The following is a 50,759-nucleotide window of genomic DNA, read 5'->3' on the forward strand; positions in this document are numbered from 1 at the left end:
TTGCGAAGATACCTAAATCACATACACCACAAGTTTAAAAGCTGGTAAAGAAGATTTAACATGGGGCAGACTCTCAGAGAAATGCCAGAGCAGATAAATATGTTGTAAGTTACAGGTAACTGTTTTTAGTGGAATTAAAGGAATTTTCCGCATAACTCAGTTATTGAAATATAATAATATAAAAATAATATTTGGCATGAATATATTTCTGCAAACACACTGCAACCTCAAAGGAGATTTCTTTAGTTGTGGTGATTCTAGTTTATCTAATTACACCCTGCATATATATATATAAAGGTTTTTTTAAGAAGTATTTAAAAGAACATAATCAAGTAGCATATTGCTAATCAATCATAAATAATGCTTTGGAGGTCTGGCCCCTATCCCTTTCAGTATAAATATCTCTGACCTTGGAAAGATTAGAATGGAGAATGTCACATCAGTGTGGTTTGATGTGAAATTCTCCATTAATTTTTGTCTCTATCTAAATTATTTAACAATGTCAAAATTTTGGCACAATTCCCATTTAATGCTTTTAGCTACTACTTCAATGTAATCTCCAGGAATTAGGAAAAGACTAATCCATAAAAATCACCTCAAAATGCACCTATTTTAATGTGTTTTGTAGGCATAGTGCAATCATGTGATGTGTAGGGAGCTGTGGTTTGTGTCAAGGTTGGGCCATCTGTGGAGCTGCTATGGCCACATCAACAGAGAGAAGATGGAGGTGGCACACAGAGGTCCTGAGGGCCAATTCTTCCCATTTACGTGAGCGAGAGATTCAATCCTCCATACCAAAGCAGTGCTTATTGGGGTCAAAAAAACAGCTCAGAGAAACTCTCAGAGTGGTGCACACAGGTACAAAGAGAGGCGATGCTCCGCAAAAGGAGGAAGAGAGAAAGGAGAAAGCAGCATTTAATAAAAGGAATCGGTGACGGAGAGAGCACTGCACTTTCGAGGCTAAAGGTTATCACACTTCCTCTGAACCCCACTACTGACAAAACACACACACACTCACACACAAAAACACACATACTTGCACACACACTGTAGTTACCATGGCAACATTACCTGAACAATGGCGAGAGATGTCAAAACTTGTAAGAGCTACCTGAACGTTCCTGCACACAAGACTAAATCCAGAACTCAGAAATAGAAAACGAGAAAGAAACACAAGAATGGAGAGGGGGTAGGAGAGAGAGAGAGAGAGAGAGAGAGAGAGAGAGAGAGAGAGAGAGAGAGATACAGAGAGAGAGACATACAGAGAGAGAGAGACTAAGATGCAAGTGTTTCAGGGTTACAGCCGAGCAGACCTTTGCGAGTTCATTAAGGATTCCAGAAGATAATTTGCTTTGGAGATGAGCTGTGAAGGGACAAGAGCAGCTCACAGGAGAACAGTGCATGTCAAAATCTCATAAAACAGTGGGTGAGTGCATATGTTTAAATGCTCTCATTAAAAGGATATACAGTATTTCCCTCTTTAACAATGATCGCATACTGAAACCCAATTATCAATCACATTTTTATCTTATGTTAAAATGTCTGATAATCTTCAGATTGTGTTTGGATGTGTAATGAATGTAACTAGTGAGTTTTGCCCTGGATTTAATTCCATTTTTGACTTCTAAATTTAATTGCAATTATACCCAGGATAAGATGTAATATATCCTATGCCAGTCCATTAGATTTTCACATAGGGCCCACCACACTTGCTCTACGAGCAACCACTAAATTATCATCGACTGTTGTACATTTAAGTATCCTACACCTAACCACTAAGGTTGCTGTGGCTATTTATGATCTGATCAGCAACCAGCTACACCTTTCATCTAAGGTTACTCATTGGGCCCAGCGCAGGAGCCCCTACATCACCCACTACATTGATACCAGTTAGGCACCTCCTCTGTGTTTCGCTGGGATTAAGCCTGTGACACCCCCGGAAGGCTCAACAGTGAATCTGCTGTTGCAGACACAACTGTATCTTTGTCAAGCTATTTTTCAAGTATTTAAGTATGTACATGAACCCAAGACCACCATGCCCTATGGCCATTGCCAGTGAGTGGGTAATAAAGCCCCTTAGCAATGGGCTTTGGATCAGACAGACTGCATAAGCAATAGAGCTCCAACTATTTAGTTCTGGATCACAAACGCCACTCCAACTCATTATTCAACCCTAGGGCAGGACCCCACTAATGTCTATTTGGCAGAATACATTCAAAAGAATGCTGACCACCTAATGCCCTCGATTTTGGGACGTGTGGTTGATTAAGTAGATTTCTATAAACTTTTGCATATCTAGTGTATTTTACTGCAGTTGGATCAACACCTTCAGACTAACGAATCATGATGCCCTGATGCATTTTAAAACAGCTGTGTGTGTGTGTGAGGAAGAGTGAGGGTAAATCATTAGGACAGAAGTTGAGTGTTTACACTGAAGTGAGTGGTTGTGCAGATGTTTTATTGTTAAAAATGCGTCACTGCCAAGCCAGGTACATCAGAGCAAATCAACATCATCCACAAACACCACTCTCTCTCTCTCTCTCTCTCTCTCTCTCTCTCTCACACACACACACACTCACACTCACAAGATACACTCCCTCCAAACGAGGGACATTTGTTCTCAAAGCTGAACATACTTCTTAATACATTTATACACAAATGTGTGCAGGAACACACATGCATTCTCTCACACACAGATTAAAAGTGGTTCTGTGGAATTCAAGCAGTGATTGATGCCGTCCCATCTCCTTTCACTCATCTTCACCATCTTCATCCTCACGATCCATGGTTGACCATTAAGTTCTGCACACAGAGAAGAGTCAAGGCATCTACTTGTTTACATTTCGACAGCTCAATTTCACAGCTCTACTCTTCCAACGTGATCCCCAAAGGTTACCTTATTCTTTTCAAGAGATAAACTATGGTGGGGGCTACAACAACACAGTACAGCTTTCACAATAATTTAAAATGAGCATAGTATGAATATTGTATATATTTAAGAAACATTGGGCAATATAATATATTGTCCCATATGAAGCAGCCTACAACGGTATCCAGCAATGTTTCAGTGCCCTGGTTCCATACATTCACACACACACACACACACATATATATATATATATATATATATATATATATATATATACCGACAGAGAGAAAGTGAGAGAGAGAGAGAGAGAGAGAAAGAGAGAGAGAGGGTCAGGGAGATGGCCTCTTTATTAAAGCAATAATAAAGGAAGGCAGCACTTTGTCATCTTTAGTGTGACCATGCTGTGACCTTATGATAGATAGATCAGTGAGTTCATCTGATTCTACAACCTGTGTGTGTGTGTGTGTGTGTGTGTGTGTGTGTGTGTTACTTATGGCCTGTCTGCAGGCTCTCTGTCGTATCTGCAGTAATGTTAAAAGTGCATTATCAGTAAGCAGAGATGTGATGTCATATATTCAGCAGGACAGCTAATGATGTTACAGTGACACTGATCAAACACTCCAATAAAACATGTGTTTGTGTGTGTGTGTGTGAGAGAGAGAGAGAGAGAGAGAGAGAGCATGTGTGAATAAAAAGACAATGACTAAAAGAGCCTATGTACACTATGTCCATAATTTGTGTATGTGTTTTTTTCCTGTGTGTGTGTGTGTGTGTGTGTGTGTGTGTGTGCACGCACATTCTCCCTCAATCACTGCTACTTTGCCAGCTGCCCAGGTCACCTCTGTATGAGATTATTTTAATGGCTCTCCCTTTTCCATCAGTCTCTTGCTCCTTCCCCCTCCCATCATTCATTCCTCTTCTGTTCTTGCACTCATCCACTGAGAGAGATTAGTCTCACCATGGCAGACAGAATGGGCCTTAAGAAAAGCTTCAGGAAGAACACGTATTGTCATATGAAGTGCCTAGAGCGGATTTCTCTGCCACATCTGAACTGTGTTAATGGATATTTACAGCTGTGCCAATAAGTAGGAGAGGTTTGTTAAGAATAACTAAAGTGCACAAGTGACAGGATGGGTTTGGCCACAAGGTCTTCTATCTTATTTATAGAAGAACAACAAATAAATTATTTTCATGTAAATTAAACAGAAATTGTGCCCGGTTATATTGGTTCATTTGACCTGAGGTTATCACATAATAAAAAACAAGCCGGAATTGTCTTGCTGTATAAAATCATTTATAAAAACGTGGGAATATGACACTTTGAGCTGACAGATTTGATTCAGTGGTTTATAATTTAATTGAGAAAGGTTTGATTTGATCTTCACTGAATTAATCGATTTGATTCAGCAATATAGCAACATTTAATAATGATTATTAAAATGTATTAAAAGCAGTGATCCAATACAATGAACCGAAAGATAAACTACCAGATATCGTCAATCAGTTATATGTCTTTAGAACTGTTTATTGTTACACAGGTGACTCTGATGGAAGCTGTAGCCACCTGGAATAACATTCAGTATTAGCTAAATGTATGGCCAATGGTTTGCAGGGGTTCTCAAATTAAGAGTACCATGGTAATTGGGAGCCGTCACAAGGTAACTGCAGAGGAAATATATTTTGGATTACACTAACTTTTGGATAACACTTTCATAGTAGTGTTCCTGTTTCTCACTGAGCCTCCTCTGCTGCTCTGTGTATAAAGAGAGTGCTCTGTTTAGGGCACTGCAGCCCTCAGGTCATTTGTTTTGCTGCAAGTTGTAAGTTCAACCCTCCACGCTGTGTATTTTTGCAAAAGAAAAAAGAAGTACCACTTGGATCTTTGTAGTGTGGCTTTCTTTACTGTTCATGTTTATGCTTCAAAATATCAACAGAAAAAACAGTATATAAAATTGGTTTAATCAGGACCTGCTGTAGAGTATCCACATAAGAAGCACTAGACCTGTCTGATACAAATTAGGGAGCTCGTTTTTGGTTTATGATCAGCAGTGCAGCATTAGCACATGTATTTGATTAATGTACTGATGCGTTTAATAAATATCATGCAAATGTTCTATTCATAAAATGTGATTCATTTGATTTGTAACATTTATAAATAATATAACATTTATAAAAATAGTGCAAATAGTGCACTATCACGATTAACTGTACATTTTACCATGATTATGATTAATGAACCATTATTTTGATTTTGGTATTTTTGACAATCTTCAGTGACTCCAGTATTAAAGCTGGGATATTATTTCTACTGTTGCTGGGAGCTTGTTCCCCTCTTGTTTTTTGAGCACGGTTCATATGCAGCATGTGATTTTGCTTTGGTCGCTTAAATATTTTTTTCACAGTATTTACATTTGACTTCTTTTTTTCCCAAGTCCAAACCACGGGCGCAGTGTTTTTCTTGGTACAAGATGTCCGAGATATTTGATTGACCTCAGAGTTTAGGTTTTCCTCCATGTTGCTTCCAGGTGGCAGATAGGAGCAGAATTATGTGACTACAGAGTGGTAGTGTGGTTTTAAAGGGACAGTACATGAACACACACTGGGAACATAACAGAATAAAAAAAGTAAAGCCTATAAAAAAATAATAATTATATAATCAATATAAAGAAGATCGTGTCAATTAGAAGTTTCAGTTTCAACTGATTTTTGATTAATTGCCCAGCCCTAGCTGTAAGTCCAATTAAATTCAAATATTTGTCCCTTAATATATTAACATAGTTTATTAAGGAGGAATTGTAAACATACATACATACATACATACATTTCCTTTTCCGCTTCTCCACTTCAGGGTCACGGTGGGAATTGTAAACAGTGCAAAGTAAATTAATTGCTAATCCTCTAGTTTTGATGTTCTGAAAATGCTAATGCCTATTTAAATAATTTCACCCAAGATAACACCTTTCTTTAAACCTAAAATGACATTTCCTCAAATTTGGAAATTGCATAAAATTAATATGCATGTTGTTCATTTATTCCTGATAAACAACAGCAAAAGTTCACCTCCACAGTTACTCTTAAATAAGTCAGTAATCATACACTGTCAGTCATTAAAATGTGAAAAAATCAGATTATCATGAGGTTAGGATAGTACATCACAATATCTGGCCAAAACAGCGGTGCAGTCATGTTCACTGACATGAATCAGTGATACCTGAAAAGCTGCCCATCTTGTTTTCCCTTTCTGTCCCCCTGTCTGTTTGTCTGTCTCCATGAAAAGACCAAGCTCCGGACATTAGAATCTGTCTGTGAGATGGTGTGTGCAGTCTTTATTCAGCCAAGACAGCCGTTAAAGCCACTTTGGTTGATGCTCCTAACTCGGACCTCAGATTGAGACTTTAAGAGGTGCTGACGTGAGATTCAATAGCGCTCAGCATACAAACAGGTTAGAAGCCCAGAGAAAATGAGGGGCTTTGAAATAGACAGAAACACCTTCATACAAGGAGAAGAAAGAGTGTAGTTTGGACACTAGAGAACAGGCAGAACAGGGCTGGAAGACTAGAAAGTACTACTAACAAAAACCTGCATGGAGATGTCATGAAGACGTAAACAATTGGTCAATTTGTTCCACACAAAGAACAAAATTGTTTTCCCCCCAACAATCCAGCTTCTTTTATAAAAGGCTTTGCCCACAATATAAATCAAAGACAGCATAAGGAAATAACTAAGTACTCAGAGACGATAAGGGCGGCGGCGGTGCGCAGTGAAGATCAAAAGAGAGAGACGGAATGACAAAAGACAAAAGAACGACAAAAAGGCGAATGAAAGGAACCCTTCATTTGCGTGACATTTCTCTTTGGTCCTGCTGCCCAAATTATCAAACAACAAACCAGCAGCATCCTGTGACAGGATTACAGCAGCTGCGTTCCGAGTGTAGAGAGGTACAATGAGATACCCTTAAGACAAGGCAGGCATGGGAACGGATGGCGCTGAGAGGAAGATAATGCGGTGAGATATTATCACAGGCAGTGTGGTTCCTGTGGACAGTCAGCGCTTAGGAAGAAGACGGCTGAAACAATACCTGTCAGACTCAGTAAATATATGAGTAAGATAGTCGGGTATCCAGAGATATGTTTGAAATATACGGCCGGTATGCCCATGGAAATGTCACTGATACATTACATTTTAATGTTTATGCCTCTGCTTGTCTTTTTTTAGCCCCTGCTTCCTTTTTTATTTCTCTTAACGACATCTCTTCTTCCTTTTCAGAAATATTACATAATCTGTCAGTGTACTGTTAATGCCCATGTGTGAGTGTAAGTGGTTTCTTTTTGGCGCACTAGTGCTTTAATCCCCTTGGAGTACAAGGAGGACTAGCACACATACGCTGTCCAAACATAATTATGCATCTCCGTTTTTTCCCCTGGTTTTCTATTATTCTAATCTTTATCGTTTGAAGGCATCAGCTGCTCCTCACACTGACAACTTAACAACTAATAGACAAATAGATTTAAGGACAAATAAATCTGTCAAAACGCAGCTGGTTTTTCATCTGTTATTCTCTATTTGGGCAGCAGAAAAATAAGAAATGAAGACTGAAACTCTTGAAGCCCTTCATTACTACACAATACTAACGTGTATCGTGCAACAGGAGGCTGCCTGGAACTCGTTCTAGATTGTGCCATTGGAATATTTACTGCTCTTTTTGTTTTTTTGCATTTGCCCTCTCTTTTGCACTGCATCCCCTCATGACTTGCCTCATTACTGACCTCCTCTCATAAATGAGTTATGTCCCTTTAATCTTTCTCGAGCTCTAAGCTGAACTCTTTAGCTCTAGACTTCGTAGTTATGATCTTTACAAGGCACTAAACTGATGGGTTAGTCTCTAACTGAATTGATATTCTGGTCTCTCTTCAGCATTACATTCTTACATTCATAAGCTTGTTGGTAATATACCTCAGAATAACTGGTGCCTGCCTGATATTATTATTAGACTCTAATATTATAATCTGTCTGTTACTCTGTCTCTCTTTACCCTCATAATCTTGTCCCTGTTTAGAACTAGACTGATTTCATGGTAAGTCTTCGTATTCAAATCTATAGTCTCTAAAATTAATTCATGTTTTGTATTCTTAGCACTACCCTGATATTCGAACTTCTCTCTAATATCTGGCCTCTTGTTTTTTTTAGCCCTACACTCTGATGTTCCAGTCTTTCTATAGCACAGCCTCTGCTGCAGTTCGGGGGCTTTATTGCTGGCAGCCTGCCCGCTCTAGTTGGCATTGTGCCACACCACACGCCAGCCCTAGAGCTTGAGGGCTCGACCGTTCCCCCGCGCAGTCTTTGAGACACGTGTGCAATAAGCTCATACACATAGACAGACACACACACACACTTACACACACACGCACACACACGCACACACACAGATTGTATTTAATGAAAGCCGTTGTTCTCTCTCCCTTTGCAAAATGCATGAGTGAGCCTGTATTAAAAGGAGCCTTGTGTTGTACACAGAGATAAAAGGCTTTACGCGTCAAACACACACACACAGACACACATACACCCCAAAGATAATACAGGCCACTGCATTTCAATATCCCCTGTGAAAATTATCAAAACACATTTCAAGAGGCACAAATATCCTCTTCTACATTAGCGCATAAAAAATATACAATTTAGGATTTTAGACTTAATACAGGAAAACACCAAGAGCTTACAGATCACCAATACCTCCCTGTTTCTACACTCACTGTCCATTCTCTCAGCTCCACTGTCCAGAGCAGCATGTTGTAGTTCTACAATTACAGACTGGAGCCCATCTGTTGCTCTGTATACACTGATTGGCATTTTTCACCCTGTTCTTCTTTTTTTTCGTTTTTACCCACGACACCCTCTTCTGAGAACTACTTTATTTTTATTTTTTTTATATTGTACAGTGAGATTAACTATACTCAACATTGCTGACAGCTGCTTATTTAAAAAAAAAAATTATATCTGATATCAATAGATGGCTTTAGGCGGTGGGTGCAAGTGTGTATGTGTCTCCTTACTGATTTCTGGACAGTGCTGCAGAAGTGAATTACACTCAAAAACTGTAGGAGGAGCAAAAATACCAAATCTTACCTAGAGTTCCTTTACACATGACAGCACCTCATTTAGCATTTACCGTGTTAAACACTGGTCAGGGCTCTCACAAAGCTAGGGTTATTTGGGTGGTGGATGATGCTAAGTACTGCAGTAGTAAAGACATAGTGGTAAAATGTTTGAGTTGTGTGTGTGTGTGTGTGTGTGTGTTTGCTAAACAGAGTGGATCACACTAACAACGGATGTTGTTGGACTTTAAATCATTCAGTATCAATTCCAGAAATGGTCACCTAATAGAGTACACATTTTATGTGCTTAAAAGCGCCAGTAAAACTGTATATGATCCATGTTTACCAGTAACATACGCTAACATACCTCGACCATGCCAAAACAATCTACCAATAAAATAAATACCATTTAAGTGGTGGGTTTTTTGAGAATCCTGAAAATAGTAAACATTTAGAAATAAGACCTGATAAAATAGGCAAATAGTGAACAAAGATGTACCTAATAACACACACACACACCTTCTTTGCAGAGTTGATGCAGTTCATGTACTCCTTTGCTAGTGCAGAGCAGTGCAGAGTCTGGTGTCTGTTCTCCTTATAGCAGTTCAACACCCGGGACTGCAGCTCAGGACAGATAGGAACTGTATCCCTGGGCCTGAGAGGAAAGACAGAAAATCAATGTTAAGCACCAAAACAATGAACTACAAACATGGCGAAAGATAAGGCAATAAAGTATCTGGTGCAGCAGCCCTTTGAACTGAAAGTTTCAGACACCGTTCATTTATTCGTCTGACACCACACCATACTGATAGTTTAACACGTCTCTTTCTAAATAATCTGTTATCATCTTTTCAAATTTATTACATAGATGCTGAGGTAATGCATCACTTAAAACACTGGGAGATTACCATTATTTTCTCTCTGCTATATGCATCAATGCTTATTGGCGTTTTTATTAATAGTCCTAATTCATCATACTATCAGTAAATATTGGCTAAACCATAATATAAAAGCAATGTTTGTTACCTGATCAATAAACACATCACACATAAGCTGTTTTTTAAACAGGTTGTTTTTCATAAGCACTGTAAAAGGCCGGACTGTTCTAAATTTTTATTACATACTTCTGTAATTTAATAATTCACTACTGTGTACACAGTAGTCTGTGTAGTTACTGAAGAACAAGCCGTAGGATGGTTTAAAAGGTTTAAAAATGAAAGTCAAACATCAAATACATCAACTGTTCCGGTTCTGCTAGAGTAAAAATAAAAAAGAAAGAGCACATAGCCTTGATAAATACTAGTTCCCATTATGAACACTGAGTCATCAAGAACATTTCTATCACATTCATTCAAGACTCAAAGATGTGGCATCAAAACATTCTTAATGGCATGTGAAGACTGTTTAGTGACGGAAAAAAGCAGAACCATGTTAGGAGTGTGTTTTGGTTCCCAGGTCAGATAAGTCAAGATAGGGGAAAATATAAGTTTAAACTTTAAAATTGAGCATAAAAAATTAAAAGCATAGTGTAGTTTTTAAAGAATATTTTGTATGAGGCAGTTCAGGTGTTTATAATGTTTAGATTTTTATGTTGCACTCAAATATATAACTAATTTACCATCGTATGTTTTGAAATATAATCAGGTATTTTATATCATGCACATTTCTTTGTTTTGTAAAAAGGCATTTTAACAAATAAAAGATAAAAAACAAACAAACAAATCACAAGTTTTATTATGACACTCCTAATATTGGATCTGATAAACATCACATTCATCAGCCACGACTGGAAATGCTGGATCAGAGACTGAGCGGATACTGCAGATTTACTGCAGCCAGCAGTGTCCTGGCACTAGATAAGCGGTGTTATACACTGATGAAGGGTTTCATCTACTCACTCAATATTCTCTCCTTCCACCTCAGTAAAGGGACAAGAGATGGAGATAACTGAGAGTGAGAGAGAGAGAAAAACAAAGTGTGAAAAAGTAAATGGAACACTGAAGAAGAATGTTGAAGCGAGGGGCAAGAGCCAGAGAGACAAAATAAAATGTGAGGAGCCTGAGAAACTATAAAGAGTGAAAAATACTTTCATAGCACTGTGTGAGTGTGCTGTATGTGTATGTGTATGTGTGTGTGTGAAAGAGAGAGAAAGAGAGAAAGAGAGTGAGCGAGCAAGCACTGGACACCCAGCCTACCGTAATGAATGTGTTTGTGTGAAGAGACAGCAGAGTATGTGCTGCCTAATTGGCTTCAGTTATCCATCTCTCTACTGACCAGAAAATAAAAAACAAAACACTGCACTATAGAACTACACACCCTAACACACACATTCACATACACAAACACACACAGGCACACATATAGGCAGCAGATCTGTTATTGATGCCATTCTATTCACAGTCAGCTTCATGACTCATTCTATAAAATTGTATAAAGATATACAGAATAAGGGATACAGAGAATTTGCAAGGAGTGTTGTAGCAACCAGCACTTGCTTGGAAAACTCAATTTGATCCAGGTTTCAGTTCCACTGATCAATGACTCAATATTTATCTTAGTCAGATGCACTTTAAAATAAAGGCGGTGTACGTTTGTGAGAATGAGTAAAATAAAGAGGGAGTCACAGGGAAAAATGTGTGAAGGAGTAAGAGAGACCCTCAGAGGGAACCCTCTCAGAACCTCCCTGAATGTCTCGCTAAACCAGCCATCTATGTCACTGTTAATTAAAATTCTCATCAGCAGCATTCTCTGTATTTCCCCTCCCAGTGGTGCCTCTGGATTATGGATTAGGAGCAGAAGGGTTGTTACTGCACTTACTTGATGCTGCCCCCAGCTTTAGTTTCTGCTTCGTTGTACATCTGTAATGTCTGCTGGTAGTAATCCATGTTCTAAACAGAGGAAAGAGAGAGAGAGAAAGAGAGGGGTGGAGGAAGGAGAAAAGTTTTAAACTTCTTATGATTACATCATTTTATACACAATTCCAATGTTGAGATGTAAACAGAACTACCTCTTTCTGAGTTGCTGCTAAAGCACTGCCGCTGGACAGAACAACACTCAGTCAACCCCGTAAATTAATTTTAATATTTTGCTTTATGCAATATCTTTCTCAGAACTTCTCTAAAACTGTCTTTTTAAACACTTTATGTAATTAATTGTACTCTGAATATATATTGAAAGAGTTAACATACATTCACATCATGGAGCAGAAAGATGCACAGCACCCTCCACAATAATTGGCACCCCTGGTTAAAGTGCATTAAAAGCCTTAAAATGAATTAAACTTATATTGCAGAAGTCAAATTTCACACCGAATATTCTTGAAAAATGTAACCTTTATAAAAATTAATGAATAAATCCCTGACTAAGAAATTATTATTTTTCACAAAATGACAAGTTCCACAATTATTGGCACCCCTAACAATGTCTAGAAAATAAATGTAATTGAAGCATTTCTGTCATCTCTACTGTAGTTTATGAAGTTGATCAGAGTATCTAGGAACCTTTAATTAGTAATTCATCACTTCCTGTTTCCTTGGGCTTGGCCTATTCCTCTTATCCCCGCTTCAGCATGGGAAAGACAACAGAACACACTATTCAAGTAGGGCAGATGTGTGTCGACCTTCATAAGTCAGGCAATGGCTACAAGAAAACAGCCACTCACCCACATCGGCCCATATCTACAGCCAGAGGGAACATCAAGAAGTTTAAAACAACTGGAACAGTGGCAAACAAGCCTGGACGAGGATGCACGTTTATCTTGCCACCACGCACAGTGCGGAGGATGGCAGGAGAAGTTAAAAGTTCTCCAAAGCTCACTGTTAGAGAACTGCTTCATGGCGTAGCATCTTGGAGTCACAAAGTATCCGTAACAACCATCAGGCACGATCTACATGCCAGCAAGCTGTTTGGGAGGAATGCATGGAAAAAGACTTCTCACTTAGAATCATAAATGTAAATGTCTGCACTGCGCCTACGCGGTACTGGGACTTCAAATGGGACCTTGTGTATTGGTCAGATGAGACCAAGATTGAGCATTTTGGCAACAAACACTCTAAGTGGGTCTGTTGTAACACAAAAGATGAGTATGTGGAAAAGCAGCTCATGCCCACTGTGAAGTATGGGGGAGGATCAGTGATACTGTGGGCCTGTTTCTCTTCCAAAAGCCCTGGGAACCTTGCTATGAACTCTTTGAAATACCAGGACATTTTAAATCAAAATCCGGTAGCCTCTGCCCAAAAGCTGAAAATGGGTCTTCACTTTCAGCTTTCACTTCAATTTCAGCAAGATAATGACCCTAAACATGTGGCCAAATCTACACAAAAATAGTTCACCAAACACAAAATAAAGCTCCTTCAATAATTGGCAGTGCCTATAATTGTGGAGGGCACTGTAATCCACAAGTTACAGTCACAAAACTTTTTGAAAATCTCAGATGAAAAGACATCACTGCTGCTCTGACGTTAAACAAAAGCAGAGGGGGCTGTGGGAGACCTCAGCTACAACCCTGTTAAATAAAGCTATTAAAGTGGGTCTGCACCTCCATCAGCTCATCACTGTGGTGTATCACAGTTTGTGATGCGCTGTAAAGTTTTATTCAGTGAGACAAGCAGAGGCATTCAAACAGCAATTACTGCACAGAGAGAGAGAGAGAGAGAGAGAGAGAGAGCAAGAAAGAGAGAATGAATGAGTATGCAGTGACAGAATAAAAGAAAATGAGAAAAAGAGATTGAGAGGAATAGAAGGATGGAGGTCGAGAGGCAATGAAAAAAAGACATGCAGTAGGTTTATTCAGCCTCCATTTCACTTTATCTGCTGTCCACATCAGCTCATAAAACACGCTCCTGTGCAACATCAGCAGCTATGTTCCATTTCACTGTATTAAAAAAAGGAAAGTATTCTTTTTCAGAGGCTTTTACAGTTTACCGCTTCTATAACATAAAAATGATGCTTCACAACCATATAACAAACAATAAATGCTTTTAAATTTATTAACAAATTATCATTTGCATGCTGCAGGGCCTTTTTATTGGCTTATACAGGGGCCTGAATTTTTTGTGCATCATCTTCATCATGACCCAGTCTCAAGGGGCTTATAAAACAATTAGAGTCTGGGTTCCACAAAACAGTTAGCACAGTGGTATTAAAATTACACTCTCAGCCCTAATGCCAAATGCAGGTAGAAATGGCTGAGGCTATTCCATTCTGCAGGATAATTACTCCCAATATTCCCAGCTGCAATACTGAGTGAGCAATGGAGAGAAAGAATAATTGAAGAAAGGGTGCAAGAAAAGTGCTGGGATCAGAAGCCATCATGCAAAATCTTGCCATTAAATTCCCCTGGATTCTCAGTTAATTTTAACATTTCACACTCGCTGAGCTCATATAATCCTCCACTCTCACCTATTAGTCTCTGAAGGGGGAAATATGAGGAGAGTTCATTCCAGTTCCTCAGAATGGGAGCCTTGCTCAATTTCATCTCCCTTCTCTATCCATAATTCCATCTTGAGTCTTTCCTCTATCGTTCCATCTCTTGACCGTGGCTCTCCTCGCTGAACTCTTGTAACACTTTATTATTTTTAAAACCTGCACCTGTGAACTCTGACACTTTTTTTCTGCAACTCTTAAGGCTAAAAGGGATTAGCTGTAATCTTGAATGAACAAGAAGGCAATGATATCCCACCTCCAGCAAGACTGAATAAGACACAGACAGAAGTGGCAGGGTTTGGATATTGCTATTGCGTACGCGTCTCTTTAATTAAATGGTGTGCCACTGCAGATGAAGTGGTTACGTTGGTTTACAGTAACCCTCCACAACCCCCCCCCCCCCTCAAAAGCCTTCCGGAATGTTTATGTCGGATAAAATAAAAACGTACAATGCGATTCATAAAAAGCGGAATATGGAATGAGAACGCGCCGCTATCTCTCCCTGAGGCTTAGGAATAAATGAATGTGAGATTGGAGTGGAGTGTCATGGATTGGTAGCTTAAGCTGGGAGTGTGAATGGAGGTGGAGTGTGAAAGGGGGAGCCCTTCACTCCTGATGCCCAGGTAAAGTGTCTCTCTTGCTGGGGGAGATATTCCTGTCACAGCCCCCACCGTGTCTCTGAAAAGCCCCATCCTCAAGAGATAAGCTGCTGTTTTTATTACCGTCACTTACAAATGTGCAAGCTCTTAAGAGAGTGGTTTGAAAATCAAAGTATGTGAACACACACATACAAATGTGTACTGTCAAGATGATCATATAGTGTTCCAATATGTATCGTTTATATATAGATACCGATGTGCAATGAAGTGTACCATATGCATTTTGTATTGTTTTTGTACGCAACATGTATCTAAATTTTTGTGTTTACCACATTATTTTCACACAGCAGCTGCCCTTCACGCTGTGTGAAAATTTCATGATGAATGGACCACTAGAAATGTTCAGAAATTACTTTGAATAAAATCCACTGGAGATGCATTTGTTCTCTTCCCACTTTCAATGGAAGTCTAAGTAAAAAGATATATCTCCAGGTAATTTTGGAGCCTTTATATTGGTCCATTCATCATGAAATTTTCACACAATGTAAAGGTCATCTGCTGTGTTGAAATGATGTAGTAACTAAAAACGAGTGTAGATGTTTTACTCTGTTGCCACGTGTTGTGGTAGCATTCAGAAATGATTGTTTGTTGGACAGCAGCAAAACCAGAAATAAATACTTGTAAACTTTGCAAATAAATTCTGCAAATCATAAAGTGATTTTATTCCATATTTGACATTTCATATCTATATCTGCTGGTTTTTGTACATTAATCTCTCACTCTCGCTCTCCCTCACGCCTTGCCTCCCCACCATAAACACATATAATTCTCTGCTCTCTCATATTACAGAACAAACACTTTGAAAGCAGCTTTGAACCCTATTAGGACCAGAGAGACACACACTAGTCTATATACTTCAGCACACACTGCTTTTTTGTGAGCTTATCACACACACACAAACATAAACACTCACTACCCACTCTCAATCCCTCATCCATGCCTCCACTCAATCATACTCACACATGAACACACACAATACAGGTACACACACTCTGAAGCGCTTCCATGCTTACACAAGCAAATGGAAACATGTGAGAAGACACTTATTTTTTAATCTCTCTTTCTTTCCTTCTCTTCCGCTTTCTTTCTCTTTTCTGTGCCTTGCTCTATTGAGGCGAGCCCTTTAATCTTCTCTCAGTTGACACATATGCATCGCACTGCTGCATGTGTATCTGAGTGTGTGTGTGAGGAAAGTATTTTGATCGACAGCTCCAACATACAGGCTTTTTAAGATTCAGCATACACACACTAATCCGGAATACCCTTTGTTAAGTTCTTCCATGGAGAGTAATCCTAAATGTGCCGCAGATACAAAACATACACACACACACATACACACACCCCTTTAATCCATTGGGTCTCCTGTTTCATCACTGTTTTCTGTCCACACTTATATTGCCTTTATTTACTGGCACTGGGTCAAAAAAGTGATGTAGGTTTTTTTTTTGTAACTTTTCTGGTCAGAATGGCCCTTACTTTGACAAAAAACAGGAAGTAGTGTTTCTAAATATAGTAACTATAAATATATTAACAGATTGAGCTTTTGAGGTCTTAGCAACTTAACTGAACTAAGATTGAGTGTCATGGTTTTGCCAGGTGTGAAAGTGTGTCTCTCTCTCTTTCTCTCTGTGTGTCTGTGTGTGTGTGTGTTTTATTAATTTCACAGTGAGTCCTCTCTTCCACAGCATGGCTGCTGATTTATTGCCTATGGTCATCCATAACCAAACTGAAGAAAAGAATGTGGATAATATCACAATTTTCATTGTTTCCATAAACATTATTGGTTCCTCAATTCTAAGTGAATTGAGTAGAGTTCCAAACAAGAACCATGAGATGCAGAGATCAAATGATTATAGAACAATATACAATATCATCAAGTACATATATCAATCAAGAGGTAAACAACACAGTTCAGACTACATCACGGCTTGTGCCTTCATCACATAAAACAAGTGGGAAAGAATGCACAACAGCACCTCTTCCACCTCAGACACGTGAGGGGATTAGGTATGTAATATTTGGCATCCTCAGGATATTCTGCACCTGCCTTGAGGAGAGCATTCTATAGGAGTGTATCCCACCTGGTATAGAAACTGCACTGCTCGCAAGCAAAAGGTTCTGCAGCGGGTGGTGTGTGCACAGCACAGCATATCACCAGGGTTCAGCTCCCAAGCCTCCTGGACTTATACACCAGCCACAGTCTGAGGAAGACCCAGAGGATTATGAAGGTCTCCACCCACCCAAGCCACCGTCTCTTCTCACAGCTGCCCAGCAGCAGGAGATACAGATCAAGAAGTCCAGAACTAGCCCGTTCTGAGGCAGCTTCTTCCCCGAGGCCATCAGGATGCTGAACAGCTAGTAATACAGTGCACCAGTCCACAGTCCATCACAAACTCACCTCACCATACAACTGCACTTTGCTCTATTTAATTCCTAGAACTGTCACCTGCACTCAGATTTTACTCCCTACTCAGCTTGTCATGCTACATTGGAATCCAGTGTATCCATATGTACAATATCCAACGCCAATATGTAAAAAGCAATGCTAAAACATCCACATAGTTCATAATGTATGCATATTTTTTATATATATAATGCAAGTAAAAGTTTTTATATAATGTTAATATACTGTATTGTTAATTTTATATTTGATGTATTTCCTACCATGAGGGACTATATACACACACATGAACACACAATTAAAGGTGCCTTAAAAGGTTATTTGAGCAAAGCCATTCAAGACCACTTTTGGTTCCATATAGAACCAATTTTGCTATTAATTTAAGTGTTTAAAGAACCTTAAGATTAATTAATGGATTTCTAAACCTTTAACATTTTCACACTCACACATTTCTCAAAATAGTATGGTTCTTCCATAGCTTCGCCCAAAGAACCCTTAAGCACCTGTATTTTTAGGAGCATAACTACATTTTTTTCACTCACATTTTTTTTAATATGTTGTGAAAAAAAATTGATTTGGCAACATTATCACAATCTCAGTGTCAGACAAACTAGCTTAAGTGGATGATCCTGTTTATGTGCCTCATAACATAGAAGTATCTTAAAAAAATAATTAATTATATGCATACATTCAGATTTCTCGACAATCAGTGCAGTGTTTTCTGGCTAAGGAGCATACTGTCATTTTGTAAAATTAGCCAAGAGCAGCAGACCAGTTGGCACTATTATCAGGAGATCACCTGTTTGATCCACAGTAATGCCTCTGCCTCCAAGGCAGAGAGTCCTTGAGATCACAATTGGCCTCACTCTCTTAGGATGGACAGGAAAGCCCTCTTAGAACTCTGCATGATGTAAATTGGCACAGGCATCTAAACTGGGGAGAAGTTTTTTACAAGCCAAAAATATGCCCGTTTGCGTTTGCCAAAAAAACACTACTCAAGTTAAATTTATTAAGCATTATTTTTTTAAATGATAAAATACAAGGACAAAGAGTCTGTATGTTTTCTTATTTTGTATTTATTTGTAACATTAACTATTTAAAACGTCACAGTGTATAAACCCGACATAATAAATAAAGTTTAATATAACACTATGGTAGAGAGACAACCATAACCATTAGCTCATATTGATGTGTTCCAGGTGCACGTGAGAACAAAGGAAGATGAAAATGCCCTTCTTCAGGGAAATCTCTCTCTGATGTCTAAGGTTTTAGGCAAAAACTCAAAAATGCTGTACTTGGAGCTGTGTAGCACTGGCTAACAGGCTAATTGCTGTGCACTAGCTAAAAGGCTAACTGGTAAGTTGTGCTAACTATAGGTTTTTTCTTCACTTAATTGAGAACCTATATGGTGCAAGTTCAGACTTGCAAGGAAGTCTACTAAAAATCTGCTATATTTTTTGGTCTAATCATTGCTTTTAAGGCCTTATTAAGGGGTGAAGTCTGGTTCTGTAACAGTCAGAGAAGGCTCTACACTCTACACCGTATTTTAGATTGTGACTAAGACTAATCTTAGGCCATTAACCATCCAATGTTCAGGTGCTGATTTAAGCACTCAAGAAAGAGAGAAAGGAGTCTATTGTCCTTTGAAGGGAAATTCTATTGTCTTTCTTGTCTCTATGTCCCTTTTCTCATTTCTCTCTCTCTCTCTCTCTCTCTCTCTCTCTCTCTCTCTTTCTTTCTCTCTCAGCAGTGCTAACTGTAGCATTTAAACGATTTACTCACACGTTAAATAACCCAGAATGCTGTGGGGTGATAAGGGAGCACAGGAGCAGCAGTTATGAAGGTGTGGAAGAATGAAGAGTGGGGAAAAAAAAGAAATAAAACCGAAACAATTCAACTGCATGAGCCTGAGTTAATTCACTGTGCAAATAGAGCAGCAGCCCTGGTGGCTCTCAGTAGCCAATATCTCTGCTCCATTGCACTGCAGTACTGCAAAACACACTTCAAGAAAGCTTGCTCTTTCTCTCTTTCTCTCCCTCTCTGAGGAATGGACGGAAATGAAGGCTAACAGTGTCTAAAATAAAATCTTACTCCATCAAAAGAAGTGAAACCCATGACAGGCATGGCTTCAAAGAATGAAAAAAAGAGCAGTTCTTGATCTTGCAAAGATCAGAGAAGTCTGCTTAGAAGCACACCAAAATACCAATGTGCAACATACCAACATATAGGAATGTGAAACTCCTTATACCATACATTAACTTTTATTTGATTATGTATTAACCTAAAGCTTATAACACAAATTAGTCACAGACATTTCCAGGTACCATCCTTTCATGTCCAAATAACAAACCTGTGTGTGTGCGCAACGGTGAAGGTCACACACTCATCCTCTAATGCATATGCAGTCTGTTGCATCTGTTTGAACAATTGACTACAGAGAACTGCTTAGTGTATTAACTTGTTTGGAGAGGAAAACTAAGCATTCAGATTCACCATGTACAAAAGGATGGAGTGATAAAGAAAAGAGAGAAGCTATTTTAACAGTTGTTTTTTGTTCTAGAAATTCTGACTATATACATCATATAGCCAGAACTGTGTGCCATGATGTAAATGATAGCAATAATTATTTTAACTTGCTGAATATTTACATTTTTCCCACCTCAATCTCTCAGCTCAATTCTTTACATCTACCTTCTCAATCTTTAGAAAGAGGGCAAGTTTGAATGGGGTTATTTGAACTGACATTTGAACTGACATTTGAACTGTGCAAGCTAATCTGTGTTTACTCTTTGTTCACTCTGGGTATTTGAATATGCTGTTGTATGCAGAATATGTTTTGTTTGTAATGAATAAAATAGAAATATTGTATTATTATATGGCAGACACATTTGGTGTACTAGCCTATGTACATACATGATTTTTGGCACCCCTCAATAAAATGGGCAAAAACAATCGTTCGTTCTGTCAAATATATTTCTGGCGAAACTATGGGCACCATTGAAGAATACTGTCCATAAAAACAAACGAATGTGTGCTGTTGGAGAAAAATGTATCTTGGTATTGCTTTTAGTGTCTAGGAAATTTGTTTCCTATCAGGACCTGCTTAACTGGGGTATTACACACAGGTAAAATTGTTTTGACATCCATTAACCATGGGAACAACTTAAGAAATCTTTGCTTACATGAGGTTGTTGAGCTGCATAGCTTGGACAATGGCTACAAAAAAGGGGACATATTTGCATTTTGACCACACACAGTGAGGATGATGGTAAGAGAGGCAGAGACAAAGCCAAACAGCATAGTTTCAAAACTGCTAAGTTTAGCTGTATTTTGGGGTTTCAACATTTCAATTGTTTTGGTTACGTTTCACGATAGAAGCCCTTCCTCAGACTAAAACAGAAACACCAGCGTCTGAACTCTACTAAGTAACATAGGAATTACAACTTGAAACAAGCTTCTGGCCATGCACACTGCTGTATTGTTAGGGGAAAAACAGACAGAGAACAAAATGGGGCAGCTCATAACCACTGTAAAGTATGGTGGTGGGCTGATGGCTTTTTAATGTTAGAGACTGTGGTCAGGGGCTCTTGTTAAGGTCAGTGGTGTAATGAATTCCATTCAACACCAGAACATTTTTACTGAAAATCTTGTTACCTTTGCCAGAAGGCTGAGACTAGACTGTGACTGCGTCTTCCAACAAGACGATGATCCAAAGCACATGTCAAAACTGACAACTACATGAATACAGCGACACAAAAATCAAGGTTTGCAATGGCTTTCTCAGTCTCCAGCCTCCAGAACCCTGAGGTCTCAACTGAATAGGACACTTCACAAAAGAAAAAAAAACAAGAATCTGTAGTTGGAAATGTTGGGCTACTGACTGAGGGCAATCATTCTTGCCAGGGGAGGCTCCACAAAAAAACTGATGTTTCAAGTGCCAAAGTTTTTGGAATCTGCTTTTCAAAGGAATTTGTGGAACTAAAGGAAACATTCATTTTGTTCCAAAGTTATTTTTATTAGTAATAAAAGTTTTGGTTTAAGCCTAAATTATCAATAAATAATGTGAGTTTTTATATGCTAATTTAGTTCATTTTAAATGAAGGTTATCAATATTTGTGGAGTTGACTAGATTTATGAATCTTAGAATGTTAATCTCTGTTTCTCATTTGCATAACAATACCAAATATATTCTTGTGGGAATTCTAACAAATTTGGACATGATAAAAATGTCTGTGTCCACAAATACTGGACCCTCTTTACTAGTGTCTGCTTCATTTTTTTTCTAAATGTATTTTTTTTCTTTCACTACATCACCCTTCCCCCTTTCTATACCTGACCCTTCTGGCTTGCGTCTTTCTCTCTATTTAAACTCTGAGTGCTCTGAAGGACGTGGGTGTTGACAAAGTCCATCTCCAGCTCGAGGTCAGGGCTTTTACTCAGAGAGAGCTGCTGGAAAAGCGTTTTCGTACAAACGCCACTGTGGTGGCTTTCAGATGCGGAAATCTTCGCTGACTCATTATACTATATGCAGCCCTAATTTCTTGAAAGCACAGCAGAAGTCATCACTCTCCATCGCAAGCCCTGGTTGCATTTGTTTGATGACCCTGTGCCATAAAACAAGGTTGATAAGCACAGCACTACAAAGTGAACCAAATTGGATTACACTCACCACAGGGCTTTCAAAACTGCTTGCATACAAACATAGCCAAATGGAAAACAAACTGGTCAGGTCAGCCGAAAAGGGTTTTCACTATGACATCCGGGATGTTTCTCCAGGAGCACAGCAATTAGGCAGTTATTTTCATCTCAGAAAATACAGATAGGTACTCTCTAAGTCAGCGGTTCTAAAACTGGAGAAATTAGAGCTTGTACCCCTTTTTAAAATTTTCAGTTATGTCCATTTATCATCAAATTATTTGGCCATGACTTAAAATGTGATCCATGATTTAAACAATAATGAATATAAATTTTTTTAAAATGAATTGTAAATAATAATAATAATAATAAAAACACTATTTTAAAAATACTTATCTGCCAGCCAATCACAATTCACAGTCGTGCACTGTAACTTGGCAGGTTGTCTATCCTTAGACCAACGCCACATTACTAGAAACTACGGGCAAGTCTGCAGTTTTTTTGAGATATTCAGCAAAATGGACAAATTTCTTGTAAGACAAGGGCCTTGTCCATCAGTTGAAAGTAGTGTTGAAGAAGAGCCTAGTGCTAAAAAAAAATAAAGAATCCAGAAATTTAACTAGACCTATGTAAAATATGGTTTCATTGAACATAATTATGCTTTTTTTTTGCAGTGGAACTTGCCATCCACAAAGGGGGCCCCATATTAATTTTTTTTAGAACCGCTGCTCTAAATAACATGCTCCTTTGTTAATCAGTGTGGATTTTCACATGGGCAAAGTGTAACAGGCAACACTTTAAATCTTCAAGTCTATATTGTTGCTGATTCCTGTCAAAGTCATGCCATTAGAATCACATACAAATATATATTCATGCTGCTTTTGTTACTCACAACTGCAAGTATGAAACTACCTTTTACAGTTATTCAAATCTGTGCTGCTGATATTTTATATTAAATTATACACCAAATCAACAGCCTTACAAGAGCTAAATATAACAAAGGTTAGTATCAAGCAAATACACAGGCCTTTTCCAAAACAGTTAATGGTTCAAAATGTAGTGGGAATGCATTTTAAAGCAGAAAGAAGTACAAAACTGATGTTGAAAATATGCCACTGTAACAGCTTTAAGTGCAGTTTTAAGAGCCATTTTTGTGTATTGGCTAGCCCCTAATTATGATAAAATAATCATTTTAGATCTTTGCAATTCACAGTTGGTTTAAACATCTTAACTTTGTGTGTGTGTGTGTTACCTTCTTCTCCATTAGCTGCAGTTGTTCTTTGTAGAAAGCAGCCAAATGCTTCAACTCTGCATCTTTCCTTTCCAGTTGTTTGGCCTTGGAGAGACAGAACAAAAAGAAAGAGCCAATGGGACATAGATAGAGATGTTTATAGCTATGTAATTTCACTCTGTGACATTTCCCATTAAACAGAGCTGTATTCCAGGTGTTGTTTTGTTTTATAATAAATCCACTGTGTTCTTATGCCCCACTTCACATTACTACCTTGAATTTCTGCAAACACTTTTCACTCTACATGACTTGCTGCAATGTTCTGGAATGTCATTCACACCAGATTTAAATTAATACAACTCCCAGACCAATATGTGGACAACCAGCAAAACTAATGTAGTGTGAAAGAGGCTTCAGGGCCATGTTTGGGACCTTACAGCTGATGAACTGATGGATTTTCACATGCAGAATGTTGACAGGTGTATAACAGTCCCAGCAGAGCTGGCTGATACGAAACCAATTCTCGTGCTTATGAAGCAGGTCATGGAATTGTGTAGCTGTTCCAAACTGGTCTTGGATCCAACTTCAAAAGAAGAAATAAATCTACACACACTGTGAATTTGCATGGCGACATCAACCCAGCCACGTGGTAGGAAGACAGTATGAAGCGAGATATACCTGTGAGACTGAAGCTATCTTAAAAAGCCATCCAGCACATAAAGACCTTTGCAGCAAGCAGGAGGAGAACAGAAAAGAAATGATTAAAATGGAGAAGAGCAAGCAGAGCAAAGGTGCAAGCACAAAAGACATTTTACTGAGAGAAATTGAATGAGACAAAGAGATTGAGAAAGAGAGCATCAGAAAAAAAAGAGTGCAGTTATCTAGGGATGAGCGATATGGCAAAAACATAACATGATACTGAAGTACAGTTACACAAAATGCATCATAATATTCAGCTTTTCTGTTATTGAGAGATAAAACGAGTGCTACATTTAAGGAAACTATCAGTGAATCCAGTAAATACATTTCTCTTTCTAAAGTTTTTTTCAGTTGGTCAGAGTCCTTCAACCCAGTTGAACTGAACATCTAACTGTGTCATGAACTCTTCTAAATCTACCAAAAGGGACAAATATTCATTAATGCAAGTGCTGTGTTAGACCACTATGTTTCCACTTATTAAAAACATCCAGTGAATGCTGGTAAAATGGGCAGAAATGCTGAATATAGATGTGCTAGCGTGATAGCTGTTGTGCATGCTAGGTTAGCATTTTTCCCTTGGTAAGTTTCTGTCTGTGGGTAACAATGTTTGTTAAAAAAGCGCTAAAGGACAAATCCTTTCACATCAGTGACGGTGAGGGTAATTCCTTACATAAGTGTTGTCCAAGATTAAGACTGCCATATTAACAATGAACGATTTGGCAAAATATGTTAGCAGTTAATTGGACAAAGGTCAGTTATTCACAGGACATATTTAGGAGATATGTTTTATTTAAAATTTGGACAATATTGCCAATCATCCCAAGTGGCACAACTGTGTAAGCTTTGGCCCTGTCATCAGCCTCATTTGCGTTTGGAAGTCACAAAATAGACCTCTATCTCTATGAACGGTAAAGATGCTGAGCTGATGTGGGTGCTTGTTAGCTCGTTTAAGAGAACTGGGCTGTTAGTTTTCTCCTCCAAGTGTGTTGAACTTTCCAGTAAATTTAATAGCAGTTTGCAACGAGGCAGTGACTCGCTCTGCATGTCTTGGGGGAATCATGAGCTAGGCTTCACACTCCCAGCAGGCTAACGTTGTGTAATTTGGGGAGGCCTACATTAGTACTTGAATGTATATGAGCAATTTAGAATTGTCTGTGCAATATTGTTGATGTGAAAAAAGTGGAAATAAGTAATACACAGATTTTGTTTGCCTAGGCCCTAAGTACAGACACTATCAGTGATATAGCCAGAACCAAAACAACACAATCTATGATGTAATATAGTCATATTGCACATCTCTGTGTCTAACTCACTAGGCGCAGAATTCATGCCCAAGATCAAATGTTATGTAAAAATGTTATGTTTGCTCTTGATAGATAAAATTATGCACTCTAAAGTCAGAGGGATTACCTATGGGGCCAAAATTACAGGGCTGAATTACAGCACCTTCGCACACATTGCACTTTGTTTCAACTCTTTATGATCGTTTTTTCTGTTGTTGACCCATTATTACCGCTCTAGGAACACATGTGTGTATATGTAGCCCCTTCCAGTAGAATGCCACCTGTAGGAATGTCATCTAAAGCCTATGTGACACATAAATGAAACCTCAGACAATGGCCTGGTTTTCAAGGGCTACATACACACTCAAACACACACACACACATAATTACATAGAGTGTAATCATATTGCCCATTTTTCTTCATTCAGTTAGTGTTTGCTGGCAGGAAGGTTCCAGTCACTCTGCTATGCAGATGATGTGCAATTTTCTAGCTGAATAGCTCCAAGTGTTGTGATGGAGGTGTCATCTGTTTGCATGTGTGTGTGTGTGCAAGTGTGTATGTGTGTGTGCGTACACATTCGCACATCCATTCTGTTATAATGCACAATGAAAACATGCCATTTGAATAAAGAGAGAGAAAAGTAAGATTAACAGGGTGCAGCTTCTGCTTACCCAAGCGTTCAGCTCAGCTGGCTGCTGCGAGAAAGCCAGAGGAGGAGGGGTGGGGTTTGGGGCAGGGGGTGGTTTGTAGGATGAGAGAAAATGAGACAGAGAAAAAAGAGGGATATTAAAGTGTGAGAAGACAGCGAGGGAGAGGAAAAGAGTCAAATGAGACGGGAGGAAGATATTGGGAGAAGATATAATGAAAGAATGAAGGAATAGGGTGAGAGAGACAGATAATGAGAGAAAGCAAAAGAAAGAGAGAGAGAAGAGCGTGTTAGGTTGGGGTAGGTGCTGATTCATGGCGTTGTTGTGCTAATATGGCTGCTAGGCTGTGAAAGATTTAGCACTGATAAAATAAAAAAAGGGTTAAATGGAGTGTCTGAGTTATCCCTTCATGATTAAAGGAGTAGATCACAGCTCTCCCTGCTCTAATGAAAAGGAGAACATAATGTAATCTACACAAAAGAGATTTTCCTCCAGACGCAGTTGCGGAGAGCCTTATCGTCACCAAAGGAAAACCCAGTGAGGAAGAGAGAGAGAGAGAGAGAGAGAGAGAGAGAGAGAGAGAGAGAGAGAGAGAGAGAGAGAGAGAGAGAGAGAGAGAGAGAGAGAGAGAAGAGAGAGAGAGAGAGATTCTAGTGAAGGGATTAACAGTATTACATTAAACCTAGCAGCATTTGAGATTTCAGATGGCAGATAGGCAGTAAGCACTGCTAGCACATTCATTACTCCTGGGCTGAAGATATATTACATATAAAAGAGACATATTAGCAGCAAATCTATGCTGCTTTACTGTAGTGCTACATTTCCCCTCCTGCTCAAGCTCCACACTCAGCAGCTGTGCACTGAGCACAAGAGCGTGTGTGTATCTTTCAAACATGCTCATAATACATGACCACTGAATACAAGATAGTTTAATCTGGACGTCACATCAAATCGGTTTCGAAACGCTTCACCTGCGAAAATCAAACCACCCCAGAAATTCAGGGCAAGTTCATTATACTGCTGGAGTCAACTGACTGATGTGTGGTCAATATGTTTGCAATAAAGAATGGAGAGAGGGAGAAAGAGAGACACACACAGAGAGAGAGAGAGAGAGAGAGAGAGAGAGAGAGAGAGAGAGAGAGAGGAGAAAAAAGTAAGTGGAAGCAAATGAGTAAGGGGACAGAAGCAGAATGAAAAATAGAGAGACAGAGGCCGATGTTCAGAGAAAATAGGAGAGAGGTAGAGACAGAAAAGGCAGAGAAAATATGAGAGAAACAGAAAAAAAGCTAAGAGAAAAAAACAGAGCGAGGCATGAAGAGAGAAGCTGCCATTCTGACTACATTTGACAACTTTAACTTTCAGGCAATACATTTTAACAGAATTTAAATACAATTGTGAAATTTCTCTAAAATGAAAACCTTCAGGAAACATTTCCCTTCTCTCTCTCTCTCTCTCTCTCTCTCTCTCTGTCTCTCTCTCTGGAATTCCTCCAGTTGACAGGCAGCACGTTCTCCATTCTCTGTCTCTCGCCTCGAGCGATCGCTCTCTCCCTCTCTCTCTCCGGCTCACAGCTAACAAGCGACGCTACAGTGAGCATGGCAAAAACCTTCTCTCTGCATGCATTTAAATCTCATCAACACCATTCCCTCACTCTCTCTTTCCCTCTCTCTCTCACTCCCCCTCTCCAAAACCCTTCTTCCTTCAGCTTCCTTTTCCTGAACTTAATATTTTTCCTCCTATTGTTGGCCCCTATATTTTTTATCATTTAGACCTCATCTTATTCTTACCAAATTGAGCCAGCTACTGTCAAAATAGTTCAGGGTTTCACTGGATGAATATGTTTAAAAGCAAGAGCTTTCGAGTTAACTTCACATGATGGATGAAGACAAAGAGCAATATCTCATAGAAAACTTTTTTTTTCAGGGAGAAACAGAAGCCTGACAAAAGGATGGACAGATTAAAGAGGGGAATAAAAATGAGAGGGCATCTGTGACTGGTAAAAAAAAAGGACAGAAATGAGAGTCAGAGAATGAAATATTATTGTATTTTGTCTAAATTGAGGCACTCCTTACATTCCAACACGTGGAAGTGCAAAGACTGACAAACAAATGCTATTGCTGCCATCTAGTGGTGATTCGAATGACTCAGACACACCCTAGCCTGGCTGTGGTGACAGAAAAACTCAAGACACCAATGGTGATCTGATCAGGCAGTGAGCACGTAATCAAACACCTCATTTGCTCCATGCGTGCGTCCCAAAGTTTCTCATTTGCAGCTTGTCATGGAAGGCGAAATGTAGCCTGTAGATAATAAACCATGCTCTGGTATGAAAGCGAACATTAACTAGTATCGACGTCTCTGTCTGTGGATGAGAAAGCTAATATAATCAGCTACACTGAATAGCCTCATTACAATCCTGCACCATTACAGACAAGCGAAAGGAAGGAAGAAGAGTCCTGCACTCGATAATCATTAGACTCACTTAACACCAGGCAGACAGGAACGACATGGAGCAAATCAATTCTAGGTGACGGCAAGAAACCAACACAAAAAAAAAAGACAAAAGGCTGGAGAATGTTTTTACGTGTATTTTGTTTGCTTCAGAGAAAGTCATTGGGAGTGTGTGTTGACTCTTGTGTGTCTCTCACCAGGTTCTGTGCTTTCTCCAGCTCCTCTCTGGTCCTGGCTCTCTCTCTGAGCACAGCAGGGTTCAAATGATTTTCCCCTGCCTCTCTCTCTCTGCGGGCGATCCGCGCCAATTCTTCCTTCAACAGAGTCTGCTCTCGCTCGAACCTGCGACACACAAAGCAGTACATGCACTGCAACAATCACCACCAGACCACAGCGCAAGAGGCCACTTATGACAAGCACGGACCCCCTGCATCTCCTGTACACATTAACAATAGCTTAAAAAATGACACAATACAGAGAACTACAGACAACCACACAAGTGTTTGTGTTGTTTGATTACAACAGACTACTTTTAGATTCTCGTATATTCACATCTGACATATGATTTCAAATGTGCATTACACGCTTTTTATCATTGCAAAGCATCACAGGGAAATATGTACGTATGGTATTTAACCAGTAAAACACACACACACACACAAACACACACACGTGTCTAGGGGCAGTAAACATACATATAATGTGGTGGGCAGCTACACCCCCCACCACCACAACCAAAGAAGTAACTATGGGTTAGGTGCTTTGCTCAAGTTCACTTCTGCTGTGGGTGTTAAGGCAGGAGAATGTGCTGTTGCTTCACCCCCTTCCCATCCCGCTTTTTTTCTGCCAAACCATGTATAACGCCCTACAATTTCAGCAATGAGGAGAACATGGATGGAATTAAAACAAATATCCGATATAGGATAAAAACCCACACAACTTGAACATCTTTACAAGTGCACTACTCTGAACTTTTATTTTTCCTCAAAAAAGAAGTTATTTTTCTTGTTGAAACCTTTAAAAATATGGAAAGGCAAAAGGTTTAATGAGGATATTTTTTTGTCATTTGTAATGGATCTTTGACATTTCCAGCCCTTAAATGATCCAGCATTTGTATCAGTAATGTTTATGTAAATCACCTTGGCTTGAATTCTACAGACGTTATTCTACCATCTTCTGGCCCACTTGACTATCTGGGTCATCCACTGAAAGTCAGCCACTGGCTGGTTTAACACAAAGTGCCAGGTTGCTTTCATCTTAGGTGCATTGTGTCAACAGAAGTGAATGGAGGCTGAAGCATTAGTGAACAATCGCTTTTACGCTGTGTTATAACCAGGGAAGAACTGTTCAGCCTGCTATGTTTTATATTGGCAGTTAACAAAACAATGAAGAATTACTTTGAAAGACACTACATGTCAAAAATGTTCTCAGTAGTGATGGAGCACTGTCCAGTGCTATTTGGATCCAGAACTAATCATCCAGCATCTGTATTTGAAATCATTGCAGCTGACTAGAACAATGATCTGGGGAACAAACACAATGAAAAATTCACAGCTATGTTTTAATGTCTACTACCTTCTCTGAGCAGTAGACACTGCTGCACAGGAGGCACTGCCTATGAATACCTTTGATTTTGGAACAACTGCTGGATGAGCAGGTGTCTACACTTGACCCTACAATGTAAAGTCAGAGTGCTGAATATGTGTAAAGTGTCATTGAAACACATCAGTAATGAGAGCTAAAACTGACAAAGTAACCATGGCACTAACACTTTAGTTAACAATACCAGTATGATTCCAAGTGTATTAAAAAAATGTTTTAGTCACTGCCAATTCAATCTACCTGCTAGGTCCCTTCCCATCACACAGTGATATTTAATAGATTAAATTGATTTATTTCTATAAAAGGGTTATTTTACCACAGATGTAACTGTTTCAAACATTCAAAATTAGCAATAAAAATCTCTGAACGTTTACTTATTATGTAATTAACAGTAACTTACCAAGATTCTGCTTTTCATTCATTCATTCATTCATTCATTCATTCATTCATTATCTGTAAGCGCTTATCCAATTCAGGGTCACGAGCCTACCCAGAGCCTAACCAGAATCGCTGGGCGCAAGGCGGGAAACACACTGGAGGGGTGCCAGTCCTTCACAGAGTGACACACACACACTCACACATTCACTCACACCTTTGGTGTGACTTTTTTTTTTGCCAATCCACCTACCAATGTGTGTTTCTGGACCATGAGAGGAAACCGGAGCACCCAGAGTAAACCCACGTAGACACAGGGAGAACACACCAAACTCCTCACAGACAGTCACCTGGAGTGGGTCTTGAACCCACAACCTCCAGGTCCCTGGAGCTGTGTGACTGCATGGACTGTGTGCCACCTTGCCGCCTAAGATTCTGCTTTTGTATAAAATAAATAATGCAGCAATCTACCACACAACCAAAGTACAGTATATTTAGTGTGTACAGAAAATGTAGCTTATAAACCGTAAAACCGTAAATGTTTTCACAGTTTTCACAGAAAACAACAAACAAATGACAAAATAGATGTTATTAGTCAGTGTAGTGTGTCTGCTTGGGTTAAAGCTCATTGGTTGTCGAACTCTAACAGCATTTCTTATTTTCTTTGTTCTCAACTGCATGCTTCTGCTTGAGGTGGTGAAACAGATCAGTAGTGTTTCCCTTGTTTGTTGTTACAGGCTTCTTTCATATGTACATATTACCATGGTTTATTGTACATCTAATATTTTGTAACCAGACCACCTATAGGATAACGTATACTTCCTTTAAAACACACTTTTTAACACAGACTTTCAATTGAAACATGTTCTTGATTTCAAACCCTTTACAGTGGTATACTGTGTCACAGCTCAGAAACTGTGTCACTGTCCTAATGCTTTTGAATTTGACTGTATATCCATATCCTTTAATATCAACCATGGCTTTCTCTTAGCTCCAAAGTCGGGAGTCACAAGAAACTGGCAGTATTGTCTTGGAAGTGAATTATGGCAGTTTCTGCTCTCCCCTAAAGCTAGAGAAGATAGAGTTCTTTTCCAAACACTCTGAAAAACCGCACATTGCAGTGTGCAACCAACCAAGCTTTGAGGGGAGGCTGGGGTAGTAGATTATATCAAACTACCATGGACCATCATAATTCTTTCCCTAGACTGCTCAGACTTGTAGGAGTGACTCACCAAACACTATAGACTACAGAACACTTTATTTGACCCTCACAAAAGCCTGGACACGCTCAATGTCTGGACTAGACTACACCCCACCACACCACTGCAGAAAATGCACTCAATATAGTGTTAGTGTAGGTGGGCACTGACCGTTTCCGTAATTCTTCCTGCATCGCTGCTGGAGAAGGTCTGGAAGGGCCTTTAAAATATTAAATGAATTGTATCATTAAACTCATTAAATGAATTGTATCATTTTCATTTTGTAATACGGCTTTACATTAGGGACCGAACATTAGAATTGCAATTATATTGATTCATATAAATTACACACACATAGTGGGATTACGCAAAGTTTCCATAAATTATAAAAATAAGGACTGTCCCGAAAAGTTTGGTTTAAAACAAGGTCAAACCAAAAACAGTGTGTCATGGACGGCTTGCAGCAGACTACTGTTTCATTCTCCACACAGGAAAACACATAAAATACTCAAAAGACTCATACTGAGGTTATATTGTATGAGTGCTATAAAAGACTCATTCAAATGTTTCTAGTGGGTTTTGTCCTTAAAAGCTCAATTACAATAGAATATACAGGCAGAATTACTGCATCTCACACCAGCTGATAAACATCTAAATATCTGTGCTGGATTTTTCTTTCATAAGAAAGGCTTGTATTTTACAGTTTTGATACTGTGAAGTTTTGCTGTAATTTAATTAGTTAGAATGTTAATATTGTTATCTGAAATAATTACTAAGTTAATTGGGAAAATGACTGTTCATTATATCTTTATTTTGTAGATAATTTTGTATAATTGTTTTGAATATTAAGATGATTCCTATTCATTTTTGTATTTATAACTAAAAACACTAAATTCAAATGAGTAATAATTATATTTAAACATCTGTTGGTGTACTGCTAAATTTTGCTCAGATTTAACATAATGAAAAATGTTTATTGAATATTGAAAAACAAAAAATATGAAAAAACATGTGGGCAGAATGATAGTAGGTTTGTGGACAGATGATGATACCTGGATCAGGCTTCTGGTTCTCTGGCTGGTGGGGTGGCGAATTTTCTTTAGAATTACTTGACTCCCGCATTCTCTGGAGAACATCCTCTGATAACTGACAACACACAGACACAATCAAATCACTGCTTAAACATTCAAAAACTATTTCATAATACCAGCTATACTGCTAGAGATTCGGATCTTGTGCTCAAACAAATAAACATTTGCCTATAGGGCATTTTGAGTTACTAAGTATAGATCTACAACTGTTATGGTATTTTATTTATTTTACCATGTAGGCATGTTGTACAACCCATTCTATCCAGTCCTCAATATTTATAGATGTTTTTAGTATTGCAGTCTCCTATGCAGGCCTATATGTGGCCATTCTGTGGATGGAATAAAGGTTAGCTGTATAGTTTAAAATAATAAGTCCTCACTTTTAGAAATGTGGGACACTTCCTAAAAATGCATTAAAAACCTTTATTTAACAGATAAAAAAAATGTGCAGTGTTTTCATTGACGAACTCAATTCTATTTGTTAAATAAAAACAAATAAATAATTTTATGCCTGCAACATACTACAAAAAGTTTACCGCTGTGTTACAACACATTTTATTTTAATTATATTTTTTGACTATTGAAATTACGACATTTATTGTTAAAATGTAATTTTTGCCTTGTAATTCTCTGGCTTCAGTAAAGTATGTACATTAGATTGTGAAAGACCTACATTAGTACTCTTGCACTGATAAATGTTCTTTTTGGACTGTTTGACAATTCTCTTACAACTACTGGCCCAAAATGGTCATGAGTCAAAACACACCTTCCTTGTGGAAGCTCCTAATGAACCCAATCAGGAAACCCTTGCATGTTACCAGTTCACCTGCTTATTATGGAATGTTTTATTATTCCAATGTATTGTGAATACTTTATATATTTTGCCTCTGTCACAACATTCCACATTTGCTTATATTTGCAGAATAAAACCAAGTTGTTCAGTAAAAACAATTGTAGTTTTCTTTAAGTCTTTTAATTCAGTTACAAAAATCATATCACACATTCCACATATGTGTTGGATTGTGTATTTTGTACACAGTACATAATTACATAAAAAGCAGGCTTCTAAAACATTGGAAACTAAATGCAAATAGCTATAGTGGAAAAGTGTAAATTATGGCTTTTTTTAAACAGTGATCCAGCAACGTTTTACATATTGTTGCTGTCCAATTAAAAATATGTCTCTCAAAATACTATCATTACATGAGAATGGAAAAACATTCTTATCTTTCAATGGAAGTGAACGTAAAAAAAAATTTAATCAAACTAATTTTGAAGCATTCCAATTGGTTCATTCATCAAGAAAATGGAGATACGTTTTATTATTTTTATTTATTTATTTTTGCTTGACATTATATGTTGTTATTGTTCTTTCTGAAAGGACATGAATGACATGCAGATTTTTGTTTAAAAAATAATAAACACAGAGGTTTATAATTGTACACAAAAGAGTTTAATGTAAATATAAATCGTTGTTTTTAGAGATATGATTTTGCAGAATGTAGTTCAATAAAACTCTGGCACACACATTGGGGTCATGTAGTGGTCAGTGTCTTTGCTTTAAGACCAAGTAAAGCCTGCCAAGATACCCATGAATGTTTTCATTACGATTACAAACAGTGGGTTGGTTCAGTCTACAGTCTGACTCCATACGATATGGGTGGCAATGAGAGGTGCTGTGAGATAAGAGGAGGGAGAGTTAAATGAAAAGGAGCTAAAATGGTTTTAAAAGTGTTGATATTATTCAGAAACTTTCTCAAAAAAACTTTCTCTTTTGAAATAAGAGTTAAATACAGAATTTAAACCCTGACCAAGTTTTTTTAATATACCCAATCTATGATATCCGTGAATTGCTAAATATAAGATGCAACAACTGACCACCTAGAACTGTTTCTGTGATGTGAGGAAAATCACCTCTATCTCCAATTTGCAAGTTGAGAAGACTTGTTGCATAGGTGTGTGATATACGAAACCCTGGCTGTTTTAATTCACGAGACAGTTTCAGAAAGTTTCAATGTGGAAATCCTCAGACATGGCATTCAATAATTTTGTGATGACATTTTAGGATCAAGAAAGACTGTTTAACAATCCAAAGAAAAAGTCAGACACCCCCACAACCCAGACAGCAAGCATATATCAGTCCACTGGCATAAAAAGGGGGGCACACCACTGACTGTAGACCACTGCTGGTCCACCATCGGACCACTCAGATTACTGCCCTGTACAGGATATATATCATTTTTAATCTCCTCAAACAGAGTTTAAATTCACAGAGACTTTTATTCTGGAAAACAAACTAATACAAATATTACCAACAACTATGAAAGATATAATAATGAGTATAAGCCTGATATAAAATGATTATGCTGAAAATGTTGACACTGTGCTGGATTAAAAATAATTAACTAATCTTATTTATAAAGAGTAACAGATGAACGTAATGAATGAAAAATGTGTAAATTGGACTGTGAAGGGAAAAGAGCTCAAATGTAGCACTTTGTTTAAAATTCTGTTTAATCACCGGTGGTCCATTCAGAAAACATTGTGCAAAACATCAGTGGACCTCCAACTTTGCCCTCAGTGGTCCGTTCTCTCCTTGCTATCAGGGAAGTAGCACTCCTTCCTAAACCACTCCTCTAAAGAATGAACAATGCCTTGCTCTCCAACACAATCAACCTACCTCATGTCTTGTTCACATGTAAGAAAACACCCAATAGCTTACACCCATGTCTAATCTGGTTAGCCCTCTGAAGTAAACCAGACTCTTCTTTTCAGAAAGCCTTCTCCCTCCGTGTTTTACTGTAGGGTGAGTCTTGAGCATTAGGCAGAATGATCAGAGGAATTACACAGGTAGGTATTTCCAGTTATTTTGTTTAGTCCTTAAAAAGTGACTGGATTGTTTTTTAACTGTCCAGAAACGTATAAACTGGACCTGTGTCTTGGAAATCCCTATCTGAAAATGAATGGCTCCCATTACTACAGAAGTCTCAATGTCAAACGATTCCTCTATGAGGCTTCTGTCTCAAATCTGGTGTAGGGTTTGGTGTAATTTAATGACCTTTATATAGGGAGTAACATGAATGAGCCATTTGAGATTTGCCTTATTTTAAGCTCTACATTTTGGTTTATATTGTTATTGCAGTCCTATCTCATTATAATCATGGAGCCTACTTTTTTCAGATAACTACAGAAAGCCAAATGTGGCACAGATTTTTCTACTGCAAGAATGTTTACAGTCAACGAAATGTTCAATTGTGACCGTTTCATTTTTTTTCTTTGCTGCAGCGTAGAGGACAGCTGTTGATGAGTTAAAAGTTTATTCCGTCCTTGTCTGAAATAGTGTAAAGACCCTTTGCCTCAGTGCACGCCGAGGTAAACACTCAGTAATGGCATTCAGAGATTGAAGAGAAGCTAGCCTTGTTGACAGCTATGAGTTAATACAGACACTGCGGACAGAATGAGCAGTAACGGTAAATGTCATGAAGTTGAACGCAGCACAGCGTTAACGTCCTCGTCGCTCCGTTCTCACCTTGACGCCCTGCAGAACGGTGACATTCTCCTCCGGGTCCAGGCCATAGGACACTTTTCTCGGCGTGCTCTCTCTTCCTCCCATTTCCTCCACGAGATAAAAACACTTTTTAATGACAGGACTAACGTTAGCTTCTCAGGGACTTTAGGGGTCAATGTGCTAAGACGAAACAGTATTCTCGATCCGCATAGGCGGATAAAACAGGGAAAAAAACCAATGGCATCTTTATCCGGCGTCACATGACGCTCAGAGTGCTACATGGGAAATGTATTCAACAGCAGGTCTTCGCTAGAAACCGCCACTCTTCAAGAAGAAGAACAACAAAAACATATTTGTTTATAGTGAAACAAAAACCAGCAGAAGACAAGATCCAAAATTAAATGCGTGTTATTAGTCATCAGCACGTGGTAAAGGGGATTTTCTGAGACTTCATGCAGTGTCACTGTTCCCCAGCAGGGGGCTATAACTGATGAAAAACTATGACCTGCCGTGAAAAGAACTCAGACTGAGAACTTATTGAGTGATCCTTCTTTAATCCGGCAGGAGGGGGAGGGGAAGAGGGGGGGGGGGGTTGCATCATCATTATTATCAGTATCATTCATAGTCATCCACATCCTGTTAAATGTTTCTTCACTGAGCAGTTTTGACGCAGTGTCATCACATATTCACAAATACTTCAACTTCAGCAACATGTCCAAAGACACCATTTGGCCAAGTTTTTGGGTGAGGAATACTGAAGAGGTGCAACATGCACTGAGACAACCAACGGGTTACAGCAACAGTGACAATAAGATCTAACATGACAATACACGTTTGTGGAAAAATAAATCTTTCATTTACATACTAAGATAACAGTCATAGTTCATATAGACAATCCTGTTTTAACAGATGTGGTCTTTTACTACTCTGACCTACCTTTTATATTAAGGGAAAGTCATACTTTAATAAAAGAAGGCATTTTAACAACTGCCGAGCAGGGCCTGCTGTCCATAAGCATTGCTGTTTTAAGACCGTCTAAAGTGTCTTAAGCGTGAGTGCCCAAAGTAATGCTGAGTGTGCTATGCTAGCTTCAACACTTTCATGGAAAGCAGGCCAGGATCCTCTAAGGCATAATTACAGCACAGCAAATTAAGCGCAGGAGCTCTGTGGCAACCGGTTAGCTGCAATACCTGCTATATGCACTGCTATTAGGCTAAAAACACAAAAGAGATATTGCTATCACCCATAAATAATTATAAGCATCCATATTAAGAGATAAAAATCATAGATTTACATAGATGATCCTGGGCATTTAGTTAGAGTTTAACAATGATTTTGATGCATTATTCCACTTTTAAATACAAAAAATCACAAGGTACACTGTCAAGGTTTGAAAACTCATACTCACAATATATAGATAACTATTATATACAGGTTTTTGGTCAGTAACACACCTGTCTTTTGTATGGAGTAGAAATGGCATAGGAAATTTTTCTAAGAAAAAGCTGCATGATGACGGCTAGTTTCACACAAAGACTGTTTCAGCATTTGCTCATTTCAGTCAATTTCCTAAACTTCTCATTTTGCCAGTGCTGTTGAATGTCCCTCACAGTGTTTGTTCTCTCTTCACCAAAAGGAATGCTGAAGGCAGATTGTTACGACAGGCTAAAATATAGCATAATCACAAAATAAATAAAAACAAAAGGGAACACCGATGCAGTGGGTCCAGACTAAGGCTCAGGTCAGCACAAGATATCTAGCCTTGCTTCTTTCCAGCAAAAGTCAATAAAAAAAGAGAAACTCAGCACAGTGAGACTCTCTGTAATACCCGTTCTGCAGCTTAAAATCAGCCTTTCTGGAATCAGCAAATTCAGCCTGAGCTCCTTTATAACCAAGCCATGTCTAATCCATCACCCCTAATATAATACCTCAGCTAATGCTGTGGGTACTGTGTGTAACGCAGCACCAAATAACTGCCCAGGTCTTCTAACACATTTGTTGTACAGTTACATTGGGTATTTAAAAAGAAAACACTTCATGAGCGCACTAAATGACTCCAGAACCTAAGTAATAACAAACGAACTGTTACACAAGGCTGTGATGAATTGAGCTCAAATCCAAAGTTCAATACTTTCAAAGGGAATGCGGTTCCATATATGAAAAATAGAGAGGCTTCCCATCTCTAAGCAGTTTGTGGCCCATATTTTTTTAAAATCTTTCCTTCTGCATAAATCCCACTTTCATTTCCTCAAGCATTGATAGCCCTCCAGCGATCACTGTCAATGCTGTTGATGCTGTGGCCTGTTCCGTAAGGGCCAGAGACTACATCATCCAGGTAGGCCCCGGATGTGTCGATCTGGGTGCTGGAGTAGGGACTGTGCTCCAGATCTTTCCTGCTGCCCAGGCCTGTGGAGGAAGTGTGAGGCAGGTGCACGTCTGGCTCATCTGGTTCATCTATCTGAGATTTATACGAGAAGAGGATCTTTGGCTCAGAACTAAAGCAAGGAGGCAGTGAGGGAGAAGAAAGGAGGAGAGACAGGCACCGGATGAGTTTTTTTGTGTTTGTTTGGTATTTTTTTAAACAATCTACAATTAAATTATATATAAACCAACAGTAATTATCAATACGTTGTCATTTCATGCCAAGTTGTCTGCCCCGAGTTAACCGCAATTTATATTTCTCATCTTGGTTTAGTTCTTAAAGCTTAGTTACTGTTTCCACTTTAAGAGCCTTGATGAAATCAATACTGAACATGAGGCAGTTCTGATATATTTCCAAAGAAATTAGTTAGTACAGGGGATTCAACAACTCATATATGCAATGTCCTTCCACAGCTTACACAACAATACAGAATAGTGAAAGCTTTATTGTTTTGTGAATATCTACATACCCAAAAAATCCTTTGAGGAATGTCACATAAATGAGAGGAGCAAAGACGGAGAAGTAGAGGAATGTAGTGACGTCAACACAACTGTGCAAAAAAAAAAAAATAAATAAATAAATAAAAGTCAACAGTATCTAATACATATTCTCTAAGAAATTTTAAGTGTTACAGTAATACTGGAAAACAGTAATAATATATTTGCATAGAAACCGCAAAGAGAAATAGAGAGAAAAGGAGAGACAAAAGGTCTTACCACAAGCCTTCTATTATATCAGCGCACAGCAGGGCACTGCCCAGACCCTGCACCATATTCAGTACAGACAGGATGGCAGCATACACATAGAAACTCCTCTTAGCTAGAGAAAGAAACAAGAATGAGATGTTGAACTACAGCAAATGCTTTCAGCCACTGGACATTAACAACATTCACTCAAACATCACACCTGGGAACGAGTAATAATTCTTAAACTTACACGGCAATGATATTCTCTCTCGGATTGGGGTTTTAGGCAGGACAACTATCAGAGAATAGACCTATGGGAAAAGCAAGTCATTTTTTTCCAGCAGAAACATTACGCAGTCAGTAGAACAATAACAATGATTACTTGCACACATAAGCCAAAAAAGTTCTTTCTTACTGTATTCAAAGGACAGAGGTAAGTGGTTTACATAAAATGTACTAAAGGATAGACCATTTAAAATCTTGTTTACATGCACATGGTAAACAAATCCCTCTGTTGAAATATCATTTTTTTATGACAGTGTTTAATTTTTGGAACATTTTCCTCTCTGCAAAAGTATGAATTTAGTTTGTTGTCACTGATGTTGATTTTGTCATAAAACTGTTACCAAACATGCCACTGCAAAACGGTGTGTCAGGACATCTTAAATACTGGTTACTCTGATTAACTTTTTAAAATTGTAACTGCACAATGCATAGGCTGAATAAGATATTAATTTGACCATGAGAATGAAAACTATGCTTTACATGATCATACATTAGTTATAATTCATTCATTCATTCAATATCTGTAACCGCTTATCCAGTTCAGGGTCACGGTGGGTCCGGAGCCTACCCGGAATCACTGGGCACAAGGCATGAACACACCCTGGAGGGGGTGCCAGTCCTTCACAGGGCGGGACACACACATGGACACTTTTGAGTCACCGATTGACCTACCAACGTGTGTTTTTGGACCATGGGAGAAAACCAGAGCACCTGGAGGAAACCCACGCAGACACGGGGAGAACACAGCAAACTCCTCACAGACAGTCACTCGGAGCGGGGCTTATACATTAGTTAGACTTGTTTAAATTAAACTAATTAAGAATCTTGCATATTAATAAAAAAGATATATATTCTTAACACGAAGAGTGCCTGAATTGTGCAGTTACCAGAAAAAAGAAGCAGGAGCTGGCCAGCCAGAAATGTCGTCCTCCATGACCATAGATGTTGAAATCATCAGCGGAAAGATGCTGATCTGGGTACAAGATCTCCAGTGTGCCCTGTAACAGGAAAGAATAAATCATTCATGTGGTCAGTGTGATACTGATAACATATGTCCAAATGTTTGTAGACACTCATTGGCCCAGTGTCTTTTTCTGAAATCAATGGTTTAAATAGCAATTTGCCTCACCAATTTACTTTCATTCAGCCTTGTAAGCAAACAGTGGGGTTGTGGACAAATGCTGGCTGATTAGTTCTAGACCAAAAACACCAACCCAACAGTACTGCTGACAATGCAGGCCCACAAACACTGGGGGTCTTTATTACCCCTCAAGCTCACATTTGGCTCTCATGGCGACAATAGGTTCCTGCATGGCAGCTTCAGACTGAGAGAACATGTACAAACTGTGTTCACAGTACTGAAGTATGTTTAACATTGGGTGCAACATAAATTAAGAAATGTTACCCACTATGTCTACAAGCTTCAGGACTGCAGCAAACACAGGACAAGACATTGACAAATAATACAATTAAATCTTATTAACTACTATTTACAGTTTGTAATAAGATCTGTGACTCCCACCTGTGTAATTGAGTAAGCTAGTGCCAACACTGCAGTAATGGCCAACACACGTTTGATACTAGACTTGCTCTCCAAATTACCTAACAGGAGAAAAACACAATTCATATTACACAGTTCATGTAAATGTTAATCAGCTTAATTTTATATTAAAGATTTCCACTTAATATTAAGTGCATGTTTCAAACGGGTGAAAGTGCACATTAAGTAAGTGCTATACAAACAACAGTCAATATTGCTTACCAAAAGCCAGTCCCAAAATGATGACGCTGAGCTCTATGGTTAGCAGGAAGAAGCGAGTAATTTCCCACAGCACCTGTAAGCAATATACAACCCTTATCAGTTTTTATTACTATGTAAAACAGCACTAAAGCACAGCCTCACCCAACAGCAGCCATCATGAAAAAGGCTCTTAGCTGTATAAAAGTTTTAGAAACTGCCTGTGCTAATTCACAGGGAGCAAGAAGTGAGAAGTGTGGGTGAAAAGGTTGTGTTTCTTCACAAGCCACCAACAGACAGCAGTTTCCCACTTTTCCATTAGCACTTAGTCTTACAAATGATACAGGCCTGTTCTATGAACATTATCACTTTTATGTCAACATCACCTGACCAGTCAGGAGACTGATAATTATAGCTTTGGTTTTCCCCCTTTGGTTTAACAACAGAATATCATTTCAGATCGTGCTGGTGTCCAAATCCTGCTGGCTTGCTTGTTGATAACAGTTTGAACAAAGTCTAATTACAATGTACACTGCTTAAGGTAATACATTTGTGAAGATCCAGCTTGACAGAGCATCAGTTATGTTCATTTACAAAAAATATTATAATAATAATAGTGAACTCAAATACTATTATATATTTGTTGTCACATGCTTAAACCTGTCAAAAAGGTAGGAGTAAAGTTAACTACACAAATGTAAAGTCCTTGGTTGATGAAAATATATGGCAATATGAAAAAAAAGTTTGCAAAAAACATTTTTATTGTACACTTGGCCTGTTCCAAACATGTATATGTTACACAATAATGCCTAGTATGAGCAGAGAGCACAGGGGCTTATTACACATAAAACAAGCTTTCAAACAAATGGGAACCTCAAAGGTATTCACATAGTTAGACAGTCAACATTCATGAAAAAATCTCTTTAGAACTTCAGTAATTGTTTGGATGATGGCTTCAGCAATGCAATGGCTTGCACATTTGAAATATTATCTATATTACATAAAGGAAAAAAAAACAATAGTAAAAAAGTGCTCAGGTAAGGCTGAATGTTCTTAACACCAAGCTGAACACTTGTGTGTGTATATAGTGTTTTATGTTTAATTTAGAACATGAATTAAACAATGTTTCTCTTTGGATTTGTTGGTCATATGCAGATTCTTTAAGGAAATGTACTCATCTCGAGAGTTCATTTGAAGTTGCAAAGACTGTATTTTATTCACTAAGTTGAAAAAGGTAAACCCAATGGTGAGTACAGTTACAGCTACTGAAAACTGAATGTCCCTAAAGGATGCTTTCTCAGGGCATATGAGGGTTATTTACCTTGTCTATTAAGATGGCAGCACTGGATGCACTCACAGTCATCGAGACAATAGCACGAGTGATGCCTACAGCTGCCACTACAAACACCTACACCAGGAAAAACAAGAGTCACTTACTTTTAGCAGATTTTTTTTAAATAACAAACAAACAAACAGGATTTGTCAATGGCTGCTTGTGCTTAGTATGTAGCAGAAGCAACTCACTAGGGCATAGAAGGTGATAAAGATGGGACTGGAGGTGAGGCGGATTTTGGCACGGGCCGACGGCAGCTTCCACATCAAGAATACAAGGAAGGCCACGTTGGGTATCAGCAAAAGCAAGTCCCAAAAGCGCACCCTAATAAAAGAGCACTTAATTCACTTGCATTTACACAGAACCATTGCTTTATTATATGCTCATACAACTGTAGTAATTCTGGGCCAAACACAACAGAGCAATAATGTATAACAATGTATAAAATCTGAATCTGAAAAGTTTAATAATTTGTAGCTCAGATGCCACTGTTCGCATCAGCTAACAATTTTCCTTTGTCACTTGCTAAGTAACAAGAAACGTGCAAGATACTTCTGTAAATATTCAGCCTCTGTGGGTGGTCTATGGTAGCCACCAGAAATTATAAGTGAACTCTGGGAGACTGTACTCTGTCAAAAAAATCACTCTGTCAATTTATCATTATGACTCAGACACCACGAGAAAATTAGGCAAGATATTTATAACCACCCTAAAACTATGACCTATGAATAAAGGTTTACCAAAATCACAATCAAAACTGAAAGTTCTACTTTATACAGAACAGAAGTGCCCAAGAATTCAGAGTTACAAGAAACAAATTGACAAAGGACTTTTTGCTGACAGGTACAGGAAAGGGGAAGTGATGCTTCACACTGTAAATAACAAACGCAAGCACATTTGCTTAGTGTTTTTGCTGAATTAAATGTGATAAAAATGTGCATCGCTCATTCAAATCCTGCTTATAGTCAATATCAGAACAAAATCTCATAAAAACAGTTACCATTATAAAATTTGAAAAAAAAAAACCCTTCAAATTCAATGTGAGTAACACTGTACCAACGTAACAAAACATACATGTAACTGCAACTAAAATAGATAAAAAATTAGAAAACCTGGAGGTTCCAATGTCTTCATACAGGACCTGTAGACATTTATGCGGCTGGCTAATGTTAGCTTCAGATGGCCAAGTGGGCATGACCGAGATGTTTGCCACTGTTGGAAACACAGTGCCATTGCCATACTGTGTAAACCTCACCACAGCGGTCACTGAGTCCAGCATTCTGCATTCAGTCTAAAAGACAAAAAACAATAACCTGTAAACGACTGTTAGCAGGAAATTCTTGAAAGCACATTCAGGTGAGGCAGGACGGTTATCCAGCTAACACTTTACAAGGTAGAGAGAGAATTAGCTTTGCATACAAAAATATAAATTGCATGCAAAACAAAAGCAGCTCCATTTACAGACTTAATTCTTTGTGGCTCACAAAGAAAATTATTTCTAACATTATGTGGGTTGTGTTTTGTTAACAAATTTAAAGCTTAGCTGATGAAATCACATGTTATCAACACTGTTTCTGTCTGTATTATGCTTAACAGCTCATAGTCCACTCTTAAGAGATAAAACTGTTGTATTCCTTTATTAAGTTCGGTGTGTACATGCTTATCATTATTTAAAGATAATCTCATTATCAAAAACTTTTGTACATACAGGGTGTAATAAACTCACAAAAAAGAACTAAGTGCACTAAAGCACATTGAAGCTGATGTAGCAATTTAACCACGTAAAACTGGGAACTGAACACTCACACTTCTTGATGCGATATCCCTGTAAGAATTAAGTGGTCAAACTTCTTGAATATAGCGATAACTGGAATCTAAACAGGAAATTGTCGATTTGAGTCTGTCAGTAAAACGCTCACTGATTTACCATGTAGAAGCTGAATTGTAACACAGAGTAAAAAAGTTGTTGATGTTTTCTTCCTATTCGCTAACTTCTAAGTCGAAATTCCCGTTCCACCTTAAACGGTGCAGCAGTTACATTCTAACGTCGGCACCATTTAAGGTAGAACGGGAAGATTCGAATAGGCAGCTAACGTTAGCGATATGTCGCCTGTTGCTCGTACATAAACAACACTGGTCTAACACCGAGATAACAATATTAAAGTAGTGTAAAACGACGAAAGAAATGCGAAAAGACAACTGAGAATATTTTTATCTGCAAAAGTTTTATTACATAACTGACATAAACAACGCCAGGCAAAAGCTGCTCTAACATCAGTATTAGGATTTTGATAGCCCAACGTACCGTTGAGTATTTCTGAATAAAATAAACTCGTACTCATGTGTAGGTCATGAGTAGTGTAAGTTATTTTTTCCGCTGAAGTAGTCAGCGGTGTCAGTTCGTAATTCTGACCGAAAGGCTGTAGCGCTCTAACGGACAGAGAGTAGCCTTACTGCAGCCCTTACACCGCGTTACCTTCGCTCGGAGCTCTTCAGATCAGAAGCGGGAATGTTCTCTGCTCGAAAAACACTGCGCTGTAAACAAGCACCATATCAGCTCTCCACTCCGCACCGATTCTTACAGCCGACACAAACAACAGCTCAGCCGCAGCTCTGACCCCACTACCATCATCATCATCTTCATCATCACACACACCCGCCCCCTGCGTCACGGCACGTGAACACACACCCACTGGAGAAAACAAGAGCAATCCATCTTCAAAATAAAAGTCTCAACGCAGCGAGTGAAATACTACGGCGCCGTGAAAGGATTTGATGTACATTTTTAGGTGTTCTTGCACCTACTGTCAATTCTACTTCTTACCACAGGAGCACTCTGCAGTTCCACAAATACAGATTATTTCATTTGCTCTGCATATTTTGTTATCTCCCTTTTCGCTCTTTAATTTTTTTATTTGATTTTTATTATAATTTTTTTTATTTAGTTTGCACAGTATAAAAAATAGAGAAAGAGATTACATTTCCTACAATAGAAGAAAGTAAAGTTATGTGCAGGAAAAGTAAAGAATCCCAGGAAGGGTTTGTATGAAGCATTTTCCCTCTGAGGAAAAAAAAAAAATATTGGAGTATTATTGAGGGTGCAGCAGGAAGTGTCGCAGTCACACAGCTCAAGGGACCTGGTGGTTGTGGGTTCGATTCCTACTCTGGGTGACTGTCTGTAAGGAGTTGGTGTGTTCTCCCTGTGTCCGCGTGGGTTTCCTCCGGGTGCCCCAGTTTCCTCCCACAGTCCAAAAAAACACGTTGGTAGGTGGATTTGCGACTCAAAAAGTGTCAGTAGGTGTAAATGTGTGAGTATGTGTGTTGCCCTGTGAAGGACTGGCGCCCCCTCCAGGGTGTGTTCCCGCCTTGCGCCCAGTGATTCCAGGTGGGCTCTGGACCCACCACGACCATGAACTGGATAAGTGGTTACAGACAATGAATGAATGAATGGAGTATTATTGGAGCATTGCTTGTGTGGGGGATAATTTTCAACACAGTGACACATGTTGGGGGGCATGTTAGTGTGTGTTGTGTTAGTAGAGTGAATCAGACACAGCACTTGCTTGAGTTTTTTCCCACTCCCTGTCCAATCGTTTAGAAACAACTTTTTGGTCCATCTTGTATATAAACTCAGAGAAAGTTGCTCATGTGTTACAGTACTGTTTGTGTTAATCTTTAGTTCTTCATTAGGTCACAGGATATTGATCTTTGTGTCAGTACTATTACTTTGTGTCAGGACTGGACTTGGTATAGTCCACAAAGCAAAAATATTCAGCCAAAAGTGTTGTTGACTTCAAAGTTCATCTGGTAGGTGGAGCTGATAAAATGCAATATGAGGGTATGACACAGTTCAGTTTAATGCTATGTCTGACAGGTGTATATCCATGGTTTGGTGTACATTATCAGCTGGATAAATTGGGACAGGCAATGACACAACTGTCAACCTCAACATGTACAACCTAATAGCTCTTTAGCAAGATATGCAACCCCCTGCAGTCCTAGGGTCCTATAGTTGACTGCCCACTCCTCTGGTTGTGTGCGCAAGGACAGTCATGGCCTAATGGTTAGGGGAGCAGACTTGCGACTGGGAATTCACCAGTTTGATCCCAATGACTGGCAGGAAAATTGGGGTTGGGGACATGAAGGAACAACTCTGTATCCTATCACAACATGGTCAGCTCCCAACTGTTGCTGGAGATGGCTGCCTGAGTGTGTGTATTTGCAAAAGCCCCTATAGTGCACTACTGTGTGTTTTCAATGCCACAGATTGTGTTTCAATGTACAAAGACAAGTAAATGCACATTTATGTTTATTGCTAAAAATGACATTCTGAAGTTCATCTGTTGCTCTGAATACTTTATTAACTACCTTTCACCCCATTCTTCAGTGCTCAAGACCCCCACAGCACAGATATGATTTGGGTGGTAGTGGACATTCTCAGCGTCCTTTGTCCACTGATACCACGTCCAACACAAACTGCAGCTACAGATAAGCTACTGTCTCTCACTTTACATCTACAAGGTGGACTGACTAGGTAGTTGTGTCTAACAGAATGGACAGTGAGTGGACAGAGTATATAAAACCTCCAGGAGCACTGATGTGTCTGATCCACTCATCAGCACAGCACACACTAACATCCAACACTACATCTGTGCAACTGCAGAGCTGAGAATCATTCACCTCCCAAATTGTACCTATTCTGTGGGTTTTCTTAGCACTGAAAGAACAGGGTGAAAGGAGATAAAGTATTCACCACAACAGATGGACTATAAATTGCTCCTGTAATATCAGTGGAGCTGAGAGAATGGACACTGAATACCTGCATTCACTGGAGGCAAGGAAAGAACACAGGCCGGAGGGGGTGCCAGCCCTTAGCAGGGTGACACACACTCACACTCTTAACACCTATGGACACATTTAGTGGACAATTTACTCAGCAACATGTTTTTTGAACTGTAGGAGGAAACCTACGTGAACACAGGGAAAACACACCAAGCTCCTAACAAACAGTCATATGGAGCAGGGCTCAAAAAATACAACCCAAACACAACCCAAAGTTCCAGGAGCTGTGTGACAGCGACACTACCTGTTGAGCCACTGTCACCTGAATTAGAAAACAGTTCTAAAAAAAATATGATAATAATAAAATTATATATTTTTATTAGTCTTGTCATGAACAATTACCAATAAACAATAATCATACTTTTATTATATAAAAATGGCTTGGCAAGTAAAGAGCCCAAACTGTGGGTTATTTTTTGCTGTGTACAACCAATAGCAATTTTTTATATTTCATTTTTTTATATAGTGGTACAGAGTAACAATAGAGAAATCTTGCATAACAAACTTTACAATCTGTTAAACATTATTCACACAAGGTTATTTGAGCTTTGGGCTTTCCAGACATCATTCTTACGCCTAAATAGACAGGTTCAGTGAAGCTCACCCTGAAGGTATATATGTGTGTTTTGGCTCCACTAACATTGCTGATGCTATAAAATGCCACAGTGCTGCTATTGAAGCTCAGACAGATCTCCAGCTTTTGCAGAAATGGGGTGCGCATAAGCGTAGTGTCTTTTCCTCCCTCATATGCCCTAAGTAAGTTATCACACCACATTAGGCACCAAGACCCATTGCTGCTCTCAAGACCACTTCCAGGTCCAGAGCGAGTCAACCCCCCATAGCACAAACCAATCACCCAGGAGCAGCCCTCTGCCTGTAAACACCAGCAGTGTTCTCCTTTAGAAAAGCTTTGAGAACTCAGAGACTGGAGAAAGCTTGTGAACCTCTTGGGTCCAGCCAGATACGGCTGCTTGGAAACACTGAAAGATACTGTTTTGTGATCCTCAGATAAGACCAAGTTAGGATGAAGCGTCTCTGAGTCAAAAGTCACCTCAGAAGGGTTGAGAATGGCTCGTAACTGACGTTGGACAGCTCCAAGTTCGAGACGAAGTTGAGAATTATGGTACTCCATTTCTACACACATGTTGGACATGTTAGGGTTTGTTTCTGCATCACTTAATTCAATTTCCAGAGGTTCTGCTATGAGGTTGGCAACACTGGCCTCAATATTCTGAATCTCTACACTAATTTTGTCATTATCTTGCTCCTCCAGGAGTGTGGTAACATGGAGCTCTGTCTCTTTTAGTTGCTTATGGAAGTCTGAGACCTTTTTTACAATGTTCTCCACAGCCTCCTCTCTGGGCTTCAACTCAGCCTCTAGTAGCTCCATACCTGCTGTGCTGTAGCTATTTAGAAGTGCACTCATTTCGTCCATTAATGTTTTTACCTCTGCTCTAATTTCAGTATTTGAGGCCTTTACAGCAGCTTCCCTATCCTTTGCCTTGGCAAGCAGCTCATCTACAAGTGCAATCTTGGCTTGGAGGTTTGTGATAACTGGAGTTAATCTAAATCTGTTTTCACTGGGTTCTGATAAAATACATCCTGCAGATTCTGATAAGGGACACTTGGCAGTCTCTTTTTCAGAGTTTTTTAATCCATATTTTACTTGGCTATTACCAATATGTTCATCATTGTAATGTATCATCTGTACGTCCTCTCTTTGTGGTGTCTCTCTGGCTGTTTGCTCAATGGTGTCCTTATAGCTTCTGACTATGTTCCTAAGTTTCTGGTTCCTCTGTTGGAATTCTGCCTCCTTGTACTCAACTCTGCACTCTGGGCAGTGATGCAGAACGTCAGATCCACAGCCCTCAGAGATTCGATTCTCTTCCAGGCAGGTCAGGCAAAACGAATGACCACAATGTAGGGTGACAGGATCCAAAAACAAATGGAGACAGATGGGGCAACTTAGCTCCAGTTCCAAGGAACTCTCGGAAAAATCTGCCATTGCGTGTTCCTTTGGTAACCCTGTGGGACACAAAATATGTCTGTAAGTATGCAGTTTTTCTTCATTTGTACAAACACGTAAAAGCCATATGGTTATAAACAGACCAACAGTTTATACTGCCTGAAACACAAGACTTGGTAAATTTGGCATAATAATGAATAAACCTGAACAATAAGTAGCTTTTTGATTTCTCATGAATAGACACACAAATAAATGGCTAAGGTTCCAGAGTATGCATAAACTACATACAACAAAATTATCGATGGTCCAATGATATATTTGGTGTTCATGAGAATCCAAAATGTGACTCTATATGCTATATAATGTCTAGCATAAAATCTAATTTACCACACCTCAAGGTCAGGTCATCAATCCCCTAGGTGCTGAAATTAAGTTTCATTTCCTGTTAATGCCTGCAACTCATTTGCCTGCTGTGTTGACTTTAGTCTCTTCGACTACGACTGAGGTCTGGAATCTGCTACATATTAAATAACCAATAGACTTACCTCTTTTGGCCAGACCTTCCATTCTCGCTTCTTTGAGCAGTCCGTATCTGTCAGATGAGGCAGTAAAGTAAATCCTCGGAATTAAATATAACTTTAGGAAGTACACACCTGTCCACGTCTCCTGCTGTATGGGCGGGAAGAGCTTAAACCAAATCGTTTAGAAAAGAAAGCTAAAACAGAAGAGTACGAACAGAAATCAGAATACTCAACTATACTGCAAAACCTCTTCAAAAATATGCCAGTGTTGCAGTACTGTCTTGCCTGGACCTGCAGTGTGTGCTGTGATGTATACTGTAGGGGATATTAAAACCCGCCCCATTTTATGATCTACCATCACAGCGAACATTCAGGAAGCCAGCGCGGATCCGCATAACGGTACACAACATTTAAACAACACTCCTGTCCTGCATAAATATGAAAAGCTTTAGTAAAACCTATAGAAGCTATGGAGGAGGACACCTGCCACAACAACAAAGAAAGGAATTAACGAATACGTTGTAAATAAACAAATAGGTGATATAACCCTATAAATGATGGATTGGCGCCCTCTACAGGATGTGATTTCGGGTTACAGTCAACAAATGAATGATTAATATGAATGATAGATTTTAGTTGTATATGCATTTATTTATCAATTTTTGTACAGTTACTAGATAGGGTTGCAAGTATATATATATGTATATATATATATATATATACACACACACACACACTTAAGTACTTGGATAAACCTTCTAATCAGTGAGTCAGCTACCGTATAAAATCAAGCACTGAC

The 50,759-nt window shown here is 38.8% G+C and overlaps 3 protein-coding genes across 3 annotated transcripts; all 3 read right to left on the reverse strand.

Annotated features, from left to right (window-relative positions):
- Positions 1-374: 374 nt before the first annotated feature.
- On the reverse strand, positions 375-36,400 carry chchd6b (coiled-coil-helix-coiled-coil-helix domain containing 6b). Its single transcript, XM_066665596.1, has 8 exons — positions 36,189-36,400; positions 32,621-32,714; positions 31,740-31,788; positions 28,590-28,734; positions 23,333-23,416; positions 11,779-11,849; positions 9,481-9,616; positions 375-2,802 (listed from the first exon to the last, which is right to left on the reverse strand). Exons 1-8 carry the CDS (start codon positions 36,270-36,272, stop codon positions 2,776-2,778), a joined length of 690 nt encoding a protein of 229 aa, XP_066521693.1. The 5' UTR covers positions 36,273-36,400; the 3' UTR covers positions 375-2,775.
- A 316-nt stretch (positions 36,401-36,716) lies between these two features.
- tpra1 (transmembrane protein, adipocyte asscociated 1) lies at positions 36,717-45,286 on the reverse strand. The gene is made up of 11 exons (XM_066666444.1): positions 45,108-45,286; positions 43,744-43,922; positions 42,823-42,955; positions 42,620-42,706; positions 41,323-41,395; positions 41,083-41,162; positions 40,448-40,558; positions 39,526-39,586; positions 39,306-39,408; positions 39,059-39,139; positions 36,717-38,662 (listed from the first exon to the last, which is right to left on the reverse strand). Exons 2-11 carry the CDS (start codon positions 43,908-43,910, stop codon positions 38,416-38,418), a joined length of 1,143 nt encoding a protein of 380 aa, XP_066522541.1. The 5' UTR covers positions 43,911-43,922; positions 45,108-45,286; the 3' UTR covers positions 36,717-38,415.
- Positions 45,287-47,817: 2,531 nt separating this feature from the next.
- Positions 47,818-50,386, reverse strand: trim107 (tripartite motif containing 107). Its single transcript, XM_066666207.1, has 3 exons — positions 50,252-50,386; positions 49,985-50,031; positions 47,818-49,498 (listed from the first exon to the last, which is right to left on the reverse strand). Exons 2-3 carry the CDS (start codon positions 50,004-50,006, stop codon positions 47,997-47,999), a joined length of 1,524 nt encoding a protein of 507 aa, XP_066522304.1. The 5' UTR covers positions 50,007-50,031; positions 50,252-50,386; the 3' UTR covers positions 47,818-47,996.
- Positions 50,387-50,759: the final 373 nt, after the last annotated feature.

The sequence above is a fragment of the Hoplias malabaricus genome, chromosome 3 (genome assembly GCF_029633855.1).
Source record: "Hoplias malabaricus isolate fHopMal1 chromosome 3, fHopMal1.hap1, whole genome shotgun sequence".
Taxonomy (NCBI): Eukaryota; Metazoa; Chordata; class Actinopteri; order Characiformes; family Erythrinidae; genus Hoplias; species Hoplias malabaricus.

Excerpts from the sequence above, each read along its gene's own strand:
- chchd6b (XM_066665596.1), bottom strand. The coding sequence starts at position 36,272 with ATGGGAGGAAGAGAGAGCACGCCGAGAAAAGTGTCCTATGGCCTGGAC. Across the intron at positions 28,735-31,739 it reads CAGGAAGAATTACGGAAACG|GTTCGAGCGAGAGCAGACTC; the intron begins GTCAGTGCCCAC and ends TGTGTGTCGCAG. Across the intron at positions 11,850-23,332 it reads TGCAGCTAATGGAGAAGAAG|AACATGGATTACTACCAGCA; the intron begins GTAACACACACA and ends TCCTCTGTTTAG.
- trim107 (XM_066666207.1), bottom strand. The coding sequence starts at position 50,006 with ATGGAAGGTCTGGCCAAAAGAG. Across the intron at positions 49,499-49,984 it reads GGAAGGTCTGGCCAAAAGAG|GGTTACCAAAGGAACACGCA; the intron begins GTAAGTCTATTG and ends TGTGTCCCACAG.
- tpra1 (XM_066666444.1), bottom strand. The coding sequence starts at position 43,910 with ATGCTGGACTCAGTGACCGCTGTGGTGAGGTTTACACAGTATGGCAAT. Across the intron at positions 41,396-42,619 it reads CTGCCATCTTAATAGACAAG|GTGCTGTGGGAAATTACTCG; the intron begins GTAAATAACCCT and ends TATTGCTTACAG. Across the intron at positions 39,409-39,525 it reads AGAGAGAATATCATTGCCGT|CTAAGAGGAGTTTCTATGTG; the intron begins GTAAGTTTAAGA and ends TTCTTTCTCTAG.